Source organism: Xenopus laevis, chromosome 5L, assembly GCF_017654675.1.
Source record: "Xenopus laevis strain J_2021 chromosome 5L, Xenopus_laevis_v10.1, whole genome shotgun sequence".
Classification (NCBI taxonomy): Eukaryota; Metazoa; Chordata; class Amphibia; order Anura; family Pipidae; genus Xenopus; species Xenopus laevis.
The window spans coordinates 137,528,223-137,600,311 of NC_054379.1; the positions used below are offsets into that span (position 1 = coordinate 137,528,223).

The window sequence follows — 72,089 nt, forward strand, 5'->3', positions numbered from 1 at the left end:
ACAAATTTTTGTGGAAAAAAGAACTCGAACCTTAATAAATCTGCCCTTCAATGTAACTACAGTCCAAAGTCACACACTCTGCAAGGTTTACATATGGCAAGGTATTAAGTGGCTGGAGAGTGCCATAACAGGTACAAAAACTTGGGCATAGCTATCATCTTGATAAGTTGCATTCTCCCTACGGGCCCTATCGGAAGGCAACTGCCCCCTTAGGTATGCCTTGAAAGCATCCCATACAATCCGTGTTATTATGAAAAAACTCACTAATAGTGGCATCTATGGTATCCTTGTTGTCAAGTATATTCAGCCAGACTGAATTTAGGGACCACCTTGTTTTCTGCACCACATTATTTAGACGTAAAATTAGCTCTAGCAGTGCGTGGTCTGATATCCCCCTGGGCAAATACTGTACACTGGCAATTAATTGTAAGGTGGGGTGGTCAGCTATGGCATAATCTATTCTAGACAATGAAGTGTGAGATTTTGAATAGCAGGAGTACTGCTTTGCTGAAGGGTGCTGGTACCTCCATACCTCAAACAACATACTGGCAAAGGTGGGGTGCAATACGCTCACTGGGTATTAAGACACTTGCCTGCTCCTGATGTTTCCCCGCTCTGCCCTTACTGGAACATTCTTGGCGTCAAGCCAGCTGCTAGCTTCTTGCCGGGAGGTAAAAAATTGAGCGGTGCCATTAATTGTAGTCCAGAGACGTGCTGGGTATAACATCGCGTAGCATAGATTCGCCACTCTAAGCCATTTCTTGACCCCGAAGAACTTGGCCCTCTGCCTCTGGATCTCCGCCGAATAATCTGCGTAGATGGACACTAATGCCGCTTGATATGGTAGCGCTCCCCTGGTTCAAGCCATCGTAACGACCGCATCACGATCCCGTGCATGGGATGAGTAACACGCATTACTTAAATCTACAACCACTAAAATAAAACACAAAGAATACATAGGTGGAGAAAGGCCGCAGCTGATAAATTTAATTTCATATTAGTTTAACAATAACAATCCTTTAAACGAATACATATGTTAGCAACCCCAGCCAGCCTCAGCTCAAACACCAGCAGGCCGCCTCAACTTGCTTATACCTTAAGCCCTGCTAAATTAGCCTAGGGCACCTCTCCACAGCTGTGACAATATCACAAACAACTTTAAAATTACATTTCCATTTTTTTTTTTTTTTTTTTTTTTTAAATCATTTATTATTATATATATATTTTTTTTTTTTTTTTTTTTTTTACAATGCAGAATTAACATATAACAACATAGGGTGGGTGGGTGGGTTACATCGCTGCATACAGGTCAGATGAAAACTGCTAAGGCAACTCAATGCTGCCCCTTTTATAGACCCCACACCAACGGTCCCCCTATTATTATTGGTTCGCTAAACACAACCAATCAAATGCCCAACAAATTGACCAATCAAAATATGCAACTTCCAATCCACACTCCCCAAGTAACGTAAATGTAGCCTAACATAAGAGGTAACTAAGACAAATACCCTGTCATACAGCGTGTACTACCCCATGACCCTGAGGGCTAATTGGGCCCCCAGACTGCATGGGATGAGTAACACGCATTACTTAAATCTACAACCACTAAAATAAAACACAAAGAATACATAGGTGGAGAAAGGCCGCAGCTGATAAATTTTATTTCATATTAGTTTAACAATAACAATCCTTTAAACGAATACATATGTTAGCAACCCCAGCCAGCCTCAGCTCAAACACCAGCAGGCCGCCTCAACTTGCTTATACCTTAAGCCCTGCTAAATTAGCCTAGGGCACCTCTCCACAGCTGTGACAATATCACAAACAACTTTAAAATTACACTTCCATTTTTTTTTTTTTTTTTTTTTTTTAAATCATTTATTATTATATATATATATTTTTTTTTTTTTTTTTTTTTTTTTTTACAATGCAGAATTAACATATAACAACATAGGGTGGGTGGGTGGGTTACATCGCTGCATACAGGTCAGATGAAAACTGCTAAGGCAACTCAATGCTGCCCCTTTTATAGACCCCACACCAACGGTCCCCCTATTATTATTGGTTCGCTAAACACAACCAATCAAATGCCCAACAAATTGACCAATCAAAATATGCAACTTCCAATCCACACTCCCCAAGTAACGTAAATGTAGCCTAACATAAGAGGTAACTAAGACAAATACCCTGTCATACAGCGTGTACTACCCCATGACCCTGAGGGCTAATTGGGCCCCCAGACTGCATGGGATGAGTAACACGCATTACTTAAATCTACAACCACTAAAATAAAACACAAAGAATACATAGGTGGAGAAAGGCCGCAGCTGATAAATTTTATTTCATATTAGTTTAACAATAACAATCCTTTAAACGAATACATATGTTAGCAACCCCAGCCAGCCTCAGCTCAAACACCAGCAGGCCGCCTCAACTTGCTTATACCTTAAGCCCTGCTAAATTAGCCTAGGGCACCTCTCCATGACAAGACCAACTAATACCTTAGTTTGGTCTTGGCCAACCCCACACTTTGATTGCCTTTTCTAAAGCATCTTGAATACCCATATTGAATATGTCATATCCAATATCTGAAAGATGCACTCTATCATGCCAATACAGGCCTTCTCCACCTAACTCCAACTCAAAATGGCGATGAACCAAAATGTTCACACTCTTAGCAAATTTAGAAATACAAAAATTAACTTTTTTCCTGCAACGTTCCAATGGACGAACATCTTGCAGCCAAATCAATCTAGGAATGACCTCGGACCAGACAATACAACTGTCAGGGAAAAGAAAACGTAATTGGGCTAAATCCCTTTTGATATTCCTGATGAGGTCAATAGACCTGAATGACCCAATATCATTACCACCTAAGTGGACAGTAATTATGGCAGGAATACCCCATCTCGTAGACATTTGCAGAGCAATTGGTAACATATCATCCCATTTGAGGCCTCTTACTCCCATCCAAACTATATTCACATTCTTGAGGCCTAAATTGACACCATAAGGACGTTCTTCGGCCCGTTTCTTCGCATGAAAGACAAAGGAATGACCAATAATCCATACCATGAGCGGTTGTCCTGTGAAAACAAATACCTTAAATTTAACATCTAAACATCAACTAAACTTGGCCGAACATATGAGCGGTAGCGCGTAGAGGACCACCTACCCAACTTCATAAGGGATTGTTCACTAAAACCTAAAAGAGCTGCCTGTGTGGCAGCCCCAATGCGAAATGAGTGAGTATTATAATCCTCAGATGCCAGACCCACTAATCTAAGTGTCTTTTTAAGCACTTGCCGAAACTGAAAGGTGGACAAAAAAGAACCATCAGCATGGACAAAAAGAGGACCAGGTATGTCCGGGCGTAAATCCTTAGATTTCAAAAAATTCGCCATAGGACACAGATCCACCACACCAAAGGAGCCCAACCAAATAAGAATACCTCTCCCTGCTAGATCAGTCTTAGATCTCCTAATCATAATCCTCAACTTATCCTGAATAACCACAACATCAGAAACATCAAGGCCACCCGGATTTTTCCTGCTACTAGAAACTGACTCACTAACCCGCAATGCCGCAAAGAATGATAAAACAAACAATAATGTAAATAACCTTAATTCATATTGTGAAAAACACACATCCACTAACTTATGGACTAATCTTTCTAATAACAACAAGGTTATAGGTTTCCTGTTATCAAAAACACGGCCAACTCTAGATAAACCCTTTAAAATTTGTTTCACCAAAAAAGGCTTTGTAAAATCTTACAAACCTTGTAATTTCAAAAAGTATGAAATACCTGCCAAATCCCTACAAATTTTAGCTTGAGAATACTGAGCCTGAGAAAGCTCCAGTATATACCACAAAATTAAATCAGTATCCTGCCAAATTTCTTGTTTGTTGTTATCCTTGAAAAGAGACCAATTCCACCAGCTCGTTGCATATTCATTCCAAGTTTTCCCACTTAGTGCATTCTTTAAAATTTCGCATGCTCTGGCAGAATGAGCCCCCAAAGGTAATCTGGACACGGAACACCGCATGGATCTGGGTTGTCTGCAATCCTCCAAAATAGCTCGAACTGAAACCGAGACAAAGCATCGGCAATATTATTCTTAAAACCAGGAATATGCTTTGCTTTTATCCAAATATTATACTTCAAGGCCCTAAACACTACTTGCCTTAACAGCCGTAAAACCGGTGGCGAATTAGAAGACAAATTATTCAGTACGTACACCACACCCATATTGTCAGTATGCCAAAGAATCCTTTTATTCGCCAACTACTCTCCCCAAATCTCAAGAACAACCAGAATGGGAAAAAATTCCAAAAGCACTAAGTTTCTTGTTAAATTTTGTTCATGCCAACTAATAGGCCAAGAATCAGCACACCAATGACTATTAAATACCGCACCGAAACCAGTCGAAGCTGCTGCATCTGAAAAGATATGCAACACTGTACTTCCTAAAAACTCATCCTGCCAATAAGCTTTACCGTTAAAATCATGTAAAAATTGCTGCCAAATACACAGGTCATCTTTTACCTCCTGCGGAATCCTAATATGCCAATTAGGATTCGATATTCCTTCAGTCAAAGAAATTAAACGCCTATTAAATACTCTGCCAATTGGAATAATTTTTGTAGTAAAATTCAAATGCCCAATAAGAGATTGAATATGCTTCAACTTTAGCTTCTTGGCAGCTAAAGCATACTCTACTAGACTTTTTAAATGTATCAATTTATCATGTGGCAACCTAAATTCTTGACAATTAGTATCAATTTCTATGCCTAGAAATTGCAATACAGTAGTCGGATACACTGTTTTCTCTTTTGACAAAGGAATACCAAACTTGCCAGCAATCCACATGAAAACCTGTAACAGATACAAACAATGATCTGACTGAGGAGGTCCAACAAATAGGAAATCATCCAGATAATGCAATACAAACTTAGAACTCGTTTCATACTGCACTGTCTATTGTAAAAATGAAGCAAAGGCTTCAAAATAATAACAAGACAACGAACACCCCATTGGAAGACAACAATCAAAATAAAAAGAACCCTCAAAATGAAAACCAAGTAAATTCCAACAATCTGGATGGATTGGCAATAATCTGAAAGCCGATTCAATATCGCTTTTCGAAAGAAGAGCACCCTTACCGCACTGCTTAATTAACGAAATGGCTTGGTCAAAAGATGCATAACTTACAGTACACAATTCAGGGTCAATCCCATCATTCACTGAATCCCCTGCTGGAAATGATAAGTGATGTATCATCCTATACGATCCTGGCTCCTTTTTAGGAACAAGTCCTAAAGGAGATACCCTAAAATCTGAATATGGTGGTTCTCGAAAAGGTCCTCTTATTCTATGGGCTGCTAATTCCTTAGCAATTTTAAATCTGACAACTCCAATATTAACATTAATAGATTTAAGATTATCCGGAATAACAACTGAACTACTTCTTCTAGAAGGGATCCAAAATCCAAATTTAAAACCCTCCTCAATTAACGTTGACATCCTGCGGTTTGGATACTGACTTAGATAAGGAAGCATATTTACTAGCTTCACCGGAGTTGTCAAGCTTTCCTGCTTCTTTTGACAACAATTTGTTGGGCATAGTGATGAATTTTTTAACACATCGAAAGGCAGGATGATTGCCCCCACAATGTGAACATTCATGCTTAAACTTGCAGTTACTCTGCCATTTACAAGCTGAATCATTATATGCCCAACAAGTATTGTATTTCTGCCCAGGTTTCTGCACTCCAGGTGGGCTAACAACAGGGCGTGGAACCATCATGCCCATCCAAAGATCAATATCCTTAGAGCCCCAAGGAATCGACTTCTGAACAGCCATTTTTTGCCTAAATTTGTCCTCATAAACAAACCAGGCAATGGCACCATAAGACTTGTACGCTTCCAAAACAATATCAACATGCTTAAACATACTAGCCCCTAATTGGGGATGCTTAGAACACAGGATATTAGCATAAATACAAAACGACTGTAGCCAATTGGTAAAGGTCCTAGCCACTGGCCTACGCCTATCCTCTTCCGAATCATTTTTCTGATCTTTTAAAAATACCTTAACTGAAGGTAATAACGATAGTAAATCAACATAATCCCCTCTATTAATTTTCTCCTTTATAGACTGAGATAAATGCAGACCAAGGGGGGTTGTGTCACATAAAATAGAATCCCTAAAAGCTGCTTCAGGGGCCCCTGCGCTTGCTTGCGTGGACGCCGCGCCAGGTGCTAACAAACGAAGTAAAGAAGACACAAACTGAGCATTAGCAGAGTTACCTAAATCCTGTGAAGTAAAGTTCTCCTGTATAGCCACGGAAGCAGGATCCTTCTGAAGAGGCTGAAACTGTAAAGCCCGGACAGGCTGGGGAGCAGTAACAGAAGCAGTTGAAGTTGCGACGGCTCTAAAAGAACCCCTATTCTCAAGGTCAGGAACCGTGCTGCTAATAGAGCTGCTGGAAAGGACAGAGGATGAGGCAGCTCCGCCAAGAGCAACAGCCGAAGGGCCCGGAAGAGTTGACGGGGTCATCAAAGGCCATGCTGGATTAGTGCTGGACGAAGCTGAAGAAGGAGGCGAAGTAGCTGACAGCGGAGGCGGAGCTACCGCGCCGGAAGAGGCCGGCAGGGCTGTAAGCAGGCAAGCTGGTTGGGCAGCGGAGTAGACGCCGGCCGGCGTGGAGGGAGGTTGTCCAAGAGCAACAGCCGAAGGGCCCGAAAGAGCTGGCGGGGTCATCGAAGGCCATGCTGGATAAACGCTGGACGAAGCTGGAGGAGGAGGAGAAGTAGCTGTCAGCGGAGGCGGAGGAGGCGGAGCTACCGCGCCGGAAGAGGCCGGCAGGGCTGTAAGCAGGCAAGCTGGTTGGGCAGCGGAGTAGACGCCGGCCGGCGTGAAGGGAGGTTGTCGGGAGGTGCCGCCACTCGTTGCAGACTTCTTGCGAGGCGGAGGAGAATACATCGCTGCATACAGGTCAGATGAAAACTGCTAAGGCAACTCAATGCTGCCCCTTTTATAGACCCCACACCAACGGTCCCCCTATTATTATTGGTTCGCTAAACACAACCAATCAAATGCCCAACAAATTGACCAATCAAAATATGCAACTTCCAATCCACACTCCCCAAGTAACGTAAATGTAGCCTAACATAAGAGGTAACTAAGACAAATACCCTGTCATACAGCGTGTACTACCCCATGACCCTGAGGGCTAATTGGGCCCCCAGACTGCATTGAGGAGTCAGGCAATAAGCGGTCTGGGCAGGGCACCCGGCGGTGACGGTTTTGTGGGGATCCTGTGTGCCAGTTCCACTGCAAAAGTTTGGGATCTCCGACAGCCATGCCTCCACAAAGAACTCCGGCTTGTTACCTTCCACCTACTCCAGGAACCCCACCAGATGTATATTATTCCGCCAAAGACGGTTCTCAAGATCGTCCGCCTGGTGCTGCAGCTCCCGAAGCCTTTCTGGTATGGGGCCACAGGCGTCCTCCAAGTCGCTCACCCGCTGCTCATGAGGGATGAGGGAGCACTTGCAGGAGTATCGGTCCCATCTTGCCGTTCTTAGTGGGCATATTTCTCCAGCCTGCCAGCAGCCAGGGTGGCCCTCTTTTGAGCCCGATTCTGCCCCATAAGTAGCCTCTGTGGAAGTGGGTGCCAAAGTTGGTCCTCTGAGGCCGTGATTGCTTAAAAGGTTTAGCGTTATTACAGGACTATTAAGGCCCTGGGAGAGTAGTTGGCAAATGTGCATCTGCTCACATGTAGCTTCAGGCCAAGCCCCCATCTTTGTTAGATTTTTATTGCTCTTGGTTTGTCCTTGAAGAGCATCACTTGTTTTACATTCAATCTTTTGGAATTTTGTTTATGTACTGCTTCATTATTGACTTGTTTATGAATAAAAATAAACACGTTGTAAAATGGAAGCTTTTGGAAAAATATTGAATGAGTGCAGCTCACATAGATACTGGGGAATAGATGGAACAACATTATAGATACTGAGCCTGGCTTTTCCTTTGTGCGCTTCTTCTTGAATTCTGACCTCTCCTGAATCCTCACCCTGAAGTCTGCACTTTTTCTCTGCTTGACCTTGACTTTGTAAGCGCTTGCCAATTCCTTCTTCATCTCACATAAGTGTTGTTTCAGCTACTTACAGTGAATCTTGACAAATCATTTTTTTTCAACTCTGAGTTTTGAACTCTCCTCATATTTACCCTAGCTACCAGGCAGTGCTTGGATGAGAGACTGAATAGGAATATACGAATAACTATAATATTGTAGCCTCCCAAAGTGAAAATTCTGCCAGGGTCAGTGATCCCCATTGGAAAACTGAAGAGAGGCAGAAGAAGATAATTCAAGAACTATATATACAGGTATATATATATATATAAAAAAAAACAAAGATCAGTTGCAAAGTTGCTAGAAACAGGATATTGTAAAAGTTGTGTTAAAAGTGATCCGCCCCTATAATTCCATTTGATGTATTAAATGGTATTTTGTGGTTTGGTATTAAGCGACTTGCATGTATATGTACCCCAAATGCAGAACATTACATTTATCAACTCTGAATCTGCCATTAGCTGCCCAGTGTACAAGTTGGTCCAGATAATCCTGCAAGAATGCCAGGGCTGCATAGTTTTGTGTCATCTGAAAACTCTGTTACAATATCCTCCCTCAAGTTGTTAATGAATAAATTAAATCAAGTGGTCCCAATATAGAACTTTGCGGCACCCACTAGTGTGGCACTAGTTTCCTATCCATGTTCAAACAATATTACAAAGGCTAAAAGGCACTAAAGGCTGCACTGAATCTAAAATGTTTGCAAAATCCAACTAGATCATCTGCATCCAAACTGTCCAACTCCGAGTCCTACTTACTCTGTGATAAAAAGCTATTATATTTTTCTAAAATGATCTATCCATATTATTATGCTGATTCCTACTTACAATGCCATCTTCCAGAACAAAACCTTGAATCTGATCCCTTAACAAAAAATGTTTGGCTTATTCAAATTAACTTTGAGGGAACATTTAATTGTTTAATTATTATTAACATTTTTTCAGTTAATAGTGCTGCTCCAGCCGAATTCTGCACTGAAATCTATTTCTCAAAAGAGCAAACAGGTTTCTTTATATTTAATTTTGAAATCTGACATGGGGCTAGATATATTGTCCGTTTCCCAGCTGCCCCCAGTCATGTGACTTCTGCTCTGACAAACTTCAGTCACTCTTTACTGCTGTACGGCAAGTTGGAGTGATATCACCACCTCCCCCCCCAGCAGCCCATGAGCAGAACAATGGGAAGTTAACCAGATAGCAGCTCCCTAACACAAGATAACAGCTCCCTGGTAGATCTAAGAACAGCACTCAATAGTAAAAATCCAGGTCCCACTGAGACACATTCAGTTACATTGAGTAGGAGAAACAACAGCCTGCCAGAGAGCAGCTCCACCCTAAAGTGCTGGTTCTTTCTGAAATCACATGACCAGGCAAAATGACCTGAGATGGCTACCTACACACCAATATCACAACTAAAAAAAATACACTTGTTGGTTCTGGAATGTAATTTTATATTGTAGAGTGAATTATTTGTTCTGTAAACAGTGTAATTTAGAAATAAAAACAACATCATAAAAATCATGACAGAATCCTTTTAAATACCATGTCCTGTGTCAACCACTGACTTGACAGAGCTGAGCCACTATTACCTAATGGGTCGTGAAACTCTGACTTCTTTATCTTATACATAGTGATCGGCGAATTTGCGCGAAACAGCGCAGGCAACATTTTTTTTGACGCCGGTGAATTTTCGCAGCCGTTTCGCAGCCGTTTCGCAGCCGAGTCGCGCAAATTCGCCGCTGGAATACACCTTCTGACTTACATTAGGGTGTCGAAGGGAAAATTTTTATTTGAAAAAAATCAAAGCTATTTTTTGTGTACTTTGACTAGGTAATAGTCCAAATTCGATTTGAATTAGAAAAAAAACGTAAAAACTCAAATATCGACTTCGACCGTTCACCATCTAAAACTTGCAGAATTGCTGTTTTAACCTATGGGGGACCTCCTAGAACCTATTTGGTGGACGTTGAAAAATAGAAGTTTTTAAAAAAAACTTTGAATCGAATTCGACCGAATGTGATATTACTTCGATTTGTATGAGTCGAATTCAAAGGAAAACAGCCTATTCGCCCGAAAAAAAACTTTGATTTTTTTTTTAAAATAAATTTTGGTTGGTCTTTTTTTATTCGACCGAGTCCAAATGGAAAGAGCCTACAGCAGTCACTGACAGTTAAAAATCATGGACAAAAATGTGTATCAATCAGCCAGTGGTGTATAGTCTACTCATCAAATTTAGGCTTTTGTTTGAGTTTGCTTGAAATGGCATATAGCAAAGTCCTGGTATTACTTACATACATATTAGTGCCTTTCCAGGAACCAGCTCAGGAGAGCACATACATAGAGAACTTGGTACAATTAAAGAAGCTCAAGCATACACTCGTACACACACACACACACACACACAGTGCGCTCACAAAGGGAAGTGGTTACAATGGCCAAGCTTTGTGAGCAGGAAAGCAGTCTGGCACATACATCTACAACTACAGTGACTCGCAGTTAAAAGCAGCCGCCTCTACCTGATTCCCTGGAACTGTTAGAACCACAGGTAACTGTCAATGTACTTTAATGAAAATGTAGATGACACATGCAATGCTCATATCAGGAACTGCAATAACAGCTGCACTGTAAGTACTTGAAAGGGAAATTTGACATGAGTGATTTGGTGCCCCTTTCTTCTCTCCTGTTCTCTGTGGTCTTCTTCCAACTGTTTGTTGGTGCCACCTGGTTCCTGTGACGTGTATCCTCACACATTTCCAACTTTTCATTCTTATGCAATTTAATATTCAGCCGCCTGTGCTGACTCGATGATATTTAACCAATTTATTAATAGTATTCCTTGTCTATGCGTACATGTATGAACATCAGAGGCAGTTTACAGAATTAAGGTTTCTCCCTATTCACATTGTATGTATGCCAATATATGGACTTAAAAGTTATTTGTGTGTGTTGATGTTGGATGTAATTAGTCAATTAGATTTAAATGTTCAAAAGATTTTGCTGTGTTCAGAGGTTTGATGTAAGTCACAGCTGCTTGGCTGAATTCACGAGAATTCACAACACCTTGTGTGCTGAGCAAAGGTTCCTCTTTCACCCACAAAGAATCATTCGCCCATGTAATGTCAGTCATTCTCGGACATTGTTTTTACTTATTGTCCTCTTCTAGGTGCTGAATCTTGAGTTGAAATGTAAAATAATCTTTCTAAATAAAAATACAGGTAATGGAAAGAAATAAAAAGGAAAGAAAAAGTTGTACAAGATGGAATACACACACACACACACACACACACATATACAGGTGTGGCATCTGTTTTCCAGAATGCTTATGACCTGGGATCTTTCTTTAATTTGTATCTCCATGATGTAAAAAATCATACAGGCATTAAATAAACTCAATAGGATAGTTTTGCCTCCTCCTTAAATATTTATTTTATTTATTAAGGATTGATGTACAAGAGAGATGGCCTTCCTGTAATTCTGAGCTTTCTTGATAGTGGGTTTCTGGATAATGAATATGTATGTGTGTGTGTGCGTGTGTGTGTATATATATATATATATATATATATATATATATATATATATATATATATATATATATATGATACATAGCTGCAGTGTGATTTAAAGGGAGCTACAGCAAAAAGGACAATTTAATATAAGCTTTATCTCATGGAAATAAATATAATCAATTCAGTTTTTTTAACAGTTTCTGAAATTACCAAGTTACTCTTCACCATCTCCCTCTCAGTATCTGTCTCTCTTCCTATCTCTCCTTATACAGATGTCAGATTTTGATTGACAGGTATTTTGGGGAGGGGGTCCCTTACCTAGCAGATGTGTTAAAGCTCAACAAAAAATGAACTCTAGCTCAAGCAAAATCTAACAGAATAACTGACCCTGGCACAAAACCTGCATGTAGAGTAAGTGAGAGTTTGAAAGAGTGAACTTTAGTAAATCTTCTATGAAAAGAAAGTCCCCCAAAGAATGTATTAGCCCTAACTGACAATGAAACGCAGACTCCAGCTTCTGCACAAAGAGAGAAAGAAAAGAGTCAGATGCTAAGAAGGGGATAGTGTAGAGAAACTTATTTATTTGAGAAAGAACAGTACAGAATTTTTAATTGGATTTATATAAAACATTTATTATATCAGTATGATAAATTTATATAAAGTTCTCATTTTTATGATAGATCTAAGGACCTTTGTCTCATAGTTATTGGATATATGTGTGAAATAATAAAAGTTCGTAGAATGAGGTACAAATGTTTTTCCCCACATTAAACTATTGATTAATATTATTACTCTGCATAAAAGAATATACACAATAGTTTTTTTCTGGCAGCAGATTAGTTGTTGGGCATTTTGTTGGCTAGCAGAATGTATAATAAACACCAATGCTCTCAAATTTGCATTTCTAAGCTCTTTTTTCCATATTCATTTCCCAAATAATTTACATAACAGCATTTAACTTTTAATAATTTTTGGGAGAACATCATCAAATTTCAAAAATGAATACTAATTTATGGTATCACAATGCACAGCTGAGACTTTTCAAAATCTATAAATACATTTAAATAGATTTATTATTATTCATATAGTTTTTATAAATGCATATTTTGTATTATAAGGGGATGGGCTTCTTGAAAAAATAATAAAACAAGGGATATACATTAATCTAAAATTCAGATCAGGATTTTTATAAATCTCAGCTATTCTTCAAGGTTTAGATTTGGCTGAATATTTTGTTTTCATCCAAACTGATAATCCTAAAGTGTATGTGACTTTAAAGAGATGGATGATTGAAAACAATATATTTATGTTCAGAGATGTAAATTATCTTAAATTTGAATATGTAAATTAGGTTCAGTTTCAGTTTGGAGAAATCAGGAGGAGTATTTTCAACTCAATCAAAGATCAATCAAAGTTATAAATGTGAGCATTGCAGAAACTTTGCAGCTGAACCTTTTATTTATTTTACAAACATATCTGAATTGAAAACTAAGTCAATTTCACCCATTTATTAAAGGATAAATTTTAAAATTTAGAGCTTTTTGAAACCACAATTTCATTTTATTTCCCTAAAACCACGAATGCCATGAAAGTTATTAAAACATAAAAATTATTTCATTTTTCTCTGTAATAATAAAATAGAACCTTGTACTTGATCCAAACTAAGATATAATTAATCCTTATTGGAATCAAAATAATCCTATTGGGTTTATTTAATGTTTACATGATTTTCTAGCAGGTATAAAGATCGAAATTATGGAGAGATCTGTTATCCAGAAGACCTCAGGTCCCAATCATTTTGGATAACAGGTCTCATACCTGTATTAGAGTTCTTCGTGGTTTTTACAATTTATGTTGAATTTTTAGAGTTTTAGAGAAATTTTTAAAAAACAAATTTTTTGAGAAAAAACACAATTTGTGAACGAAAAAGGGAATCCGAATGTTAATAAATAGGCCCCAATGTATAAGGCATTCATCCCCAACCAGTAGCTCGTGAGCAACATGTTCCTCTCCAACCCCTTGGATGTTGCTCTCAGTGGCCTCAAAGCAGGTGATTATTTTTGAAATCCAGGCTTTGGAGACAAGTTTTAATTATTAAGTATAGTGCCAATTAGAGCCTCCTGTAGGCTGCCAGTCCACATAGGGGGCTACCAAATAGCCAATCACAGCCCTTATTTAGCACCCCAGGAACTTTTTTCATGCTTGTGTTGCTCCCCAACTCTTTTTGCATTTGAATATGGCTCACGGGTAAAAAAGGTTGGGGACCCCTGGTATAAGGGAATACATATAGGGGCCGATTCACAAAGGGACGAATATTGAGGGTTAATTAACCCTCGATATTCGACTGGGAATTTTATATCCTTCGACTTCGAATATCGAAGTCGAAGGATTTTAGCGCAAATAGTGTGATCGAAGGATTATTCCTTCGATCGAACGATAAAATCCTTCGAATCGAGCGTTTCGAAGGATTTAAATCCAACAATCGAAGGAATATCCTTCGATCAAAAAAACTTAGGAAAGCCTATGGGGACCTTCCCCATAGGCTAACATTGAGTTCGGTAGCTTTTAGATGGCGAACTAGGGGGTCGAAGTTTTTTCTTAAAGAGACAGCACTTCGACTATCGAATAGTCGAACAGTCGAAACGATTTTAAGTTCGAATCATTCGATTCAAAGTCGAAGGTCGTAGTAGCCCATTCGATGGTCGAAGTAGCCCAAAAAACACTTCGAAATTCAACGTTTTTTTACTTCGTATCCTTCACTTGAAGTTAGTGAATCGGCCCCATATTATTGCACAGAAATCAGTAACCCAGCAACAAGATTTCAGTTTTAATGTAACATCAGAAAAATGTAAAAGAGAACGTGAAAGGACCAGTGAGAATGAAATGACAATAAATGAATAAATTAATTTTTTTAATACTGCATATGAAAAAAAAACATTTTCTTAATTGACTATTGACTATTGCGATGTTCAGACATTTATTTCCATTATCTAAACAAAGCTGTCCCTGGTCTATTGTGTTCAAGGTGACCTAAAATAACGTATATTTATGACATGACTCAGAAACACCTGCAAAACAAAAGTATTTATTAACTAGCCTAATAAATACATTAATTAGCCTAATAAATACATTAATACATTTAAAATACTTTCTAGAAAGACAGGTATAGGTCCTGTTATCCAGAATGCTCTGGACCTGGGGTTTTCCAGATAAGGGATTTTTGCTCCACACTAGAAAATCATTAAATAAACCCAATAAGCTGGTTTTGCTTCCAGTAAGGATTAATTAGATCTTAGTTGGGATCAAGTACAAGTAACTGTTTTATTATTACAGAAAACAAGGAAATCATTTATAAAAATGTAAAGTATTTAATTATAATGTCGTCTATGGGAGATGGCCTTCCCGTAATTTGGAAGTTTCAGGATAACAGATCCTATACCTGTAAGCCAACTTTTTTTCCAATCTTTCCTCATTTGTGTAGGATTCTGAGAGTTGTCCTTCAGAAAGAACCAGAAATCGAAGATTTAAAAACCCTGATATATGTTGTTTCAAGTTTAAGTGCAAGAGCAAAAAAAAAAATATTTGCAAGGAAACTGTCTGCAGCAGATTATATCTATACAAAAAAAAAAATAGATAGATAGATAGATAGATAGATAACATACCATTCCAGCTGATTCTGAATTACAACTCCCAGCATCCCCCATCAGACTTTGGCTGGCATGTTACATACATTAACTCAGTTCACTCCATGTAAGCAGATCAAAGTGACTGCCCACTTTCTAGCGAGCAATGTGAATTACAGAATCCACCTGGTACCTTGCTGGATCTCTTTCTCTCTCTCCCCCAATAGTCTTCCTTTGAAGGGTTGCTCTGTCACAATTCTCACTATACTTATATTATATTAAATGACTGCTAACCGTTAACCACCAGCTCTTGCTCTCACACAGCAAAACGGAAAATTCTCATGGTTTCTGTTGAAACACTCTGTTGAATATATTGCTTCACCCTGAAAATAGCGTGAGAAATGTCAGCTAATCCCAGTCTTGATTTGAATGTGTGTATTGGTTAGTAAGAGTGGGCTTTCTGTAATTTCTCTGCAACATCACGCACATCGCTGTCATTCTGTGCCATCATTCGCTTTCTGTTGGTATCATGGGATAAAGGAATGATGGGTCGGCTCATTATACTGTACCTGGACAGCATGGTAAGTCAGCGTTGTTTTTATAAATGTGAAAATAAAATGGTAGTGTTACATAAAGGATTACTAATACAGGTATGGGATCCGTTATCCGGAAACCTGTTATCCAGAAAGCTCAGAATTACAGGAAGGCCATCTCCCATAGACTCCATTATAATCAAATAATCCAAATTTTTAAAAACAATCTCCTTTTTCTCTGTAATAATAAAACAGTAGCTAGTACTTGATCCCAACTAAGATGTAATTAATCCTTATTGGAAGCAAAACCAGGATTTATTCAATGATTATATGATTTTCTAGTAGGCTTAAGGTATGAAGATCCAAATTACAGAAAGATCCGTTAACTGGAAAGCCCCAGGTCCCGAGTATTCTGGATAACAGGTCCCATACCTGTTTGAAGAATTTATAGATGAGCTGGCAGTAAAGGTTCTTCTTATTCTAGGAATAGCAAGAGCACAAGAATAAATATTATGTTTGCATTACTATAATAGTGTTAAGAAATTGTCTGCTCTCGTTTTGTAACTTTTTTGCACAGGTATTGTATCACCATGATCCAGTATCTTGGGGATGGCATATCTTTTTAAATTACTCTATTTTCAGGATTTAGCAGCCCAAATTACTAACCTGACTAGGGATGTAGCGAACGTCGGAAAAAAAGTTCGCGAACATATTCGCGAACTTGCGTCAAAAATGCGAACGGTTCGCGAACGTCGCGAACCCCATAGACTTCAATGGGAATGCGAATTTTAAAAGCTAAAAAAGACATTTCTGGCCAGAAAAATGATTTTAAAGTTGTTTAAAGGGTGCAACGACCTGGACAGTGGCATGCCAGAGGGGGATCAAGGGCAAAAATGTATCTGAAAAATACATTGTTGACACAGCGCTGCGTTTTGTGCTGTAAAGGGCAGAAATCACACTACGTCACTCAGGTGATGTTTCTGGACACGGAATGTGAAAAAGCTCACACAGCTAGGTGGCACTTGGTTAAAGACTGGGCAAACAATGCCTGCAAGGTCAACGTATACACTACAGCAGTGGATATGGAATATATTATTGCTGCTTGAAAAACGTCACTCAGGTGGTGTTTCTGGAGACAGTATTATTATTGATATTTAGACAGAATGTGAAAAAGCTCACACAGCTAGGCGGCAGTTGTTTGAAGAACACACTGGGCAAACAATGTCTGCAAGGTCAACGTATACACTACAGCAGTGGATACGGAATATATTATTGCTGCTTGGAAAACGTCACTCAGGTGGTGTTTCTGGAGACGGTATTATTATTGATATTTCTGGACAGAATGTGAAAAAGCTCACACAGCTAGATGGCCGTTGTTTGAAAATGAAGAACACACTGGGCAAACAAATTGAAACAATGCCTGCAAGGTCAACGTATACACTACTACAGCAGTGGATACGGAATATATTATTGCTGCTTGAAAAACGTCACTCAGGTGGTGTTTCTGGAGACGGTATTATTATTGATATTTAGACAGAATGTGAAAAAGCTCACACAGCTAGATGGCAGTTGTTTGAAGAACACACTGGGCAAATAATGCCTGCAAGTGCACTACTATTGGTGCACTACTATGAAGAACAGCAAACAGCACTGGACACGTTAAAGAACAGTAAGATAAGTAAAATAAAAAAAAAATATATGTATATTAAAAAAAAAAATTACTCGGGTTGGTGCTGCTGAACTACTAGGAGCAGCACAGTAGCACACCAGTCCCACTCCCCAACACTGCTAGACTAATAGCACTGGGCTCTTATAGTAGCAACTAGCAAAGTAAAAAAACAAAAAAGAAAATAAAAGCAGTCCTTACAAGGACTATTGGGTTATTACAGCAGTCAGCAGATGAGATCAGAAGAGATCAGTGCCCACAGCAGGCAGCTACATACAGAGCACTGCAGTAGAAGGTAGATTACTAGCCAGCAAAGCTACCTAACCTAAAATGTCCCTCAAATCCCTGCAGAGTTCTGTCCCTCCAATACAGAGCAGTATCAAGTAGATTACTAGCCAGCAAAGTTACTATCAACTGTCCCTCAAATCACTAAACAGCTCTCTCCCTACACTAGCTCTTCCAAGCACACACAGGCAGAATGAAAAAACGCTGCAGGGCTTCAGTTTATATATGGAAGGGGAGTGGTCCAGGGGGTGTGGGGGTGGTCCAGGAGGGAGAGCTTCCTGATTGGCTGCCATGTATCTGCTGGTCTGGGGTGAGAGGTCAAAAAAAAGCGCCAGCTAAGGCGAACCCAAAACGGCGAACGTCGCGCGACGTTCGCGAACATTCGGTGAGCGCGAACAGTCGATGTTCGCGCGAACAAGTTCGCTGGCGAACAGTCCGCGACATCCCTAAACCTGACTTTCTAAGAACCACTTTAAGGAGTCAGACTGCTTTGCTGCCATAGAGCAAAACAGGCATCAACCCAATTTCCTACGTAACTGGTGCTTCTGATTTCTGGGGGCTATACCCATGAAAAAAGGTTGATCCTGGTCATCCAGAACATAACTACTGAGGAAACAGACCCTGCGGCCTGGAGGGGCCTAGGAGGTATAGGAGGACCCCATGACGCCCAGATAAATAGAAATTTCAACATATATTAGTAAAACAGGACTATTTTGGGGGCTCTAACATTAATTTGCTGTGGGGCCCATTAACATCTAGTTATGCAACTGCTGGGGATGGCACAGCAGCAATTTTAAAATTGGGTTAGTATTCTTTAATAAATGAGATCCTAAAAAAACAGAGCCAATGTATGTCAGATGAAAAAGTTTGTTATCCAGTTGTGATTTCAGTCCCTGCTATAGGTCTCATGGAAATATTATATTTCCATGAGACCTATAGCAGGGACTGAAATCACTATATACTACAGGCTTAGAATGTAAACTCCAGGACAAGTTGACTAAACTGCAGTCCCTCACGTCATTGTGAATATTTTGCCGTTTTTAGAAATCTGTTTAATAGAGGAAAACACGTAAAGTGTATCTCATATTTTATTAAAGAAAACCAGGACCAAACTCCCATGCCCAGTTTTAGCTTTTTTATAAATAATATATATATATATATATATATATATATATATAAATATATATATTTAAATTTAAGGAAAAAATGGGATTGTGGAAAAAAACTTTTTTCGGGTTTTTACTCAAAAAACACAAATTCTTCATTATTTTGGGCTAAACCCAGAGTGAACCAGATAACTGAGATTGGTGCTTCTCCCACTGATTTATATAGGTCATTGACAGGTCTGAGATGGAGAATTTTCTGCCTTTTTGTAGTATTGGGGTATAATAAATCTCAGCATTAATAAATCTCCAAAAATTTGAGTTTTTATTCCATGAAAATTCGAGTTTTAGCCGAAAAAAGCCAGAGCAGATAAATTCTGAGTTTAGTAAATAACAAGTAGTTTATAAAAAGGGATTGAGTGTCGAGTGCAGTAGATGAAGGGGTTAACTTACCCAGAAACAAAGGGGCTCAAGGTGCTCAAGCCCCAGACCTTCAGCTCAGGGAGGCAAATTATACAAATATAATGAAGGGCTGGCACATAACAGACCACACTCCGTGAATTGATGTAGTAAAAAAAGTATTTACTTAGCAAAAAACATAACAGCAAAGCCTTACACATTACGTGCCTTAGGGGCACTTAGTCACCCCCAAATATTTTTTGAATACAAGCAACAATAATGAGTCCAATTCATGGGAATGTGAAAATGATTAAATTCTGACATGAATTCATTGGCCATAATTACATATTATAATACAATCATAAATTGCTAATAATTACTATTTAATAACAACTATTCAGTGGTGTCATTTGCAACACCACCAAAATATAAAATCTGCGAGATTTATATAATATTATGCAGCTGGCCTAAATGAGTGTCAAAAAACCTCACAAATAATACCAGTTACCACAACACACATTTGTTACATCTCACTTTAGTAAACATGGGGCGGCTTTCATTTTGCTGTGTTAATGGGCAGCAAAACCATTAGAAGAAAAGCTCAGCAGCAATGAAGTAAATAACAGGAAACAGAAAAATGATCCATTAGGCATGCGCTTGCTGCTGTGGGAGCTGTGAATTATACAAACAGTATATCTTCCCTCTATACCCCCTGACCTTCTTACCCCCAGCCCCTACATTTGTTCTTGTTTTCATATGAAATTGCTCATACAGCCATGCAAGGTTATATTAAGTGCACATTTGAGTGTGTGTGACATGAGCAGCCCCTTTCTCCCCCCAAATCACTTTCTGGCTGCAGCCAACTGCTGAAGACTGTTCTTGTGGAGATCACCTGTTCCAACAATCGAAAGCCCTGAGGCTAGCCTCCTTCTACCTAACCACTCCCCTTGAAACAGCGGCTAATGGCCACAACCCATAGCCTCGGACGAAAACCTCTTCCCCATAGCTGCAACTGATGATGTGAAGCATTAGTGGTGAATTAATGACATACAGACATAAGGTGGTATGAAATAAATTAATTTTTATATAGATAAGAAATGTACATCAGGTAGATCAATATCTTATACCAGACAATTTATACATAACAGTGCTGACAAAAATATATACATACCACCAGTTTCAAAGCAAAAAGGAGAAAAACAAACCACAAGGTACGCGGATACACTTTGCCAAAGGATGAGAATGCCCCCAATGTTTTGGCATGCTAGCCTTTGTCAAGGGGATTCTTCTCCCAGTAGGTGTGCCCAACCAGCAGCACAAATAAAAATAGGCAGATTATTGTACACACAGGGAGCATAGGGCAGGCAGATTATGGCACACACAGGGAGTATAGGGCAGGCAGAGTATGGCACACACAGGGAGCATAGGGCAGGCAGAGTATGACACACACAGGGAGCATAATGCAGGCAGAGTATGACACACACGGAGCATAGGGCAGGCAGAGTATGTTACACACAGGGAGCATAGTACAGGCAGAGTATGACACATACAGGGAGCATAGGACAGGCAGAGTATGACACACACAGGGAGCATAGGACAGGCAGAGTATGACACACACGGAGCATAGGGAAGGCATAACAGAGCAAGAGACAGGAATTCCTATTAGTGCCACACAAACGGGGTCATGGGGGCCGCTAGTTGGACAGCCCTGATCTAATTGGTTAGCCAGTGCAAGGACATGGACATCAGGCAGGGGCGCGCCGCCAATGAGGCGAGCTGAGCCGCTCGCCACAGGCGGCAGCGCCTGAAAGGATTCCAGGCTCTACGCAATAGAGTTTCTGCCTCCCCTCCCGACACGTAAGTTGGTGAGGGGGGGCGGCATTGCAGGAGCCGCCTCAGGCGGCTCCTAAATCTGAATCGGCGCTGACATCAGGTGCCCATTCTGGTGCACAAACAAGATTTTGGCATGATAGAAACCTTGCCTGAATAACATTGTCCACAAATGGTGCCTGCCTGCATCATGTGATTTTGAATTCCAAGACTAAAAGAAACAAGATTTAAATCCTTTAAAGTGGAAGTGAAGTTTATTTTGCTTGACTAACATCATAAAATAAGATTTGGAATTATTTCTTGGAGTGATAGATCCCATTAAACTCAAGCAGAATTTGCCCTGGAAAGTCTATCAAATAAAATACATTTTTGTTACTGTTCTCACAGGGAGGAACCAAGGGGCAAATTCACTAAAGCGCGAAGCGCCGAACGCTAGCGTTAATTCTCTAGCGTTGGCCATTTTCGCTACTGCGCAAATTCACTAACGAACGCTGGCGTAGTTTCGCTGGTGTTACTTCGCAACCTTACGCCAGGCGAATCTTCACTAGCGACGAAACTACGCAAATTCACTAACTTGCGCAGTGTAGCGAACGCTACCTTTTACGCTAGACTTCCTTCGCCACCTCAGACCTGGCGAAGCGCAATAGAGTAGATAGGGATTGTTTCAAATAAAGTCAAAATTTTTTCTAAGTCCCAAAAAACGCTGGCGTGTTTTCTACATGACGGGTGATAGGCTGAAAAAGATCGAAAAATTTTTGGGGCTCCCCTTCCTCCCCCCTACATTTCCTGACTCATGGCAACTTACCTAGACAGTGGGCACATGTGTAGGGCAAAATAAAAATTTTATTTGCAGATTTGAAGGTTTTCTAGGCATTTGTAGTGCAGATACGTGTTCCTCCATTGAAATTAGAATTTCGCACCGTATGCAAATTAGCCTTCGCTAGCGCAACTTCGCTTTATATAGCGAAACAACGCTAGCGCAACTCCGCAACCTTACGCTACCCCTGTGCGCAACTTTGGATTTTAGTGAATTTGCAAACCGCTGGCGAAACTACGCCTGGCGAAGTGCGGCGAAGTGCGGCGAAGTGCGGCAAAGTTGCGCCTGGCTCAACTTCGCATCTTAGTGAATTTGCCCCCAAGTGCTTCGTCATCGGCAAAATACCTGTATTCTATATTGGCAACGGCCTCAGATTCACTGAGCTTTGTCTGAGCTGTATCTGTATTCTCTAAAATTGCTATAGCAACCTGCAGTTTTATGAGCTTTTACTTATAACGTAAACTTGTTAAATTCCCCACCTCTGCATCCTTTCTTTGTATGTGGAATCCACAACTGTACTCTTTCCTCAAAGCGTAGCCTTTATGTTAATGTCATAACTGAAGGCACTGGAAACGTGTTTACAAAAGCTGGGGGAGAATAAAATTAATTTCTGTGATAATGACATTTGCGAGTTGCCACTTGAGATCAAACTGAAACAGCTGCCCAGTTGGAAAAAAAAGACTATATAAGCATTTTCCTGATCCTTGGATCTGCTTTATCAGATCCCACAAGTGTATGTGCACCACGGACACATAATAAGAGTAGGAATCAGTGGCGTAACGAGATATTACTGGGCCAACCGCAAATCATTTTTTAGCCCGCCAAAATGTCTAGAGGTTGACCTGTTTTACGAATATTTATTAAAAGTGTATATGAATTAGGGCCTCATGGGGCCCCTATACCTCCTAGGCCCCCCTACAGCCGCAGAGTCTTTTTCCTCTGTAGTTACGTCCCTGATAGAAATGCTGCAAAATCTAGGAATTGATTTGGTACTTGATTTGGTGGAATCCTAAATTCTGAGTAGAGCTGAATCCAGACCCATCGACTTTGAGGGTATAGAAAACATAACGGCATACCTCCCAACTGTCCCATTTTTCGCAGGACAGTCTCGATTTTGACAGCTCAACCCGGAGTCCCGATTTGTTATTGAAATCTCCCGACTTATATAAACAATAGCAGTGTTTCTGAAGCAAACACAGCAGTTTTATCAGTGCAGGGCAACACTGCATTATATTTTTATTACTTATTTACACTTTCATTTTTTGATATTACTGTTCTTTTAATTGGCAGATAGCCCAGAATAGATACTTGGATATTTTAGTAACAATTTAAGTCTTTGTGAGAGAACATAGACTCACAGTTTAAAGGGCAATTCACCTTCATTAGCAAAACTGTAATAACACATAAAAACCACAGAAATGTGTTAAAACTTTCATAACCTGCCAAATTTTGTAAAATGGACATGGTAATTAGAGGGTGTGGCCACAAAATTGGGCATGGTCAAAAAATATAACCGCTGCAAATCTTTTTGTCCCCCTTTCTATTTCCAAAATGTTGGGAGGTATGTAACAGGACAATTTATTTGGCACTTTTTATTTTTCTCAGATTTACATATGTAAATTTGGTTTCAAATTCAGTTTGAGATTTGGTCAAATGTTTTGAGGAGGCTATCGCATTTGGCCAAATACAGAAAATAATGGATTCAGTGCATCCTTAAGATTGCTGCCCCTTTAAACATTAAAGGGATCCTGTCACCGGAAAACATGTTTTTTTTTCCAAATGCATCAGTTAATAGTGCTACTCCAGCAGAATTCTGCACTGAAATCCATTTCTCAAAAGAGCAAACAGATTTTTTTATATTCAATTTTGAAATCTGACATGGGGCTAGACATTTTGTCAATTTCCCAGCTGCCCCCAGTTATGTGACTTGTGCCTGCACTTTAGGAGAGGAATGCTTTCTGGCAGGCTGCTGTTTTTCCTTCTCAATGTAACTGAATGTGTCTCAGTGGGACATGGGTTTTTACTATTGAGTGTTGTTCTTAGATCTACCAGGCAGCTGTTATCTTGTGTTAGGGAGCTGTTATCTGGTTACCTTCCCATTGTTCTTTTGTTTGGCTGCTGGGGGGAAAAAGGGAGGGGGTGATATCACTCCTGCTTGCAGTACAGCAGTAAAGAGTGATTGAAGTTTATCAGAGCACAAGTCACATGGCTTGGGGCAGCTGGGAAATTGACAATATGTCTAGCGCCATGTCAGATTTCAAAATTGAATATAAAAAAATCTGTTTGCTCTTTTGAGCAATGGATTTCAGTGCAGAATTCTGCTGGAGCAGCAGCACTATTAACTGATTCATTTTGAAAATAATTTTTTTTCCCATGACAGTATACCTTTAACAACATTCTCTGCAATATCGGTTTTTATAAACAGCAGTTGTCATCAAATGTCAAATAGAAACCACAACTTGGTAATATGTGCTTTGATGTTGCCTCGACAATGACTTGTGCATGTTCGTCTTTTATTAAGAGTAGCGTGAGAATCAGCATGATCTTTACAGTAATAACATTAATTTATAGAGCTAAAATGTCCCTTCAAAACCAGATGTCACATCAGCTTTTTGATATTGTGTGTGTGTAGGGGGGGTTGCATAAAATAAATCCCCTTGGTTTCTGGGCCCAGAGTAAATAATCGCTTCCTCGTAACCACAAACTTTGTGTCTGATTCATAGTGTGCCCACATTCTGGAAGGTAGGTCATGCAAGGATTCATTTGCACACAGATAAACAAAAGTATCAAGAATAGTTTCATATAAGTGTGCGTGTATGTGTGTGTGTTTGCTAGCATTGCAGAAATGTTCGTGGCACATCCCCTTACGTTCAAGTTAAATGCAGTTTTGTTATTTTAAATGCAATGTATACCATTGCTGAACATCAAACAATTAATTGGTCACAATTTGGAAAACAACTGCAAGCATTCAGCAAGAGTCGCTGTAGAAATGTTGTCCCTTCACTGAATAACATAGAACATTTGAAGAATAACATAGAATATAACATAGAACATTGATTGTGGTTGTTTCACATCTCAGCAGAAACCAATGTTTTTTGTGAGATGTTAGTTTCCCTTTAACAGCATTGTCGAGGCTCTGTGGTTGTTACCATATTTAGTTTTCTTTTAAAGAACCTGCGACAGCAAGAAATGAAAATAACTGATCAGAACTAACATGCAAGGTTTTCAGTCCTGTACTTGTAAAGCTTTGCTCTGCTGTGTTCAGCCATCTTTTTTTCCAGGCCAACTTCCTGTTGGAATTCTCTGGGTATAGCCTCGCCTATTGATTCCATTAAAAGGTCCTCACCAAAGTTTTAAAAGCCCTCCACCCCCTATCCACCAGATTTTTATCCTTCTACTTCTGTTTTTGGAAGCAAGTTTTCTTTTTAGTCTTGGGAATGCATTATGCCTTTCAACAAGGTGTCCCAGGGATGGATCTTTTATCGCCCTTGCACATAATCTTATTTATATGAAGTCCTCAGTGCTTCTCTTCTCTTCTGGATCAAGTTGGCCATTATGGTACTATGGTTGATAGAACTTGTTTGTGCTTGATCCATGAGCCCTCCTAGCCTGCTTACATAATGTTCAGTGACTTGTGCTAGAACCCCATCCTTGTGTCTTACTGGCCTGCCTACAAAGCAACTGGTGTATATGTACCTTTTTTACTAAGATTTAATATTTGCCCTTCACAGTGGGTCATGGACCAGTTTTACTTTATGGTGTCAGCAGTATGTAGTCAGGGGGCGTATGTGTGTTTCTCCTGTTTTGGAAGTCTTTGTTCTGGGCAGGTCAAATAGGTAACCAAAGGACCATTCTATTACTACTTTTATTTTGACTTTGTCATATACTCTTAGAATCCAGGCGATCGTACTATGGTAGCATGTTTGCATCCCTAATTGGATACTTCTGGAAGAGTGCTTTCTGGGCATATATTTGATAGTATATCCATAATATTTGGCATCCTAGCTACAATAGTTTTATAGTTTTTTCTAGGGATCACAGGTATATGCTAACAAAGCTGGATAGCCATGGGTGTAGCTTTCTTAAACAGTTTTATTGATCGGGGAGGAGAAAAATGTGCAAGACTCTTTGATTTCATGGTCTGTTGCTATTCTAAGTCAGTAAGTGGATGGCACAGTCCACCACCAGCCTGACTAAATGTCAACACACACAGCAACACAGTGACTACCAGACTGACTGTGCATTGTCCCCTCAATGCAGTGGCCCTCACCGGCACATCTGAATGGTTGAACCACAATTTGCATTTATAACTCGTTTGTCCCCAGTATTTCTTTTTTTTTTTTCAACTTTGTGTTTATTCAGGTTTAACATCTTATACAAAATGCCAGTGAATAGTTGTAATTTGCAAATCTGAATCACAACATACAATAAAATAATATAAAAGTAAGGAAAAAAGAAAAGAAAATAGAATAAGAAATAAAAAATAAAAAAAAACAAAAAAAAACATACATGTTGCATACATTTTCTGTTGTCACCATGTCATTAAGTCAAGTTTCCTACATGAGCAGAGAATAGAGTTATATCACATTCAGTGGGGTGTAAACAGACTAGATGGGGTCATCTTTAGTAATGTCCCCAGTATTTCTAACTTGTGCAGACTGTTTACAAAATTGCCAATTTAAGTGCACAGAGTTGTGTGTCCTCAACAGGTATGTATTTTGCTCAGGCAGTTTCCCCTAGAGTTTGGGCACCTAAGCTGGTCCTTAGTAAGCCCTGGGTGATTATTTCCCTATCCAGGGTAAAACTGATGTCATAGCAATTGAGTGTTTGCCCAGTAGGTGGCAGTGTTTAAGTAAATTGAAGGAAGAGCTGAGAGTGCTCTGGGCTCTTATCTTGGATCCTAACTAGCGGTTACCAGGCCTGGTTAGGAAAAGTTTAGTGATAGTTAGCTCTGTCATAGTCACTGTAAGGGGCATATTTATTGTGCTGTGTAAAACAAAATTAGACGAAATAATTGTGTAAAAAGCTATGTAAATAAATCATGGGGTGTGTGTTTAATTTTACAGCATATGAATGGCAGATTTGCTGTTATTTTACATTCCTTCTAGCAGAAGTCACTCAGAAAAAACACGTACAAATGTTATGTTTTTCATGCTGTTTTTCTACACGGCGAAGCCTGTCGGTGTATTATCCTGCTGTTTTTCACACAACAAAATAAATACGCCCCTAAGAGTGAAAGGCAGGTCTAGGATTTATCTACTAGAGCAACTACAACAAGGAGGATAGTGGGGATAGTACCTTGCTGAGATCAGGCCGCCAGTTTAGGGATCCAAATGGTTGAATTTCAGTGACAGAGTGAGTGAGATTCCTGTAGCAAGGGTCCATGGTGGCACCAGACTGCACAGCGGTCACTACCACATCCAGAGACAACAGATCATGAGTGTGAGTCCAATTGTAAAGTTACCTGCTGTCTGAGAAGCAAAACTTATGCTGTATTCATGTGCTACTCATTAATGAGCAGAGTTTTGATGTCACCATCAGCCTGGTATCAATATGTGCTGGTTCATTAAAAGTATAGTTTTGATTTCACCAGAATTAATATGCTTGGCATAAATAAAGAAATCTCTAGTCCTCTACTTATTATCTTAAACTGTCAGTGCACCCACCAGAGTGAGAAGAACTGCAGGGTGGCCACCCTGAGACAGTCCTCCAGACACTACCACTCTCAACCCCACCACCACACGCCCAGCATCATGGAAGGCCACATTGTAGTGCAAAGAGAGCAAAAAACACTGTATAATGCTTTTCTGTGCCTCTTGCTCACATGTTTCATTTATTTTTTGCTGTATGATTACAGCCTTGTCCCTATAGTTAGTTTGCAATGACTAGGTTTCAGCAGATGCCCACAGAGGGTAATCATTTTACAGTTATTTAGTTAGTTATTTAGTTAGTGTGAGCCGCAAAAGCGAGGCAAAGAGGATGCAAACTCAGACTTATTAAAACCAAAGCACATTTCTGCACAACTCAAGTTCCTCTTATTGACCACAATTTTATCTTGCGAGACTGTGACACTTTTACTATATATAATAACAGTTTATCCCTGTTTGGCCCTTGTGTGGGAAATAATTCAATTACTAGTAAACAATTATCTCCCTTCAGCTGTTGATGTGATTGTTTTGTTATCAGGAGTCAATTGGGCATCCATCCATCCACTCATATCCCTTAATCCCTGTGTGCCTATAATTGTGTATTGGCTACTTAATACTGCAGCTTTCTTAAAGTTCTAATGGGAAAAAAATATATTTTTTTAGACTATGGTCTTTACCCCAGTGCACCTCCTGCAGTTACACCTTTGCCTCATGGCTGCTGTCATTTGCTGCGGTATCTTTTGGTTGGTACAGTCCAATGCCTACTTTTAGGCTACATTATTTTTAGGCTTCCGTTCCCCCAAATGCATTATCGCTTGGGTTTTACTGGGGTTACCACTTGACCGGTATTCTACCAGCCTGACTGGTAAAAATGATGCCTGATGACAATGTTATTCATTGGGAAAAATGTAAAAATATAGCAAGCTTTGCATTTTCTTTTCTGGAAAAGGTGGCAACCCTAAATTTGACATATCAGTAAAACTCTGCGATTCATAAAGTATATATGTGCAGTGACACTACAGTGCTGAAAGGATTTCCTTAAAAATATGATCAAAGATTAACTTCTAACAAAAGCACGTGTTCCACCCAACTTGCCAAAAGGGCCTCTATGCAAATTCTATATCCTTCACCATTAAGCTTCCCCTAAAGCACTTTGAACAGTATTTGTAAATAGAGGAAGTTGATAAGATCAAAGACCAGTCATGCCCATCTGAATATTTTTTTTCTGAATTTTGATGCTTAGAAATAATTCATTCTTTTTTTAAAAAAAAAAAAAAAAGTAGTAATAGATTTTAAAAAATCTAATTCACAAAAGCCTCACTCCTGCTTTGTGTTTGCAATGTTTACGTATGCTTTGTCATTATATTGCCATTCTGTGTGTCGTTTATATAAATTTGGAATACAATTTAACAATCACACAATTATCAAAACAAATTAAGTTGTAGTTTTTTTTGGCATTTGCACCAATGCAGTTTTCTTTAGCAATTAATCAGCAATTATCTTTGGCTATAGGTTGTGTGAATTCTCTGTAGTCACATAGGTACATAGGTACTTGTGAATTCATGTGTCCCTATCAAAAACTATATTGACTGTTATTAATCATTCTTCAATCAGTTCTTAATTTCAGCCAATTTGTTTTGAAATGTTCTTACATTTTCCCTATTAAGTGCCCATTTTCTAAAATAATAAAATGAACTGTCAGCATAATATCATTGGCTTTAACATGTGGATACTGAGATTTAGTTGAGCTCCACTTCCCAGCATCCTCTTGCCCCACGCACTGCATTTTTACACTGTAGCACTATTTGTACACATAGTACTTAATTCATTCTATTTCTCTTCTAGGAGAGAAATGAATTCAAGTGTCAACTGCAGCTACACTCAGGTGGACTCTATAGTGAAAAATGTACAATTGGGGATTTATATACCTACCTTTATCTTGGGCTGTATCCTGAATATATTTGCACTATGGATATTTTTCTGTTTTATTAAAAAATGGACAGAAGCCTCCATTTACCTGATCAACTTGGCAATCCTGGACCTGTTTCTTCTTTTGTCTTTGCCGTTCAAGATGTTTTACTCAGAGCAAGAACCAATAGAGGACCATCATTTATGCACCTTCGCAGAGATCCTTTACTTCACCAACATGTATGGGAGTATCTATATGATCACATTCATCAGTCTGGACAGATATATTGCAATCAAACATCCATTCTGGGCCAAACATTTACGCTCTCCAAAAAAGACGACAGCAATTTGTTTTTTTATTTGGATTTTTGTATGGGTATTCGGTGCTTCAACTTTAAGCAAGGAAGACCGTAAGGGCTGCTTCCACAAAATGTCAAAAAAAATCTGGAGCCCACCACTCATCATTTGCCTTGAGCTTTTTGGATTTCTAATACCAATGATTATCATAATGGGCTGCTCCATCCAAATAGTAAGAGAACTAAGAGCTCAAAGAGGTGTACCAGAGCAACATAATGGGCAAAGAACCACAGTCAGGCGCATTATTATATCCAACCTTGTGGTGTTCCTGCTTTCATTTCTACCCAGTCACCTGGGCATTTTCCTGCAGTTACTTGTCAAGCAAAATATCATCACTGATTGTTCTAAAACACAGAGCATCAGTCTGTTTTTGCAATTATCAATGTGCTTGGCTAATGTCAATTCATGTCTTGATGCTGTTTGCTATTACTTTGCAGTAAAGGAATTTCGGGAAACATCAGTAAGAAGCCATTCCATCATTCGGAAAACAATTTCATTACAACAATCTAGGAGTGAGTGAGGACAAATCTGCTGTTCTTTATAGATCAGAGGAAACCACTTGGGTCAATGAAGAAATAATGACTGGATCACCTAAAAGGGACACTACATATCTATTATGGCACAGATATCTAGCACCTCTACTTAGGGAGTTGTCCCTGTTGTTATTATTATCCTTTAATTTATATATTGCTGACATATTGTGCAGGGCTTTTTCAGAGATCCATCAGAGAACAGCACTCACATTGCACTAATTTGGCTTCCATAACCCACCCATGGACTACAATTTCACCTTCCTTTAGACTTCTTCTGGTGGGATAATAACACAATAGGAGATGAAAGTGGCCAATCTGCCAGAAAGACAATTGCAGTTTGGGCAAAAAACAAGCTACACCAGAAACACCTTGATAGAAGAAAATATCAACCATCCATTAGAAACATCATACAGCAAATATAAATGAAGGCAGTGTTGCCCTTATAACCTACTAACACAACTAGTACCGATTGCGTTCATCTTCTTGATAACAAGTTTTTTTCCGCTTTCTTTCAATGAAACAATTATTTCCTGTTTCTATTCTGTTTAAACCATTTCAGTTGTTGCTGATTAAAGGGGCATTGTACTGACCAGCTATTCAGTTAAGATTGTGTAGAAATTCATTTTTAATAAACAGTTTCACATGTCTGATTTCATTCAAGCAAGCCTTCTGCTTTTTGCCATTTTTTATCATTTAGGAACAGTAGCACCAAAAAATGAAAGTGTTTAGCTTATTTATATAAACAATAGTAGTGTTTCTGAAGAAAACACAACAGTTTTACCAGTGCAGGGCAACACTTCATTATATTTTTATTACTTCATCTACTCCATCCATCATTCTGGATCTATGATATCATAGCCCTCTCCAGTTTTGCTCAGCCAGTCCTAGTTTTATCCACATTCTGTCCCACTGTTTTTAAAATAACCTTAAAATTCATGGGATATAAATTGAGTTTCAGGAGAATAATTGTGATTAAGACTATATTGTGTATTGGCAAATATGGCATTGTTTGTCTTTTGCTGTAGTCTTAAACTCTTCTCCTATATATCTATATATAAAATATTCGAGTTTTGCCCCAAGAAGCCCGACCAGGTAAATTCGGAGTTTTGTAAATAACCCCCTTAATATATTTCTATGCAAAATGACTACTGGCAAAGAATGATGAGGACTCAACATTCACTAAAAATGGGTCTAGGGCCACTTCTGCCATAAGGCAAGGTGAGAACCTTGCCTCAGGTGGCATGATGTGGCCAGTAATGAGGGGTGGCAAAAAGCCTCCTCTGGTAACTTTAAGAGCCGAATTTCCATTTATTAAGATGGAAATTCGGCTCTGCTAGGGGATTCAGTGCAATAGCACTCACTGCACTAGCAATGCCCCTCTTCCTGCACCCGCTCCGACGCTAAATGTTAAAAGCGTGGAGCGGGGTCAGCATCTGGGCACCACTGATTGGATCCCATTAATATCCAATATATCAATTTTCTGGGTGAGTAATTTTGGGGGAAAGGGCAGCAGTAAGTGTCATATGTATAAGGCAAAAATATTTGCTTCCTGAATAGTATCTGGTAAGGGTTTGTCCATATATAGCTTGAGGACAGCTGAAAAATTGGACTGCTAATTTAGATATCTTCAGACTGATCTGCTCTGATGCACAGTTTGACCCAATGATGGAATCAGCACTATTTGGACAGACTTAATGGCCAAATTGAATCCATATCCCAGTATTGACTATCATTTATTGCCCTTAACCTTAATTCCCATTAACAATTAATACACTGCTGCTTGTGTTTGTAGTTCTATTTGTGCGCTTATGTATATTGCGGAAACAATTTAATTACGTCTTGTCCCTAAAAGAATACATTGAGGCAAGCACTCCGAGGAAACACCTTAGCTGAGAATAAAAATGGAGCTTTTATTTCACATCAGTAAAAACAATGAAGCCTATAATGTCCTCTAATGTATTTATCATGTTCCCTCATAAGCTCCTTTTCTGCAAAGCTCATTGATATCCTTCTGAAGTATTGGGTCCCTTTACCTGAGGCAAATGTGTATATATACTAGTTAATGCCCTTTTTATGCAAGGCTGTACTTTATTTACTTTAGTAGTCACTGAATGACACTGCCTACAGATACACAGCTTGTTATCCACAAAAATCCCCAGATTCTTCTCAAAAAAGGATACCCCCAACATACTAGCATTTAGTACAGGAGCCCCCAAACATTTTTACCCGTGAGCCACATACCATTGTAAAAAGAGACGGGGAGCAACATAAGCATGAAATAAGTTTCTGGGGATGCCAAGTAAGAGCTATGATTGGATATTTGGTAGTCCTATGTAGTCGAGAAGAATACAGGAGTCTTTGTTTGGCAGTACACCTTGTTTTTATGCAACCAAAACTTGCCAGGGACTAAAAAATAAGCGCCTGCTTTGAGGCCACTAGGAGCAACATCCAAGGGGTTCGTGAGCAACATCGCAAGCCACTGGTTAGGGACCTCTAATTCAGTATATCTCACATTTATGTTATTATGTCTCTCTGGGTTCACATAAGGGCAGTGAAATCTGAGTTGTAAGGCTACCATATAACAGTTTATTTACAATCCTTTTAGTATTGAGTTTCTCACACACAATAAGGAATACAACCCTTGATGACTGGCACGACAGCCCAACTTCTCTTTGTGGAATTACTCCATTAGTGTGTCGCCACAGGTTTCACATCTTCTTTGCACAGAGGTACCAGTTCTTGCAGGCATGTTCAGGGAAGTGTGCCCAAGTTCCGTGACCATGTGCATGACAGCGGAGGGAGTTTTGAGAATAACTGTCCAAACTTCTTGTGTTTAGAAAACATTAGCCAAAGCTCTGTAGTACAACCAGATGCAAATTAGTAATAGCCACTGGGAACCTGCATGTATTTTTGTCACTTTATATAGAGAAATAGGTCACCCAAGGGTGTTTTTTTATATCTTAAACATCTAGGGCTGAAGGCGGCATATGCCTCCACTAGCTACAGATCTGTTGCATGAATCACATCTGATATGGTGAGTACAAATGTGGCTTAATTTTAAACTATAATTTATACCACTGGTGCCCAGTAGTATTTTAGTACCTGAATACTTTAAGGAATTCACCTTATACTGTGAGCAGCGAAGGAGCTGGAATATGTATGCATAGCATTACATATTTATTACTATAAATACAAAGAGAAGGAAGATATATAATCATTTTTTTTCCTCACCCTATTTAATTCAAAATAAGTGGAGGAAAAAAACTAATTAAATACTGGATACTGAATGCCCCCCCCCCCTTAAGAAGAGTACCTGAAACTGTGGGACTAGATCCCCTATGGAGGCTTAGAGCAGAACCAGCATGAAGAAATGAAGGGTAAAAAGACAAGAAAGGTTTGTTGATTCTTTATTATAGTGATGTTCTGAGTCCCCATCTAAAGACAGGTGCCTGAGGAGTCAGTTATATTTGGTAGTGGGTATCCCGACCTGTCATTTCGATTGGTCAAGGAAGAATTAAGGGCCTCACTCTAATAGGCTTATGCCCCCAAAAGGTTTTCATTTTATTTTAGTTTCCGTTCTACAGATGAGTTTACATTTGAAATGTTTCTTTAACTACCAATGTGATACTGTCACAGCAAACTCCATAAATGCTGGGTTCACTGGTTATTTAAGCAGGGAGAAAATGTTTGTTTCTTGTTGATGACTTCTAGCCTAGTATTCATTATCTCATAACTGTTCCTCCTCTAAGGCAATGGATTGGGATTCTACTACATAGTTCAGCCATTGCTTCCAGATAGGCAGACTTTCTAAATTAATTCAGCCTTGTTTGCATCTATCAAACCTTGGAGTTGGAATGGATCAGGGATCTGAAAGCCCTCACTATTACAGTTGCAAGGGTCTCCTGTCCCTGGTGGACATTGATTTTGATGTCTACTTACTTTGAGCTGTTTGTTTTTTTATGATGCCCACTGCCCTTATGATGAAATCTGTCTCTCCCCCTTTTTCTGGATGTTTTCAATCATATTTTTTTGAGTCAACTAGTAATCATAATAGGGATGCACCGAATCCACTATTTTGGATTCGGCCGAACCCCCGAACCCTTTGCGAAAGATTCGGCCGAATACCGAACCGATTCCGAACCCTAATTTGCATATGCAAATTAGGGCTGGGAAGGGGAAAACATTTTTTACTTCCTTGTTTTCTGACAAAAAGTCACGCGATTTCCCTCCCCACCCCTAATTTGGATATGCAAATTAGGATTCAGATTTGGTTCGGCTGGGCAGAAGGATTCAGCCAAATCTGAATCCTGCTGAAAAAGGCCGAATCCTGGCCGAATCCTGGCCGAATCCTGAACCAAATCCTGGATTCGTTGCATCCCTAAATCATAATGCTTTATGTAGGCTACCTCCAAACTTGCACATTTGTAACAATGAAGTTTAACAGCCAACCTATGTTGCAAAAACTAAATAAATATAACCTTAGGCATCCTATTCAATGGCAGTTGAAATGCATGAAACTACAGAAAAAGATGGACCTCCTGAAAGCCAGAGGTACCTCTTCATCTCTAAATAATCAGTGATATTATTTTTGAGGAGGAGTTAGATGGCTACTCAGCATTTCCCCCAAACATGCTATTGCATATGATTGATTCATACTAAATTACTCTATGGTTAGATTTCCTTTAAATTTTAGTTTGATACGAGTCATGAAAGTGGTTTTGACTAATGGGCAAAAAGTAATACCCTGAAAATGCATTTCTGCCTGATTAAGTGGTGCCCAGTTCCATGCAGTTAGTAAGAGAAATACAAACAATTTACTTACTATAAAAATAACAGATCTTTGCTTAATCTTTGCTTAAAACCTAGAAGTCAGGAAAGCCTGTGCACCATGATGTACATTTAGCAACTTTATCAAAAAAAATATTCATAAATTAAAATAAGGAAAAATATGAGGAACAGAGAACAGTACAATACAATTGCTTATTTGTATAAGGAGAAACAGTGAATTGTGTTATTGCTTGATAGCAACAATATGCCTGAGCGAATACACATAGCAACTACAGCAAATATTTACTCTCATAATTCAAGGCAAGGAAGCCGTGCCTGGATCTTTGTCATTTAGCACAGAGCAGCGGAGACCATTGTCAGAGGTCAGTATTTAATAGCTATTTTCATATATGTGGAGAGTGCACATTATCCAACGAATGAAGCAGGGTTGTCGTCTTTTGTCCAGTAAAATGCAGTTTTTTGCTGATATCTGCTGAATTATAACTAAATTGCGCAATACAAGAATATCCCTAATTTGAGGGCAAAACTCAGAGAATAGCACTGCTTAGTGTATATCTGTTGCATGGAAGACGAGAATAGGGGAAGATGATACATTAAATGGTCACTATATTATTATTTTGGGTTTCCAATAATGAGATACATAAAATAATGGTTAAGAGTTGAATATATATTGATTTTACTTTTGGTTTATTTCCCCATGCTTTGGTGAAGACATAACTTGCTTATCTTTCAGTTTATCCTTGCCTACGTAGATATTTTCTCTATGGCAGGTTCACCACAAGCCCCTTATTACTTTCTCCAAGGCTTCTAATGAATTTATAATGCCAATACAAGAATCCAGAAGTAATGTGACCTAGCAGTCCAGGGGGTGCAGGATGAGTCTAGAAATGGTGCCATAGCCATACAAAGTGTAGCTAATGTCTTACTTTTTTATGCATAACCTGCAAAGAGAGAGAACGTGACTCCGTCAGTGCCATCATCATCATTTCCATGTAGTTAGCGCAATTATGGAGAAAAACTGGGGATATAGTGGCACTTCAAATGTTTCTGCAGACCGGAGTTTTAGCTGGTCCCATTTTGTAGCATGAAACTCTTTCTTTTTTGCCCAAATGATCTGTGTAGGCTAATGAGACAGCTCCAGATTCTTATTGTTAAAATACTGATGTGATGTGATGCCCACATTTGAGCCAGCTAAATTGGATGCATGTTCTGACTGTTTTACATTAGGAGAAGCAAGGGGCATTTGTCTCTGCTGTCTTTTCATTGGTACAAAGCCATATTAATGTATTTTTCATGAAAACTGGTCTTTTTGACTAGAAACTAGCCAAATGATTGGCAAAAAGGGTCATTTTAGTAATTTAAAGGTTAACTTTCCATTTAAAAAAACATTATTTCATTTCATGCTGAGCAGCCGTCTAAAAATTGCCATAAATTCAGCACTGTTCAATCATATCATATTCTAATTATTGGGATTTTCACATAATTTCGAATACCTTTTTGAAACATTTTATTTCATTGGCAGATAAATCCCATCATGGACAACACAAGCACCATCCGTCTATCAGTGGAAATATTCCAGATGGTGATCTACATACCAACCTTTATATTGGGTCTAGTTTTTAACCTGCTGGCCTTGTGGATGCTCTTCTGCAGAATAAAGAAATGGGTAGAAGTGACAACCTACGTCACAGCTCTGATTGCCTTTGATTCCTTGCTGCTGTTTACTCTACCATTCAAAATGACTGCTTACAGAGAGGGAAATGAATGGAGCCTTGGATCAAGCTTCTGCTCATTCTTGGAGAGTCTTTATTTTCTAAATATGTATGGCAGCATTCTGATATCAGTCTGTATATGTGTGGACCGCTACATTGCTATTCAGTATCCCTTTTACTCTGTAACCCTTAGGTCACCAAAGAAAGCAGTTTCTGTCTGCCTCTTTCTTTTCACCCTAGTGTGGGGAATAACAATTGTGCTCTTGTTTAAGCGGCAACATAGTAGAATGGGACCCCAGTGTTTCTATGGGTTTTCGGTTTCCATTTGGATGAACTTTGCTTTAATTATCACTCTGGAGCTAGTATTCTTTATTAGTGCTGTTTTGATGACATTTTGTACAGCTCATATAACCTTGACACTAGAAAGGAAAACTCAGGTGGACCCTTCCATCCCCTCAGCCAGGAAATCAGTAAGGATTCTCCTAAGCAACTTATTTATCTTTCTGTTTGCTTTTGCACCATTCCACTTGTCCCTGCTGTTATACTATTTTGTAAAAAATGAAATAATATCCAGTGATTTTAAGGAAGCTATGCGTATCTTTATCCAAGTTAGCCTCTGCCTTGCTAACACCAACTGCTTCCTTGATGGCCTCTGCTATTACTTTATATTCAAAGACTTTCTTCATCAGCCAAGGACCAGATAATATCTGTCTACTATTTATGACTTTGGTTTAGCTTAAAACACTTCTATAAGTATGTTAAATACCCATGAAATGCAGAAATGGCATGCTCTAAGCAATTTTTTATCTCATACACCACAACTTAAATATTATATTCTACATAAAGAGTTCCCAAATTGTAGGGTGGGCGAGAGTTTGGAGCAGTGGAATGGATAGATCAGCCTGAAAGCCATTTAGTATATAGTCTATTTGCTCTCTTAGATATGCCTAAAACCCCCATCTTAGAGGTCAGTTAGGGTGAAATTTGAAATGGAGCCTTGTTTGCTACCCAAGATATTCTTGGAACCTTGGCTAAATGACTGATACATCAATATTTTTCCATATCTGTAACCATGTGCCTGACCAAAGGTTGAACTTCCAAGGGAATCTTGAATTCAAAAATGTGATGACCACTTCTCTACTGGGTTATGTGACATGTAAAGCTTCTTTATACCTGGTTGATGGAAAATAGCAAGACCATCTACAAAATGGGAGACTTCCAGCTAACCAGCTAACAGAAAACATTAAACTGCAGTGAAAACGTTGAGACGCTACATGAACTATTTTTTTAGTCTAGTCTAGAGAAGCAAACCAATCTCTGCATGCCATCTTAATTTTAATACTGCCATTTTGTGTCTGTGTCCTCAATTCCTTTCCTCCGAGTTGATGTCTAAGCATTACAGTATTTGTTTAACAGCATGAATCACCACAAGCCTCTAGCTACGCTGCATGCAGGCACCATCCAACTAAACCACACGGCCAAATCATCTTAGTTCATTTTAGTTTCCACTATATGCAAGCTTTGTACATTTTTTTGTTTTCTATGTTGGTGAGTGGATCTAAAAATAAATATGTGCATGCCTGTGCTTAGATTGTGAAGATTACAAATAATGGGAGTGGGTCGTCTTTGTTTTCAGCAATGCAATTCTGAAACAGTAGTTTATATGTTCGTCAAATGTATGGATTTAATATAAACCTGAAATTATTTTCTACTCTTCTGCTGTACTGATGAATGTAGAGAAAGTACCAGAAAACGGCTTTGTTATTAAAGTACTTTCAATAAAACCAAACATGGTGGATGGAATTTCTGATGGAGAGTAAAGAGTTTACAGTATGGAAATATATATCAGCAATGTACTATTTAAATTATATTATGGGGATGTCATGGGAAGCCCAACTTTTGAATGAGAGATACCCTTATGCATCCTACAAGTATATTATATTGGTACCTTATGCCACTTGACAAAATATGAATATATGAATACATTTAAGTGCTGTTCATTGCATATTGCATAGTGCATATTGTAATTGTGTAGCATTCTACATGCCTGGTATAGAAAACGCATTGCACCTATTGAATACACTCTTCCCATTACACAACTGCTCTAAAAAAAGATGTTTGGGATCCAGCATAAACCAATAATACTTTCAATTTCATCAAGCATATATATATATATATATATATATATATATATATATATATACTTACAGTAAGTCCATTTGCTTGTATTTAAGTGTTTTGGGCTGACTGCTGATCGTTTAAACCAATTTAGGTTTAAACAAAACTTCTAGTGCTCTTAGCAACCGACCCACATGTGGGTATTCAATCAGGGCATCGCTATGAGCTGTGAAAGTTTCATTCTATTACAAAAGGGTGAAGTTATGACTCAACACCAAGATACATGCACAAATTTAATAAGGACTTGTCATATGTCATAAGTTTAAATTATCTTACTGGACTGAGAATAATAGGGTGATCATTTTTTACCAATCTGTGCGATGATTCTGTGTGGCTTGTTGTACAAAAAAAAACACCACTCTAAGGTGATGCTAATTAATGTATCAAGCCTCAACACATGTGAACTTGTAGAAGCGGTACCTGGGATAGTCAGAGTGGTGTATAATAATATATTGAGGTTCTCTGGGTGTTCTCCTTATGTATTACGTGTCCTTGCGTCACAGTGATGTCACCAGCAAATGTCACAGGGGTGCAATTTATTTGAATGTGAGATCTGTCTTCCACTTTGGGTTTGCTGGGATGAGAGCAAGACCAGCTGAGGAGCAGATAAGTATTACAAACATAAATTAAATTATTGTAAACTATGATAGTAAATTATGCTATTGTAATTTAAATACAATGACCCAGTGATACAAATGTAATGAGAAAATATTACACTAGGCACCTATTTGTTGTTTCTGTATGGAAGCAAATCAAACATAATAACCCTTCTATCATGTTCCTTGTCTCTGTCTTTTGATTCCATGATTTTAATCTCTGTGGTTCATCCTGTTCCTCTGCCCATTCTGAGTCAGGAGCACCTAAATGGGTAAAGGAACAGGATGAACTACAGGGATTAAACACTCAGAGTGAATAATGACAAAAGGCAAAAGGAGGGATCAAGACCATGTAATCTAGTCTTTTCTCTTGTTTGTGCCCATTATATGATGTATTGAAAAATATAGTTGCTGTTTTGCCATCCAAACTTATAAATTGTTTCCACTGTAGTCCCTGAGAATGGGGGGAGTATATATGCTACAAACTACAAATTTGCACTAAATGCCAGAAATCGAATCAATTTTGGTTTATAAAATACCAGCATAAATGAGTGTATTCAAATACAAATATAAAGTGATTAGTACACACTGGCTTTGTTTCCTGTATCTCCTGAGAGCAATTTGTTTTAATTTAGCTTCCTTGTTCTCATAATAATAATAGGCTTAGTGTAATAAGGCCCATGTGAGCAAGAGCCTACATTTATCACAATCTTATGCATATATGATTTAATTATAAACTAAGGGACTGATTAAAATAGTAGCATAAACTGCATTAAAAACAAATCTTTTTTATTGAAGTTTTTAGGTTTTCATCTAACAAAAAGAATACAAAAAAAAAAAAAAAAAGATAATATTCCAGGTTACATAATGTATCAAAGACATTTCAGCAGTTAATCTGAGTGTTATCTTAAATCAGGCAAGGAGTACTGTTATTTATGCATTAACCCTTTAAATGTATGCTTTATACAAAGAGTGTATGTCTTTCCTGATACCTATCGTACAGAAGGATAGTTACATTTGAATAATTAACTAATAACAATAAACTTTTTTATAGTTTCATTTTCCCAACCTAATAAGTGTTATTGTGGAAATTTGGGAGAAAAAGAGGGGAGCTTAAGATGGTGGGGACTGTTCCTGGTTTGTAGTTCATTTTGGGGTAATAGAGATGGTAGGTGCTCAGAGAGCCATGGTACCTTGTTGAACTTTTTGGGGCAGCCTCTACAAAGATAAGTTAGCTGGTGGAAGGAAACTGAGGCATTGACCATTTCCACCCACTGCTTCTTTTTGGGGGGTTGTTTATGTAACGCTAATCTGGCCTATCCAGCTATTGGTATGAGCATGGGTTACATTGGACTCACACATCAAGATCAGGGCCTTCGCTAAGTGGAAGCTATCCCTTTAAGGTGTAGTGCAACTACAACACACAGGCTACTGTACATAAAAATAGATTGATTGGATGGCAGTAGGTTCTTTGATGAAACAAAAGGGGATTTATTAGCATAAGCAATGACTACAGGTTTACTCAAAGCAGTAACGTAACTAGAGGGGGGGCGGGCCCTGGTGTGGAACGTGCAGCCGCCCCCTACATATGCAATTATCTACCCGGAAATTGGTGGGGCGCGAGCTGCCGGGCCCGGGGGGCCATGAGGGGGTGCGGGCCCTGGCCCAATTGCACCTCCTGCTCCCCTGGTAGGTCCGCCACTTACTCACCATTGGTAAGAGGCAGATGTAGCATATCACAGAGGAGGGAGGATAGCAGAGGATGATACAGCAAAATGAAGACTGTCACTCCCATAAGGCATAGTAGTCAAGTGTACATCAATTCCCAGAAGACAGATATACCTCTGTGGGGATCGGGATCACACGTGGAGTAGTTAGGGATATGAAGTCTCACACCCTATCCACTGAGTCCCTGCACTAAAGGCAAACAAAGAAGCCTTTGGGAAGCTACTCCCTGCTACTATCCTTGATGGAGCACACAGCTGCTGTCTATCTCACTCTCCTAGAGAGTCTATTAAAGAATCTACCCTGTGATATTAACCTTGTTCACGGGGTTTCCTGGTCCCGGACTTAATCTCTAAAGGTGCTGTCCCTTTAGGGTGGTGGCTTTAATGGGCCTTGGTGTACCCAGGCTCAATGGGAAACACCTAGCTGGAAGGACACCAGGAGCCAAAGAGGAAGAGGCCACTCCTTACACACACTATATGGAAGTGTGTCAGGAAGTGGTCATTACACCCTTTGGCCAATAACTGTTGGTGTAATACTTAAATAGATACATAGGGGTTTGCCTAGTAACTAAGGAAAAAGGAAGGGTAGGGATTTAAAGCTATAGGAGCATAGCTAATCCTATAGTTCCCTACAGTTAGATTTCCAGTTAAGTGCAATGAGTCTCTTGGCTTGAATAAAAAAATAACATAAGAGTGCCCCTCTACTTGATTCAGTAGGAGTGTTGCCGGGTCCAGTGGGATTAAAAAGGAATTTTATTTATAACAAATGATAGTAATGTAACCATTGTAGTGGCATAGTCACTAAGGGAAATCATGTTTTGTGCCTCATACTTATGATATAGCTATAGTTACATCTTTTGGCTCATGCTATTGAACAGTACATTATACTGATCCATGTCTCATACTCTTCCTGCACTCTCTGTTATACCTACACAAATGGCAAGGTTGTAGGGTGAGCCATTACAGTGTTCAGTGTTCTTGCTCAGCCTTAAAGGGGAACTTTAAAAAAAGTTTTTTCACATAATGAAATATAATCTTATTATTAGCCAGGTATCACTATATATATAGTCACCATGTATTTTAATTGATTTTAATGTTATTTGTACATGGGAGCTCTGACTCCTATTACGGTGTTGCAGATTAGCAGATTATAGTGACCTGTTACAGTGTTTAAAGAGTCAGACACAGGAAGAAAGGAAAAACAAATAATGCATTCAGTCACAACTGCATTCAGAAATAAAGGTGTAATCCATTGTGGTAATGGTAATCCATTATCAAAAAAGCTACCAATTACGGTATGGCCATCTACCATAGGGTACATTATAAGCAAATAATTGTAATTTTTACAAATGATTTCCTTTTTTGTAATAATAAAACAGTACCATGTCCTTGATCCTAACTAAGTAGCAGTGACCTAACTCTGAGACAGCAGACTCTGGTGCAAAAAAATCTACCCAGCCTCCAACCAGTTAATTCCTCTCCCCCCTGGAAAATGCCAGCATGCATTCATGGTGACTCCAGCTGGCCCTACTGGTGGGCAGACCCAAGCACTACCACTTCCGCTGCACCCCTTGTACTTACTTCACTGCTTTAGCTGATGAAAAGTTCCTTTATCCAGAGGTGCCAAGCATTCTGGATAATAAATTTGCAATTAATGTACTTTGCTTAGAATTTGTTGCTTAGAATTACTTTACTTTCATTATGTGAAAAACAGTTTTTGGGTGGAGTTTCCCTTTTTACATGTCTGAACATTTTTTTTGTATTAACTAACATACAAATGTGTTTCTCTTGCTATTGGTACATTTTGACCAAAATGTCCTTCCTTGATAATTTGGAATGTTTCATATTATTTTTTCCAGAGCACGTCAATCATTTCTGGGGTAAAATAATCTTTGCTAAAGTATTTCGTAAGCACATTGTTTGAAGACTGGGGCTAATCCAGGCATGTCAGAAGATTTTGGGCAGTTGGTAAAGGGGGTGATTTCAAAGCTACACAAAATATTTTCTTTCCTTTCCAGCTTGACACCCGCCACATGAAGTTCTGAACCTGGGGGTAGAAATTATGGGGAGGCACAGCCCCCTTGGATACCACCCCGGTTCCAATGTGCATGGGTTAATCAGTCTCCTCAGCAGTGTGGTGATACCCAAATTTCCAACTGCTATTTGTGATGTAAACCATCATGCTTGGTAGTTCACAGTCGAGCCATAGTGTCTGGCACATGTACAGTGTTTAGTCCTCATTGTTGGACAAATTGCTGCTTCCATAAAAGATTATAGTGCTAAATTGTAGGAAACACTGTCTCAAGATGACAACTAGGGAAAGGTGTAATTCTAAATTCCATCACATTGGTGGATTTAATCATCCTTTGTGAAATGTATTGCAGCAATAGAGAAAATAAATGAAATGTGGAGTAATCTATGGCATTTTGTATCTTCTCTCCCTTAAGAGCTTATGCTATTTTAAATAATCCTTGCTTGCAGCCATGAACAGATGGCAACTGAAAAATGCTTTCTTATTTCGAACTGACCTAAATTCATTATTTAAAATGGCATATTTAAGCAGTCTATACATGTAACAGATAAAAAGAACTTCAAAATTATAATGGATTTATAATACAATTAAAAGCTCAATATATATTATGCCAATCGACCTTTATTGAAAAATGTGGTGCATACCCTTTGTCCTTCCACAGATCCACTGTTGCATAATTATTACATGAAATTATATATCTAAAGCCTAAACACCTTGTGTAACCAATAAGCTCCCTTTCCCACTGATATAGTGGTAAAAATTAAACTAGCAAGGACCTCCACTGCTGGGAAGCTGTGCGATTTATTCAGGACTGTGAAGGACTGTCACAATAAATGTTAAACATGCTATTTTCACAGCAAAGGCCTGTTGCAATATGTTTTATCTTTAAATCGGTGGTTCCAGTAATATATCACCTGCTTACATTTGGCGTAGTCAGCAGGATTCACCATGTCTTTTCACAGAGGAGCTGGAGTGATGAGTGGATACCACAGGTTACAAGATATAAAGGGGAGTGTCCATTGAACAGAGAGTGCAAGGAAAAAGTATAAAGTGAGTGGCCCAACCGCCAGTAGTGATGTCACCAGTACAAATAACATAACAATAAGTTAGTCTTCAAGAGCAGCTGTAAACCCATCAAGCAAGTCTGTGTGAGGAGTGAGTCCCTGAACATCAATCGTAAGAAGTAACTGGGAACCTGTGGGACCACCGCTGTAGTAGTGTATAAGTTGACCTTTTAGGCATTATTTGCCCTGTAGGCATTATTTGCACACTGTTTTCTTCAACCCGCCATCGAGCTGTGTGACCTTGTTCACATTCTGTCTAAATATCCATAATATTACCGTCTCCAGAAAAAACACCGGAGTCACTTTTTTCAAGCAGCCATAATATATTTTACGTAATCCGTATCCACCGCTGTAGTAGTGTATACGTTGGCCTTGTAGGCATTATTTGCACACTGTTTTCTTCAACCCGCCATCGAGATGTGTGACCTTGTTCCCATTCTGTCTAAATATCCATAATATTACCGTCTCCAGAAAAAACACCGGAGTCACTTTTTTCAAGCAGCATTCATATATTTTACGTAATCCGTATCCACCGCTGTAGTAGTGTATACGTTGGCCTTGTAGGCATTATTTGCACACTGTTTTCTTCAACCCGCCATCGAGCTGTGTGACCTTGTTCCCATTCTGTCTAAATATCCATAATATTACCGTCTCCAGAAAAAACACCGGAGTCACTTTTTTCAAGCAGCATTCATATATTTTACGTAATCCGTATCCACCGCTGTAGTAGTGTATACGTTGGCCTTGTAGGCATTATTTGCACACTGTTTTCTTCAACCCGCCATCGAGCTGTGTGACCTTGTTCCCATTCTGTCTAAATATCCATAATATTACCGTCTCCAGAAAAAACACCGGAGTCACTTTTTTCAAGCAGCCATAATATATTTTACGTAATGGCGAAAAATGACTATTTTCAGCATTTATATGGCATATTTTTTCTGGCAACTGTGCTTCAGTGGCTGCGTCCAAAAAAACTGGGCAAACAATGCCTACAAGGTCAACGTATGGCAGTTGTTTAAAGAGAACAGTAGATTACTAGCCAGCAAAGCTACCTAAGCTAAAATGTCCCTCAAATCCCTGCAGACTTCTGTCCCTCCAATACAGAGCAGTATCAAGCAGATTACTAGCCAGCAAACTTACTATCATCTGTCCCTGAAATCACTAACAGCTCTCCCCCTACACTATCTCTTCCAAGCACACACAGGCAGATTTTTCAGATACATTTTTGCCCTTGATCCCCCTCTGGCATGCCACTGTCCAGGTCGTTGCACCCTTTAAACAACTTTAAAATCATTTTTCTGGCCAGAAATGTCTTTTCTAGATGTTAAAGTTCGCCTTCCCATTGAAGTCTATGGGGTTCGCGAACCGTTCGCGAACCGCTCGCGTTTTTGCGCAAGTTCGCGAATATGTTCGCGAACTTTTTTTCCGACGTTCGCTACATCCCTAGTGAGTATGCATGAGACAGAGAGAGCTATGAAGAGAAACACTAACAAGGTCCTCTGGCAGGCTATACAATTAGGGCTTTCAATATTTAAGAAGACTTCAAAGCATCATAGTACCCAATGTGTTTAGTAATACCTTTAGTAATACCATACTGCATCTTTATTTTAAGTTATATTCCAGTTATGTATTACTCACTTAGATGTGTCTTCTTCATGCATCCCAGCATTTAAATTCCCCAAATGGGACAAAAAAGCCCTGCCTTCAACCCCGTCTGACTACTTTCAGTTATACACTAACAAGCTTCCAATCCACCCAAAAGTCGAACTACTTTCCATCAACGCCAGTCCCTTTTTTATTTCTCTTCCATGGAAGAGGACAATTTTGCATGTGCAGCAAATAAATATGTGCATAATTGCAATATTTTATTATGATATTCATGCTGTGATGGATACAGGCCACAACAGGGGCTTATGGCTGGTGAAAGGGCTATCCTGTGCCCACCAACACTGCCCTCTGCATCTTCTGCAGGGATTTTTATCTGGTACAGGTAAGGGATCTGTTATCTAGGAAACCTGTTATCCAGAAATCTCTGAATTACAGGAAGGCCGTCTCCCATAGACTCCATTTTATCCAAATAACCTAAATTTTTCTCTGAAATAATAAAACAGTACCTTGTACTTGACCCAAATTTAGACACAATTTTTCCTTATTGGAAGCAAAACCAGTCTATTGGTTTTATGTAATATTTAAATGATTGTCTAGTAGACTTAAGATATGAAGATCCAAATTACAGAAAGATCCAGTATCCAGAAACCCCCAAGTCCTGAGCATTCTGGATAACAGGTCCCATACCTGTACTAGGTGCAAAGTGCAACAATTCCCTTTGGGGGCATGCTCTCTGCATAAGCAATACAGTGTGCACCCTTTCACCTGCAATTCTGGTTGAGGAATAGGCTGCTCTGTATGGGGCAGTTTGCAATGCAACAAAATAAAAGCAATCATTTTAAAAATGCAAGTTTACCTCCAAGTCTGCCATTAAATTGTATATGGAAGACCTGAGCACCAGAAACAGAATCATTGCAGGGATAGATTTTTGTTATTTGTATTGTTACCTTACTTACTGTATAATTTAGCTTCCTTCTACACTGTTAGATCAACTATAGTCTAATTTACTATATATTTTAATATCCACCTTTGTGGTGTGACAAAGAGCAGATTAAAAGCCTGGGATCTATACAGCAGGGACTTGTCCTACTATATAATAACTTTGTTGTTGGTACCTATTGGCACAATGGGGAAGATGCCATACAGGTCTTGTCTGTGTTCCAAAAGCAGGAAATTCAGACAGATTCACTACATACTGTTGGAAACATTTTTCATTCTTTAAGTTTAAGTGAGTTTGTAATATTATACAATTACATAAATACTGCTAAGCACGCCTTGTTGCTTTAGACACTGTCATGTTCCAATAACTGATCAGCATGTGCTAGTACTGTTGGTAAAGAAGGACCACATAATTCTGTTTTTCAAAAATCAGCCCCCAGAAACCTCCAATCCAGCTCAACTCAGAGGCTGTCCCATTGGTTACACTGGGCTTGGGACAACATGATACAAATGCATACAGTACACCACCCCCTAGCCCAGGGTTACTGAAGGTTTTTTTCCTGCTCAGCCTACTTTATCCTGGTCATAGTTTGAGAAGCGGTCGCCTCTATGCAATACAGGGCTGTATTGCATGGAAAATCACATAGCAAGAAAATCACATAGCAAGAATACTTCTTATACTAAGTACAACTGGGGTTTTCAGCTTCATTTCACCAAAGCCCTTACATGTTTATTATAGTCAACTGCAGCCTAACAAGCTGACCTGGTCCCCCTCCCCCGCAAAAAAATCTTCACTCTTACATGCCCCCCACCCACTCCCACTCAATCTTCTTTAATTTCTTAACTATAGAGGAAGCAGATCTTCTGCTTCCTCTAAATTACCCCAGTGATATCACCAATTCGATTGCTGCTGCTGCTTGAGGTGAAGGAAGATTGGAATAGGCCCAATCATTGTGCACTGTCTAAATAAAGGTGGCACTTTTGTTTTCTCTGGATTGGCACTTCACAGTGAACCTCAACACTTTGGGATCCCTGTTGCACCATCTCAAAATAAGAAGAAAAAAATAAACCATAGCCAATGCCAAAATTGTGTATATTAACCTTTTATCAAAAGGGAAGCAACCTCTGAAGATTTATGTTAATGTAGCATTATTTCAGCCCAGTATCAAGTCTCCTTTACAATGTTGACAGCTGTACTCTGCTCTGGAATGTTTGAGGTACACTAACTTCAAAAATACCTTTGCTTTACATGACCAGGTACCATTATACATTATAATGTTAGATTACCTTCTTTCTATAGAGCTTTAAGGTGGTTCTATAGCTTTCCTATGCCTGTTCTTTTAAATAATCATTTCCTAAAAAAGATAGATTTCTCATTTGCATCTGTTTTCCTCCTTAAATATTGCTACTCATATTTCAGCTATTGCTGACCTCAGCATCTCCATGGATAGACATAATGTGACTTTGGTGACAGAATTAATCTTTTTGGCATTTCTCAACTCTACCAGATACCCAGTTTTGCTGTTTATAATGTTCCTGCTGTTCTCTCTGATGGCACTTTTGGTGAATAGTTTGATGATGTTGGTAATAAGAACTGACTCCCATCTACACACGCCAATGTATTTTTTTCCTTTTCAATGTAGCCGTTTTCGATACTTGCTATTCTTCAACTATTGTGACTCAGACATTATTTAATTTGCTCAGCAGCAGACACTCTATATTCTTATATTTTAAGTTGTGTTGCTTAGATGTTTTTCTTTGTTGCATTTGGGAGGGCACAGATATTACTCTATACTGTCATGGCTTCTAACACAACATAACTTGCCCAAGTGCACAGATTGATGAGATAGTTGAAATTTTAACTTCAGTATTGTGCTCTGCTTCTTCACTAGGAAACAGCAAAACAGGCTGGCACAAGCCTGGACCATACCAAGTAGAGAAGACGTAGTCAGATGGTAAAAGTTAAAAATGTACATTTTATTTTCCATAATTAAAAAGCGAAAGCATGACGCGTGTCATAAGCTTAACATTGAGTACATCATACAAAGTATTTTTTAAAGAGAAAGAGTCAGTGGGAGATGAGTGGGTGGAACTACAATATATCAGAGAAACCATTAAAATCATTAAAATCTATTGGAACTTATGTAAACACACCCCAAGGCTGAAAATTCAATGATTAGCTTATCAGTTGATTTGGTCAGGCTCTCCTGATCAGTTTAATCAATTACTTTCTCATATTACCTATAACACTATATAAGAAGCATTCCATATAGTCAATTTTTAAGACTGAGATGCAAATGCACAAAAAATATTGATTTTATTCAGGGGCGGATTTAATGGCTGCATGGTCCCGGTGCCGGGCGATCGCACAATCACGTTCCCCGCCGAATGGTCCTAGCGTCGAAAAGATACTGTGCACGAAGCCTCCTCTACGCACATATCAGCGCGCTGACAAGCACCGGAGCACTGAGGAACTTTGAGTCCAAAGTGCTCCTTAGGATGTGGCTTGTAGGCATGACGCCCCTAAAATGTTGCCGCCCTAGGCTCGACTTTTGTGGCCTAACCACAAATCAGAGCCTGATTTTATTAATAAATCTGAGGCTTTAAAAATTGAATTACTCAAGAGAGGTTATAGTAGGGAGAATCTGGAAACAGCCTTTAAAAAAGCAGCCAGTACTGATAGAAATAGTTTATTTAATAGAATGACAGAGAAGTTCATACAAATATTGGTGGTGATTTCAGTGCACATCCTATTGCACAGATAAAGTAAAATAAAAATATTTATAATAAAAAGAATTCTTCAGATAATATCACGTGTATTCTAACCTATAGCCCTCAATTTAATAAAATTAAAAAGATTGTGGACAAATACTCCCGTTAAAGAGATAGTTCACCTTTGAGATAACTTTTAGTATGATGTAGAAAGTTATATTCTGAGACACTTTGCAATTGGTTTTCATTTTTTTTATTTGTGGTTTTTGAGTTATTTAACTTTTTATTCAGCAGCTCTTCAATTGCATCTTAAGCAATCTGGTTGCTAGGGTCCAAATTACCCTAGAAAACATGTATTGATTTGAATAAGAGACTGGACTATGAATAGGAAAGGCCTGAATAGAAGGATCAGTAATACAAAGTGACAATAACAATACATTTATAGCTTTACAGAGCATTTGTTTTTTAGAAGGGAGTCAGCGACACCTATTTGAAAGCTGCAAAGAGTCAAGGAAAAGGCAAATAACTATAAAACTATAAAAAAAATGAGAATCAATTGAAAAGTTGCTTATGACCATTCTATAACATAATAAAAGTTACCTTAAAGGTGACCCACTCCTTTAATACCTGCCTTCATACAAAGGGGAGTCATAAATGTGGTTTGACAAAATGCATTACATGTAAATATATTCTTGTAACTAAATATTTCACTTTAACTACCACTACAAAACAATATGAAATGAAACATTACATTAACTGTAACACTCGGAATATAATCTATCTTCTTACTTGCAAAGAATGCAAAAAACAATATGTATGTCAAACAAGTCGTCAGTTAAAAGACAGGATTAGAGAACACATTCTCAGTATTAATAACAAGGAATCTCAAACACCTATTGCTAGACATTTTGAGTAAAGTAATAACAGGACTTCCTCCTTCTTGAGGGTTATAGGTATAGACAAAATAATTCCTAATATAAGGGGTGGGAACATACATTCTGAATTACTTAGAGTAGAAACCAAATGGATATTTTACGAGACAGCCTTTTGGTTTAAACTTTGATTTCGATGTCTCCTGTTATGTATAATAGTCATTTTTCTCTTTTGGCATTTATTTTGTATTTATTTTGTACTCATTTTGTATTCATTTTGTATTCCCTAATTAAGCTGATCATTGAATTTTCAGCCTTGGGGGTGTGTTTACAAAAGTTCCAATAAATTTTCATGGCTCTTCTCTGATTGGTATATTGTAGTTCCACCTACTCATCTCCCATTGGCTCTTTCTCTTTTAAATACTTTGTATGCTGTACTCAATGTTTAGCCTATGACTAAGTGCCCTTGGTGGACACGAAATGCATCAGGCTTTCGCTTTTTAATTATAGAAAATAAAATGTAAATTGCTAACTTTTACCATCTGACTCTGGCTTCTCTACTTGGTGTGGCCCAGGCTTGTGCCAGCCTCTTTTGCTGTTTCCTGGTGTTTGCTCCCTTTGCTGAAGGTCTGGGATGTGTGCACCCAGGCCCACCGTCCACAGTGCTTCTGATGAAGTGACTTTGGTCACGAAACGTGTTAAGCTGGTTCCTCTGCCCTCACTTCCAATTTGTGTTTTAACCAGGACTAATAAAGATTCTATGTTTTACTACAAGTTTGGTTTCCCCGGCATCCTGCTTCATTGGAGCCTCCGACACAGTCAAGTTTTCTCCACCGTACACAGTGGTAAGCTCTACCAATGTACTTAATGTACTCCATACACTGGTTCCCTATTTTCATATCTGTTTGTTCACTATCCAATTTAATTTAAAAAGTATATCCTACATATATATATATATATATATATATATATATATATATATATATATATATATATATATATATATATATATATATATATATATTATATATATATAATTTCTGCTATACTAAAAATCCAGACAAATGAGGGTCGAAGAAAAGCCTTTTCTACTTGTTCTTCCCACATCACTGTCGTAGCTGTTGAATATGCTTGCCTTGGGTTTATGTTTCTGTGACTAAAGGAAGCTTATTCAGCAGATAAGGACAGATTATTTGTAGTGTTTTTCACATTTTGACACCATTGTTGAATCCCCTAATCTACAGCATGAGAAATGATTAACATTACCATCCCTAAAACTAAATACACTATATGGCCAAAAGTATCCAGACACCTGCTTGTCCAAGATCTCATTTATAAAACAAGGAGATTGCCATGAAGGTCCTCTCTTTGCTGCTTAAACAGCTTCTGTAAGTACTTTCTGCTAGATTCTGCACCATTGTTAGTGGTAATTGCTTCCATTCGTTGTGAAGAACATTAGTGAGGTTGGGCCCTGATGTTGAGGATCAGGACTGATTCACCATCAGTGCTCCAGTTAATTCCACAGAAGTTCAGTTGGGTTGAGGTTAGGGTTCTGTGCTGACCAATGAAGTTCTATTGCTTCTGTCTCAGCAAACCAATTTTATGTGAACTTCAACTTGTGCATTGGATCATAATTGTGCTGAAACAGGAATGCGCCTTCCATCACAAAAGCATTAGGGGGTTGGCTGATGTTGAGTGAAAACTCCTGCCTTGCATTATTGTCCTGAAACAGGAAGAGCAATCTCCAAACTGTTGCAACAATGAAGGACACACGGAATTATGAAGAATGTCATTGTATGGTGTAGCAGCAAGATTTGCTTTCTGTGGAACCAGGTGCAACTATGAGAATAAGCTCAATTTCAACCTGCAATTCTTATAGAGCATTAGTATACATGAATATCCTTTCTGGGGGATATCTCAATCCCAATATTTAAATTAATGTATTTTTTAAAAACAACTAATAGCATTCTTCTAGCCATTAACGTGCTCACCCTTTTTAGCCGATGACCTGGTTGTATATACCCAGGTCCCACGCTCCTGGGTTTTCACCAAGGTAGACGAGTGGCCCGAGTGCATCGCCCAGAACCCGTAGCTGTAGGTGATGTGCATTCGAAACCATAAGTGTTGGCAAGCGTCGTAGGGTAAAATCATTCAAGTATATTTCAGCAGATTAAAAACATTTCAGGATTGAAATGTTTTTAATCTGCTGAAATAAACTTGAATGATTTTACCCTACGAGTGAACTGCGGAGTGCTTGCCAACATTTATGGCTATGGAACCAGGTAGCCTATCCTATTAAAAGCCCCAAACCATCATTCATCCTCCACCAAACTTTTCTATGCTATGTGCTCAGGCAGGCAGTGTTCTTCAGGCATGTGCCAAACCTAGATTTTTCCATCAGACTGCCAGATGGTTAAATGTCTTTAATCATTCTATAGAACACTTTTCCACTGGTGCAGAGACCAATGGCTGTGACCTTTACACTCCAGCCAATGCATAGCACATGGTGATGCTAGGTTTGTTTGCTTGAGCTTGCATAAAAAACTTGCTCGCCACAAATAGATTTTCTGCTGACATTGCTTCTGCTTAAAAATCAGCACTGGACATTCCAACTGAGGACATTTCATTTTAGACATATTAGTAGTGTCTGCATATTTATATATATATATATTTGTAGGGACCTATAGGTTCTGCTAGTCCCTATAGAGTTAATCCCCTACCTTTCCTTGTAGTTTCTCTTATCCTTTGTTATTGGGCACAAGCCCTTGCAATAGTTTAAGTGTAACACCCTCACCTATTGGACAAAGAGTGTAATGACACTCCCCTGCCATACTGCTATATAGTGCTGTGCAGGGAGTGACCTCTTTCTCTTTGGCTCCTGGTGTCTGTGCTGCTAGGTGTTTCCCATTGAGCCTGGGATCACCAAGGCCCCAGTAAAGCCATTTACACCAAAGGGACCTGTACCTTTGGTGCTGAAGTCGGGAACCAGGCAATCCCGTGAATGAGATTAGATATCATTAGGGCAGACCTGTAAAAGTCTCTCTAGGAGAGAGAGATAGTCAGCGTTGTGTAGCACGAGCAACTGTGTGCTCCATCAAGGATAATAGCAGGGAGTAGCTTCCCATAGGCTTCTTGTTTGCCTTTAGAGCAGGGAACTCAGTGATAGGGAATCTAGGTTAGCAGTGGACTGCCTGTACCCTACCTGATTGATCCCGATCCCCTCACTGGTATATTGGTCTTTGGGACAGAGGTATTCTCCTTGACTATTTGATTATGGGAGTGACCGTCTCTATCATGCTGCATCATCATCATCCTGCTATCCTTCCTCCTCTGTGATATACTATACCTGCTACAGCTCCTGCGTGGGTAAACCTGTGGTCAATTGCATTTGCATATTTGTTCAATAAATACCACTCTTTTGTTTCCCTAAGAACCTCCTGGCATCCAATTCATCTATTTTACACTAATCAGCCTGTGGGTTGTAGTTCTACAACATCTTAAAGGGGAAGCTTCCATTTGGCGAAGGCTCTGCCCTGAGTGTAGTTTCGCAGTGTAACCCATGCTCATACACTAGCTGGACATCTTTAACTATCCATGTGCTGAATAGCCCAAGAAAGCGTTACATATTTATAACTCGAAAAAATCAAGCAATTCGGGAGTCAAATCCGAAAAATACATATACGAGAAAAAGTGGTGAAAAAAAAGTATTTATTAAGGGAACACGGAAACTAAAACACAACTTTTATTAATTACATTTTAGGTAAAACTAATTATATCATTTAAAAATAAAGGTGTCAAATTCTCCTCAAAGACTGGGAAGATTTTTATTTGAAGTAGCAGTAAAGCTGGCCATACACAAGCCAACAATATTTTGTGAAACAACATTTTGAGTGATTATTGGTATGTGTTTGGTGACACAAATATCACTGCCAAAATTCATATAATATGCATATCAGTTGGCTTGGAACCAGACAGGTTAGATCTTTACATCTGAGCACAGTGTCGGACTGGCCCACCGGGATATCAGGAAAACTCCCGGTGGGCCCAGATATCAGTGGGCCCTTCTGCCCAATTATTTGCCTTGTATGTCTATACCACAGCCATTCCCCAATTTCTAAGAGAGAGAGAGAGAGAGGGGGGGAAATGGAGGGAAGAATGGATAATAATATGTAAGGAGAAGTGATTAGCATAATAAATAAAGAAAGAAGAAAAAGAAGAATGAAGAAAAAAGGAAAAATAATTTGGAGAGTGGGCCCGCATTCAAAGGTTTTCTGGTGGGCAGGCATCCCAGTCCGACACTGTCTGAGCAGCACATGGTGCATTGCTAAATGAGAAAGTGAAAAGAAGCTAATGGGCAAGTTCTTCTGGCTTTTTTATAAATATAATGTAACAGTACAGGACATAAAAGGTACAGCGGAAGTTTGAGGCCAGAGAGTCACAACTTGACAACTGCATGTTAGCAAATACAATGCAAAAATTATGGTATACAAGGTTTGATGGATTTATAAAGCCTGACCTATCAGGTTGGTGGCATCATTGCTTCTTGCTGTATAGACCCTAGACCTAAACATATCGAAATATTACACATATGGGACCTGTTATCCAGAAAGCTCACGACCTGGGGTTTTCTAGATAACGCATCTTTACATAATTTGGATCTTCATTTCGACATTAAACAAACCCAATAAGCTGGTTTTGCTTCTAATAAAGATTAATAAACTTAGTTTGGATCATATACAAGGTACTGTTCATTATCACAGAGAAAAAGGACATTTCTAAAAATGTGGATTATTTGGATAAAATAGTGTCTATGGGAGGCGGCCTTACAGTTATCTGGAGCTTTTCTATGATTAAGGGATTGACTCCCAAAACACGTATGGCATAGAAATCCGCAGGACACTGCAATAAGCCTGCCTTTTTACCGGAGTGTCGTCCTTCTCTTTGTTTTTGGATACGTGCTGGCAGTGGAGATGCTGTGGACAGAGCACCCGGCAATTAATATGAGAGCAGCTATGGGAGCGGGAGTTTGGAGCGGTTCCTTTGGTGTGTTTGATGTGATTTCTGGATAATGGGTTCCCAGATAAAGGATCCCATACCTGTACATCCATACCCATACCTGTACTTGCACCAAATTAAGATATAATTAATCCTTATTGGGAGCAAAATCAGATTATTGGGTTTATTGAATGTTTATATGATTTTCTAGTAGACTTAAGGTATGAAGATCTAAATTTTGGAAAGATGCATTATCTGGAAAATAGGTCTTGAGCATTCTGAATAACGGGTCCCATACCTGTATACATGTGTGACATTGGCGACCAAGCTCCCACACAAGCTAAAAAGAAAAATTTGGTGGTCAGGGCCCCCCAATAAAATTAGGGGAAAAAAGGTGGTCAGGGCCTCTGCTAAAAAGTAAAAATTGGTGACCAGCCCCAACTTAAACCCCCCCTCACAGGTTAAAAAAAATTTGGTGGCCGGACCCCCAAGTAAAAAAGAAAAAAAAACATTGGAGGCCAGGGTTCCCCATTAAAATGTTATGGCTTTCAAAGAAAAAAAAAAGATAATTTCTGTTCAGTGGAAACTTCAAATTTGTCAGTTACATGGTCCAGAAGTGCTGACTCCTAGTGGTTACTTTGAAGAACTGCAGAGGAGCTGCAGTCACTAGGGAAATAGGCGACATCTAGTGGTATTTGTCAGCAATAGCAGCCTCTCATAATCTACACCAGTGATCCCCAACCAGTAGCTCGTGAGCAACATGTTGCTCTCCACCCCCTTGGATGTTGCTCTCGGTGGCCTCAGAGCAGGTGCTTATTTTTAAATTGCTGACTTGGAGGCAAGTTCTGGTTGCATAAAATCCAGGTGTAATGCCAAAAAGAGCCTCAATGTAGGTTGACAATCCACATAGGGGCTGCAAAATGGCCAATCACAGCACTTATTTGGGACCCCAATAACATTTTTAATGTTAATGTTGCTCCCCAACTCCTTTTACTTCTGAATGTTGCTCACGGGTTCAAAAGGTTGGGGATCCCTGATCTACACAGTATCTGGACAGCAGGCTGTGAAGAGAGGCCCATTTACATTGCAAAAACAGTGGCCCAACAGGCATTTGCCTGAATTCACAGATGGCCAGTCTGGTTCTGGTGGACCAGATTCAAATGTAAAAAAAAGTTGAAGAGCACCATCAGCATGCAAAACGTTCCTGGGGGTGCCAAATATGGGCTGTTATTGGCTATTGGTAGCCGCTATGTGGACTGTCAGCCTACAGGAGTGGCAGTACACTTGGTTTTTATGCAACTAAAGCTTGCCTTCATTTCAGGAATTCAAAAATAAGAACCTGATTTAAAGGAGAACTAAAGCCTAATGAAAGAAGTAGACTAGAAATTAGGTTTTGGGCTTCTGTACCAGATCAAAGGCAACTACAGCCCTTTAGCAGTAAAGATCTGTGTCCCCAAAGATGCCCCAGTAGCTCCCCATCTTCTTTTCTGCTGATTCACTGCACATGCTCTGTGCTGCTGTCACTTACTGAGCTTAGGGACCCACTCACAATGTACAGTACTCATAGAATATAAGTGTCACAGTATAAGGCTGATTATTAATTAATACAGATAATTACTACATGGAAGCAGAGAAACCAGTGCAATTAGCATCAGAATTTAATAATCAGCCCTGTAGCATCATCTTATATTACAGACAAACCTCATTTTCTTAATTTGCAACAACCCCTAAGCTTAGCTTCTCAACAGCTGCTCAGAGCCCACTGAGTATGTGAGTAGAGCCGGAACTAGGGATAGGCAGAGTAGGCACGTGCCTAGGGCGCAAAGCTGAGGGGGCGCCAGGCATGTACCTGATCTGTCGCCTACCCCAGGTCCGGTCCTGTGTCTCCCTGACTGGCACTGGTAATTTCTGTTTCAAATGTGCTTGCGCGCATGTGCGTAGTTTTCCACATGCATGCTGGCGCGTAGTATTGCGCATGCGCGCCGGCGTGAAACCGTTTTGCGCATGCGCGCCGGCACATAGTTTCCCTCATGCGCTATTGAGCGCACACTAAGCCAGCGCCGTGCCTGGCCAGGTTGCCTAGGGCGCCTGGCCGGGTTGGCCCAGCTCTGTATGTGAGTGTCACAGACAATTTTGTAAGATGGTGACCCCCTGTGACAAGTTTGTTGGTTTAAAGCCTTGGTTGCTGCTATTGAGAAGCTGAAACTTTAGGCTGGTGCAATACATCCAGCATATAAAATATGGTGTTTTTAAACCATTTACATTTTTATAGTTTAGTTCTCCTTTAAGGCCACTGGGAGCAGCATCCAAGGGGTCGGTGAGCAATATGTTGCTCGTGAGCCACAGGTTGGGGATCACAGGTCTAGAAATTGCTCTTAGGATGAGGTCCTCAATAAAAACTATAACTAAATAAGAATATTAAGGCAGGAGGAAGCACCAAACACATTGATGCTCCTACAAACCAACAAGAAAAGGGGAGATGTCTATCCAGAGTGTGGCATGTGCAGTGTCATTTCGGCAGTGACACCCATCATTTTTAAGGGTGACAGCTGAGTGACTGTTTTGTTCCGCTGATGGAGTAAGGAGAAAGGGGTGCATAGAGTTTTGCCTTGCATCAGGGCCCTCTATGATGACTGCAAACAGATGCAACAAGACAACATAACACAATTATCATTTTAGATATTCAATTTATTTAAAACTCCATACATTTGATGAGTTGTATATTTGCGACACACTATGTAAAAAGTCTTCTTTTTCATTTATGTAGGTATGTTAAAAAACTAGCTGATATTTTTTATGTGCCATTTTTATGTCAATATTATTTTTTCCTCTTGTGGTTTGTAAACATCTGACGTGGTATTTTCCTCCCGTTGGGCGGGGAGCTGTTTTTAGCTCTCCAGACCACCGGAACTTTAGTGGTGTATATGGTTTATCTGCTAACAACACCTGCCCCCACACAGCAAAGATCACGCAGAAGAACCTTCATTCCTTTTAGAAATGTCAAGAATGTTTTAAATCCTTCCTCTTTACTACATAGAAGCCCTGTAAAAAAATGAAATGAGAAGATTTATTTGCAAAAGTTGAACATTTTTTTTTATACAAATTGCCATGGTTTTAACCCACAATGCAGAACTTTCCACAGCTTTAACATATATGTGGGCGCAAGCTAAACTGGATCCACCACAACTTGCTTGTAATTCATCAGAGCAGACTGAAGGGACCCCTTGGAGTTTAGAGGAAATGAAAACCCTTCAAACAAATGAATTTCAAACTGTTCACAGTGCTGTTCTGAGCACATTTGCAATTCACATTAATTTGTATTTAGAGTTCTAATAAACGTAATTTTCTACTGATATAAGAACAACTGTTGTCTAAATGCAGTAGTATCTGGAGGTAGTGTTTCCCTGGGATAGAATAAGGGGGGAGAGATGGAAATTGCTGTGAAAAAAAGCATAGGAAGTGGCAAAAGATTATGCCATTTTTTTATGCATCATTTCTTAAGTGGGCGCAGCTTTTTACACTAGAATATCACACAGAGCTACGGGATGACCCAAACATAATAATCAGCTTCCATGGAACTTACAGTTTAGAACAATTATAGTATCATCTGCAAAAAGAGAAGCAGTACTTTAAATGCCCACCTCATGGTAATTTATAAACAGATTAAAAAGCAAAGGGCAAAGGACAGGTCCCTGCAGTACTCCACTAACAACACTGGTCCAATTAGAAAATGTTTACCACCACATTTTGTAATCAATACCTTAGCCCATAACTCCTAACTGTCCTGTTTTTCAGGGGACAGTCCTGGTTTTGACGGCTCAACTCCCAGTCACGGATTGTTACTGAAGTGTCCCTAAAACTTAATTGGCTTTTGGCAGAGAGCCCAGAATATGTGGCAGGTGCACTTAGATACATTTGTTACAATTTCAGATAAGCAAAGATATAATTGTGACTATTTAAGATAAGCAGGTCTCTTGGGGGAAACTGTGACTTGCAGCTTAAAGGGCAATTCACCTTCATTGGCAAAACTGTAATAATACATAAAACCTGACCATAAAACTCCCAGAAATGTGTTTAAACTTTCCATAACCCAAATTTTGTAAAATGGACATGGTAATTAGGGGGTCTTTCTATTTTCAAAACTTTGGGAGGTATGCTTAGCCAGTTATCTTTCCATGTACAAATATTATGTCCCAGGCTAGGGTCAGACTGGTGGGTTCATGACCCACCGGGGCTGCCATATCTCGGGCCCCAGGGCCCACCCCCCCGGGGCCCCCCTCCCCAGTTGTAAACTCCCTTCCGTAGTCACAAACCCCCCTCCCCAGTCGAAACCCCCCCTCCCCAGTCGCAAACACCCCTCTTTCCCTCTCCCGCTCGCTGGCGCATACCTACTCATCTTGATGCGATCAGGTGGAGGGGGAGGAGGTCAGACTCTGGGGAGGAGGTCAGGCACTGTGTCGTTGGTCTGGCTGACCGGCTGGGCCCATGAGGGCACGCCAGCCAAGTCTGACGCTGTCACAGGCCAATATTTCTTAATTTAATCAGTAATCTTCTGTGTGGTATTGCATCAAATGTTTTCGCAAAGTAGATCACATTCACTGCCACCCCAGGGTCTAGGTTTCTGCTCACCTCCTTATAGAAGGCAGTTAGATTAGTGTGGCAAGATCTAGTACACATAAAATCATACTGGCACAAATTCACAGTACAGGTATGGGACCTGTTATCCAGAATGCTTGGAACCTGGATAACGGTTCTGTCCGTAATTTGGATCTTCATACCTTAAATCTGCTAAATATCATGTAAACATTAAATAAACAATAGGATAATTTGCTTCCAATAAGGATTAATTATATCTTTTGAATCAAGTACAATAAAAGGTATTTTGTTATTACAGAGATAAAAATTTTGAAAAAGTTGGATTATTTGGATAAAATAGAGTCTAAGGTTCCCTGGGCTTGTATAGTGTAATGTACTTGCTGCAACATATACGTCCATTGTACACTAGCGCTACTTCGCTTTGCTTGCTTCAGTAACGCTAGCGCAACTTCGCCAGCGTTCGGCACCCTGGACACAACTTCGGATTTTAGTGAATTATCGTTGTCTTGACGAATCTACGCCTGGCGAAGTGTTGTGATGTGAGCAAAGCCATCACAAATTTTCGGAGGTTAGTGAATTTGCCCCATGAACTTGGTTTGGTGATCTGCCCATGTTCTGTTATAAGCGTGGTCGTACTTTAAAGGACATACTTTGCCCTTCAGACACAAGATCAAAAAAGAGAACATTTCTAGGTAAAACTAGATTTGGCACATACCCGTGTTTAGGATGCAATTCTTGCTCCTCAAAATTAATCACCCGACTAGGGGACATGAAATTAACATTAGATGCCATACTACATGTAATTCTAGCTATGTAGTGTATTTTTTAAAGTGTCCGTGTGGCATGGGATATGTTAAACGAAAAGAGAAGTGAAAAAGAGGATCCAGGAACATAGAGGTTATATTACAAATTTCAAAGCAGGGACACAGACTGACACACAGGTGTCTAGACACTTTGTTGAGTCAGGCCATAATCCTATGCAATTTAGATGGTGTTTCGTAGATGAAATTGGGACGGATATAAGAGCATGAGATAGACATAAAAGATTGCTTCAGGCAGTGGGGAAATGGATTAAAAGTTTGAATACACTAACCCCGAATGGGTTAAATGACAGTTGGAGTCTGAAACCGTTTTTATAATCCTTTGGTGTATGTTCTTCTTTCTTGATCTTGCAGGCCGTGAATTCACATCCACAAGGATGAATAAAGTTTAGGGAAAGGTCTGTTTGTTATTGGTATAAAGTTATGTCAGCTGAATGAACAAAATGCCTTGATCCATAGTAGACTAGTAAATGCTAAATACTATGTTACAGCTTAACTTAATGATACATTATGTGACTGTAATACATTGTATTGTTGCTAGATAGGAAATGAAAGTATCAGATTTAAGTATTTGTTTTTAAATTTATGGTACTTATTTAATAGATGTATATATTTATATGTATTTATATATTATTCCACAGCACTTTTGAATATTGAAAATTATTGAAGATTTTAAAGCACAGTTTATGCTGATATTATGGACACTATGGATTTACCCAGATGAAAATTTAATGGAGTTACCATTCAAATGAGGTTTTATACATTTAATTGATGGCACGCCTTTAGGCTAATTATTCACTCAATGGGAGGGCTTATAAAGTCTGATTTGTTCTGTATTTGTTACACTTGATGAAGGGTTTAAAGCGATCCTGTCATCGGAAAACATGTTTTTTTCAAAACGCATCAGTTAATAGTGCTACTCCAGCAGAATTCTGCACTGAAATCCATTTCTCAAAAAAACAAACAGATTTTTTTTATATTCAATTTTGAAATCTGACATGGGGCTAGACATTTTGTCAATTTCCCAGCTGCCCCAGTCATGTGACTTGTGCCTGCACTTTAGGAGAGAAATGCTTTCTGGCAGGCTGCTGTTTTTCCTTCTCAATGTAACTGAATGTGTCTCAGTGAGACATGGGTTTTTACTATTGAGTGTTGTTCTTAGATCTGCCAGGCAGCTGTTATCTTGTGTTAGGGAGCTGTTATCTGGTTACCTTCCCATTGTTCTTTTGTTTGGCTGCTGGGGGGAAAAGGGAGGGGGGTGATATCACTCTAACTTGCAGTACAGCAGTAAAGAGTGATTGAAGTGTATCAGAGCACAAGTCACATGACTTGGGGCAGCTGGGAAATTGACAATATGTCCAGCCCCATGTCAGATTTCAAAATTAAATATAAAAAAATCTGTTTGCTCTTCTGAGAAATGGATTTCAGTACAGAATTCTACTGGAGCAGCACTATTAACTGATTCATTTTGATAAAATGTTTTTTTCCCATGACATTATCCCTTTAAGGACCTGAAAAATGTTGTGTAGTGGCCTTGAATAAACATAACCACAGCATATTTTTTTGCTACCTTTGAGCGCTCTCCTCATTTTGGAATTTATCGCCATAGTCTTTATCTTATAAAACAAGCAATTGGCAGCAGTAGTCTAAAGACAAAAAGTTCAACCATAGTTAAAGGGGTGGTTCACCTTTAAGTTAACTTTTAGTATGTTATAAAATGGCTAATTCTAAGCAACTTTTCAATTGGTCTTCATTTTATTAATAGTTTTTTTTTAATTATTTGCCTCCTTCTGATTCTTTCCAACTCTCAAATGGGGGTCACTGACGTGATTGAAAAACAAATGCTCTGCAAGGCTAAAATATGTATTGTTATTGCTGCTTTTTACTACTCTTCTTTCTATTCAGACCCTCCCCTATTCATATTGCAGTCCTTGTACAAATCAATGCATGGTTGCTAGGGTAATTTGGACCCCAGATTGCTGAAATTGCAGACTGGAGAGCAATTTATGGTAATGTTGTACTAGAACACCGAACTTACTTTACATTTATTTTACATTATTCCTACTTATCAATTTATATCTTCCTACTAATCACAGATGGAGCAATACTGACTAATCCTATAAATGGAACAGAGGTACAACAATAACCTGTTCAACTGGAAATAGTGCAACATAGAAGAGAGCCTAGATACAGTTTTTCCATCCATACAAAAGCAAACATCAACTTAATATACAATAGTCAGGTTGCCATTTTTATCCAACCACAATAATAGTCATATTTATTTTGAAATACCCAGGAAATGTAATTACTTTGTACAAGTCTATATGTCTAGGGCATTGGGGTCTCTGATGGGAATTGAAATGTCACAAGTTTTGTTATTTAAAGGGAAAGTAAAGTCTAGAATAGAATAAGGATAGAAATGCTATATTTTGTATACTAAACATAAACATGAACTTACTTCACCACAAGCCTAATCAAACAAATTATTTGTGCTTTCAAAGTTGGCCACAGGGGGTCACCATCTTGTAACTTTGTTAAACATCTTTGCAAGACCAAGACTGCGCACATGCTCAGTGTGATCTGGGCTGCTTAGGGATCGTCATAAATAATAAAAACAGCACAAGTCAAATAATATCTGCCAGAAGCCGATATAGGAAGACTGATTAATAATCAGAATATACAGCCTACACTGGGTCCTGTGTTGTCATGTAATTTAATGTGGATTTTATAGTTTTTGTATTGTTTAATACAAACTTTCTCCAACTCTGCAGAACCAGTGGTTGCTGCAAAATAATCCTCCAAATAGAATCCCAGTTTATCTGTTTAAATCTGGCTCCATGATTGTTGTCCCGGCAGCTGGAGTTGGAAACCGTAAAGGTGTTGTACAGCCAAAATAAAATCCAATCGAAAAACGCTACACAGTCACCGACTGCTCTACAGGGAAACAAACAAAGCTGCTTGAGTTCTGCATGGCTGGGAAGTAAGGCGGGGGCTCCCCCTGCTGTTCATAAGTATGATTGTATGATTGTTTCCCTGCAGAGCAGTTAGGGAACGTCTGACAATTCCTATCCACAGCAGTAAATGAAGGTAGAATTTCAATGCATACAGTCAGGTTTCTTATAAAAATGGTACACATATTTTAATTAAAGTATATTGGAGATAGATTTTATTTTTTTGTCTTTACATGCCCTTTTAAACAGACTGCACCATCCTTGATGCACAGAGAAGATAACCTGAAGGGACCCACAGGAGCACAACATAGTGCATGAATTTTCTTGCTTCAGTTGCAGATATATCTGACATTGATCATCTTACTTTCCGGCTTCACTTGGAGTTAAGTAACTACGTTTTTATTGTAAGGAAGACATAAGAGCTGGGTCAGCATATTGATTGAATAAATATTTCATATTGACAATTATCAGCCTCTTTTTTAGTCGTGTATGTTGCACAATGGCACATCAGCTCTGCAGATGGATATTGTGGTCAGTTACTGAAAGTGGAATCTCTGAACATTAATGTCACAATAACACAAAACTGAGCATGTTTTTAAGACATGTACCACTCCACTTGTACACTGTGTTTGTACACAGCTCAGCACCAGAATGGGTTGTAGCTACACATCTTGTACAAAGCAGTATCTATGTGTAATGGAGGGCACATAGTGAGTGGCAGTTGCATTATTATTATGTGGTTCTGGAAACAGTCAGATGTTGTATAGGTTATATTTCAGCATTCGCCAGCTGCCAGTTTGCTTTACACTAGAGATGAATGTAATGAAGCCTGTGTATTCATATCTGGGTCTTTTTAAGATGTTTTTTTGTTTGCAGAATCTTCTACTCTCTGTTTGATCCTTACCATTTTCCATGTAGCATTTTCAAAATTGTTTTTATTCAACTCCCCAATTACCCAATTATGAAAAAATGTAAGTTTTACGCTTTATGGCATCGACCATAAAGTGACAGCAAGTTCAGTGAATCAGCATGGGCTGAACATATTTTTTGTCTATTGTTTTAACCTTTTAAGTGCCAGCAGAATTTGCCATTTCGGTTACACGAAATGCCAGACGTCTATGTAACATTTCGGGCTCTCATTTTAGGGGCATTTTCTGAGGGAAACCTAGTTTACCTAGGAAAACTATACATTGTTTTTTCAGGGGAATTTGAGCTTTCTATATCTGCCCGAGTTTTCATGTATTTCAACGTCTGCAAAAAGAATTATAGAACTAAATACAAAAAAAAATATGAAAAATTCCTATTTTTCATAATATATGAATTTAAACCAGAAAGATATTTCATTTTACGCATGAAAATCCAATTGATTTGGAAAGCCTCATGTCTCTCGAACATGCCAATACCAGATATGTATCGTTTTTGGGAGATTTAAGAATTCTGTACAGCAAAAACTCCCAGCAGTACATTACCGAATTTTGAAAGTACTAAGGCTGACAATGGCTTTAGTTTCCAAGGCCAAATAATCCTAAAACAGGTTTACCCCAGAAAACGATATATTTTTGAAAAGTACACATTCTGCTGACTCCAAAATGGGTAACGATGTCTCTCTACTCCTAACTACCAAAAATCAAAGCTTGTCTGAACGAAGCGGTTTCTATAAAAATGTATCTAAATTCTGAAAAATCACTTCAAAGGTTTTAATTTGCTGCTCCACATATCCCACTCTGTATTAGGTACCAAGATAAAACACACTGAATATGATTGCCAGGGGTCCACTGAACAGTTTGATGCCCATTGTGCATAGGTTTACTAAAGTATCTGGCATTTAGAGACCCCAATATGAAGTTAGTGCATCCAAATTGTCCAGGACTTTAATTCAGCTACTATAAAAAAAATAAACACATTTACTGCATTTTTTGTGGGGTAAAAACACTGAAAAATGTTTACCCCCCCAAAACCATATATTTTTGAAAAGTACACATTCTACCGAATCTAAAATGGGTACCCATGCCTTTCTGCTCCAAACTACTGCGTCACAAGGCTTATCCAAATTTGTCGGTTTTGGTGAGATACCTAGGAAAAATTATTATTGAAGACCAATTGAAAAGTTTAGAACATGCTAAAAGTTTAACATAAAGGTGAACCACCCCTTTAAAACCTTTATTTTAGATGAAAAAACAAACCCATGACACTATGCCAGGCCTCAGTTCTCAAGGGACACGCCGAGTTCCACCAAGCCACTATCCGTGGAGCTTAGAAGCAGTAGAACAATCATGATAATCTTTCTACAGACATGTCCCATGACACACGCAACGGAACCAGTGAAGCAAATCCCATGAATAAAAACACAACACTTGTTTGCTGTACAGTTTATTTTTTTTTTTCTTTACGAATAAGAGGCCAAAAACGTTATGTACACAGAAATTTCAAAGAAAACTGAAGCAAACCTGCTAGAAGCACAGCATTTATCCCTTCACCCAAGGCTTTGGTTTCAGCATCTTCTGGGGGTACAAGGCCATCAAATAACAGAGCCTCGGGGTGCAGGAGAGTTATTTGATGGGGAACCAAACCACATGCACTGTCCAAGCCACATGCACCCAGGCACAAACCCCTCGTGCAATAAATAAGTTTCATGTGTGCGGGGGAGAAAACAAAACAATGGTGACTGTCTCAATTTTGCCGTGTATGATTTAAAAACATAAATCAAAATATAAAGATTGTGGCCTCGATTTCTTTTTTTTCCCCAAGAGAATTGACACCGTGAATACAATTGAAATAAAAAGTGTGTGAGTGTGTGTGAGAGTGTGTTTGAGTGTGTTTGAGTGTGTGTGTGTGAGTGTGTGTATTAAATGAGGAGTATGTCATTTCACTGAACTACCCTTCCATGTAGCCTACTCTACAACACACTCACTGCAGTACAGCATGCTGCCATTCTTATACCCAAACATCCCGGGAACCTCATGCACACCCAAATGAACCAATATGGCCCCTGCATTACATGTATTCCGCAAAGGCCCCACCCACAATCACACTGCATACACCTGGATCTCGTCTGAGCGTTGTCCTTTCGGTTGATCGTGGCCCAGGGTGAAGCAATAAATAGACGTTTGCCTCCATGTTTCCACTTCCCACCCAAATCACTTGAGATCACTCAGCAAAAGATCAGTGCACCTTCTTTTGTGAGGTGTTTTAAATATAAAACAGCATTTTATGTTCAAGAACCCCAAAGTGGAATATACTTCTGTAATAACGAGTGTGCCCCTAACTGAGCATGCTTCAACTGGTCTTTAGCCATTGCTTGCACCAGTGCCCACTCTCATTGGCTCTAACTGATCATGGGCAATTATGTAACAGAATAGCAATTACAATGAATGCCACAAGGCTAGGGTGTCCAGAGCAAACCCTTGGGTGTCACACAGTATGTAATAAGTGGTTTGAATTTACAGAGTTGAGGTTACGTATTTAAAAGAATCTTGGCAGGGTTATTAGCCAGAAGAGTGGGAGGATACTCAGCATTTTGCTAAAATAAATCGGCACTTCCAGGAAATAAGAATATCCCCCCCCCAAGGACATAATATGCTGCTTTTTGTAATCCTGCCTTACATAACTGCTAAAACAACAAAGAAAGCAAGAAAGCAGTTGAAAGGCATATATAATGAATATACACTTGTTTGTTCACAACCCCTGTTGAAATATTACCCCAATTCACAATTTTAAACTTCTCGGGTACCAAAGCAGTTGGCAACACGCATTTTGCAGTGTGCTGAAAACATCTTCCAGCACTGACTGAGTTAAAACACACAAACTTTCCACTACTGGCTGGCAGCCGGCTCTTCTCCGCTTTAGAATGAATTAAAAGCACTGCACTCGTGGCATTTTACTAGTTGTCTCTGTTTGAAATCAAGGCATAAGGTACCAGCTATGCACAGGTGGCATTTTGTGCTCGGTTTCTCTGACAAGTTTATGTGCAAATATGCTGATGGACACCAGATTTTTGTATTTTGCTGTTATTCTGCATGCGACGCCTTGTATTATTAAAAAAAAAATGCTAGATGTAGAAACCCAGACTAGTAGTTATATACTTTCCGGAGAGCAACAGATCTCCTTTGCTTAGTTTGTTTCACTTTCCCGCCCACTTCTCCAATAAGGAGCCAATGCTTATCACGTGCTGATGCAACAAAGAAGAGAAGATGGCAATTAATTCCATCTTGTGCTATAAATGCGCAATGGGATAATAGAAAGAACTAAAGGGAGTTATGCATTCGTCCTTTAACCTCTCTTCGGCTGGAAACACGTGCGCCCCCTTGGTTTTTTCCAGCAAGGAAGAGGTTACTCCTGGACTAATTTGAAAACCAACTTGGAAGAGGCAGAATAAGATGAAACCGTTCAGGGATTAAGGTGAAGATACTGCGCTGCAAAGTCCACGGGATGCTGATTACTTTCATAGCCAGCGCTGGGTTTGTGTTCCCTTCCCACCCCTCCCTGGTTCCGTCCAACTCAAGCATCTTGCTGTGCAGGTCTCTTCAGGTCACGGATCTGTTTCACTAGGTAGGTTTTCTCATCATTAAACTGCTCGTCTTCAGTGCGGTCGTTCTGGAACTTGCTGAGAAATTCTATCAGCTTGCTCTGGTTCTTTAAAAGGATATCCAAGACTGGTTGTGTCTTATTGGGGTTGGCTACAAACACCTGTACATGTTGGGGAACAAAAGTTACTATTAATTAGGAAAATAATAAATATTTGACAAAACACCTTTAAAGATTGAAATAATACAAATTGAAACTGGTTATGCTTTGAAAACATTTACTGCATAATATAATAAACGTGCATATATTTGCAACAGGTCTAGCAAGCGGTTTGCTTCCAAACAGGTTACCAGTAGGGATGCACTATTTGCGAAAGATTCTGTCGAATACCGAACCGAATCCAACCCCTAATTTGTATATGTAAATTAGGGAAACAAGGGGGAAAGAGAACCACTTGCATTAAAAAATGTTTGACTTTCTTGTTTGTGTGACAAAAGTCACATGATTTTTTGGATTCGGTTTGGCAAAGCACTTGGATTCAGCCAAATCCAAATCCTGCTCAAAAATGCAGAATCTTGACTGAATCCTGAACTGAATCCTGAATTCGGTGCATCCCTAGTTACCAGTAAATGTTACCTGCCAATTGATTATTATAGGTTACTAGCTGAGAATGTCAGGGTTAGAAGGAGAATATTTTTAGGCAAAAGAACATTTGAAAGAATAAAAACAGTACAAAGGATTTATGGGAGTAAATGAGCAATTGGAGAGAAAAGCTACCAGAAGGGTACAAAGGGAAAGAACATGGGAAGTATATGAATAGAATATGAGGAGGGCCAGACCCAAGGAAAAAGTTAGAAAAGTTAGAAAGAAAGGGAATGTTCTGAGATACAGTTTATTTCAGACAATGCAAGAGGGGGAAAGAAAGTACCTTAAACACATGGAAAGCCTCAAACTGAATGTTGCGGCTCTTGTCACGCAGAAGATTCATCATTAACTTGAGGTTTTCTGGTTTGCTGATGTACTTTGTCATAATGGTGAAGTTGTGCCGGTCCAGAAGAAGTTCCCCGAGCAGCTGTGGTCAGAGCAGGAATAGAGTGAATATATGTGTGAAGGACATTAGCAGAAACGTTTACTATATATCGGAGTCATAAAAGGCACCTTACAATTGCCACACAAAGAAGATTTTAAGCTGGCCATAGATGCAAAGATCCGATCGTAGGAATCATCGTACGATCGGAATTTCCCATCTCCCGACCCGCCACTAACCATTCAGATCAAAGTCTTACCAGTCAGATTAGTTAAAGAACAGATCAGCAATGTTCTGCCCCTGACAGCAATCGTACGATATCTATGTCCAACCAAAGCTAGTGACAGTCTCCCACTGAAAATCGTACGATTGGCAATACACGCAGAGATATTATCGGCAGCCGACAGAAATTTTCTAACCTGTCCGATCGACCAAACGACCGATCTCCGTCGGACGAAAAATGTCGGGACTCTCCACACACGGTCCGAAAATCGTACGAATCCCCGATTCGTACGATCAGATCTTTGCATCTATGGCCAGCTTTAGACACAAGCATATGGCCAAGTTGTATTGGCCCTATAGGATCTCCTTTCAGGTCAGCCACTAAGCCCATTCACGTACTGCTAATGGTTGCCAGTCAAATTAGGCTCCTGATGTGCAAAAAAATAGTGCAACGATTCCTATCACTCAAGATGCACCCATGCTGTCTTTGTTTTGAATATGTATCTTTCAGTACATGATGAAGACTTTGGCAGTACCTTTGCTAGTCTTTCAAAGGAAAAGCCTTAGGCACTATAGGTCTAATGTCAGAGTGCTGCAGATAAACAGATGTAACCTCCGGATGAACCGGGAGGGGATACCAGTCACAAATCTTCAGTGCCAAACACTGCCTGTACCTGTTCTAGAGAAAGATCTTTTTTTTTTGCCTGACCCTACTGTAATTTCATCTTGCCATTCTGTTTTTTTTTTTTTAAAAAAAAAGCTTTTATATCCATTTCCATTACTCTAATGGCAATATAACCATTTAGGTTGCCATTTTGGTTTATAATTCAAGATAATTGGTTTTGTGTAAAGGCCATTGCCATGAGTTACAACTTCAGCTTCATAAATAAACACACATCCATTTCATTACCTACACACTATACAAACATACCTTCAACGACTGCCGTTTTGTCACATAGTTTTCCGAGTGTAGTAACTTTTCATATTCACTGAAAAACTAAGGATGAGATTTCAAAGGTTAGTGTGAGCCCAAACAAGAGCAGACTATGTGACCTGTCATTGACTGAATATGATTCTTGGTATAAAAGGATAACAAAATAACGGTGTGTGTGCGTGCGCGTGTGTGTAACAGGAACAAAATGGATAAATGCCCCACAATGATGCTCAGTATCTCAAGCCAATCATTAATTCCTATGAAAAGTGCTAAATAAAGGTTTCTTAATTACAAAACACTTATTCATTATAATGATGCCAATTTACATACGAAAGAAGAAAAAAAACTGCTGGAGCAGCACTTTAACTCATTTTTATAAATGGAGTTTCAGGATATTAGAAGATATGAGCAAAATAGAAATAAATTAATTTCACTTGTCTAGGAATCATGGCTGGCAAAATACTTCCCTATACAGTAGCTAACGGACTCCCTTTCTTAACAGACAAATGGTGGATAGCACCAATTACCACTACAATTATGCCCAAGGTAATACTTCCCTCGGATATTATTCCGAAATTTGCTTCCCTCGGACGGACACCAAGTTATCTTATTGAGGCTTTTTTCTTTTTTCCTGTTACAGCTAAGCTGATAACTATCACTGCTGTTCATACATCTCTGAATCCAAAAATGTTCAACAAAAAAATTATTTACAAAAAAATTAATTAAAAGGGGTATTATCACGAAAAATGAAAATGTGATATTAGATTCATCATACTGAAATACAATCTGAATACAATCAATTAAAAATTCAGTATTGTTTCTGAAATAATCAAGTTTATCTTCACTATCCGTCTCTCAGCATCTGTTTCTCTTCATTCTGTCTTCATGCAGGAGTTGGGTTTCAGATAATCATTGACAGTTAGATCCAATATATCTTATACGGGGGCTCATTTTGCCTAGAAGATGTATTAGAGTTTACTCTATTAAAATCACCAGAAATCCTATCTCTCTCTACATGCAGGATTTGTGCAAAAGGCAGTTATTTTGTTAGATTCAGTTATTTGAGCGCTAATACATCTGCTAGGAAAGGAAGCCCCCCTATAAGATATATTGGATCTAATGGTCATTCTAACTGCGCATACTTTACATTACTGGTCGTATGGAGAGGGTGTTGCATGCACGCATCATACCCGGTCATAATGCTGCTCAAGAAACTCAGCACTCAGGAGCTTGTGTCTTGTCAGTAAATCCTAGGAAAGAAAAAAATACAAGCTCAGTGTGCAGTACATTCTTATATCTGAATCAGACACATCTACTTGGAGTTTAGAAGTTGCTCATGGGCGAGCAAAAAAAATTAAGTGTGTGGCAAAGCCAATCAAGGATGAAGTAGGAAACAGAAAGAACTCGGGGTTGGACTCTTTCCATTATCGAGCCCAGTCTAT

The 72,089-nt window shown here is 39.1% G+C and overlaps 2 protein-coding genes across 4 annotated transcripts in view; one reads left to right on the forward strand and one right to left on the reverse strand.

Annotated features, from left to right (window-relative positions):
- The first annotated feature begins 10,535 nt into the window (after positions 1 to 10,535).
- gpr55.L (G protein-coupled receptor 55 L homeolog) lies at positions 10,536 to 31,009 on the forward strand. Its single transcript, XM_041563464.1, has 2 exons — positions 10,536 to 10,686; positions 29,397 to 31,009. Exon 2 carries the CDS (start codon positions 29,404 to 29,406, stop codon positions 30,334 to 30,336), a length of 933 nt encoding a protein of 310 aa, XP_041419398.1. The 5' UTR covers positions 10,536 to 10,686; positions 29,397 to 29,403; the 3' UTR covers positions 30,337 to 31,009.
- A 35,285-nt stretch (positions 31,010 to 66,294) lies between these two features.
- Positions 66,295 to 72,089, reverse strand: part of cab39.L (calcium binding protein 39 L homeolog) — a 23,522-nt gene continuing 17,727 nt past the window's right edge. For 2 of the 3 annotated variants that reach the window (XM_041562177.1, XM_018261844.2), the window contains exons 8-11: positions 71,838 to 71,897; positions 70,645 to 70,710; positions 69,393 to 69,536; positions 66,295 to 68,626 (exon numbers count right to left, since the gene is read on the reverse strand). In XM_041562177.1, coding sequence (XP_041418111.1) covers positions 68,438 to 68,626; positions 69,393 to 69,536; positions 70,645 to 70,710; positions 71,838 to 71,897 — 459 coding nt within the window. In that variant the 3' untranslated portion in view covers positions 66,295 to 68,437. 3 annotated transcript variants of the gene reach the window in all.

Bases quoted from the DNA above. Each gene is read 5' to 3' on its own strand.
- gpr55.L (XM_041563464.1), top strand. From the start codon at position 29,404: ATGAATTCAAGTGTCAACTGCAGCTACACTCAGGTGGACTCTATAGTG.